Genomic DNA, 64868 nt, shown 5'->3' with positions numbered 1-64868 from the left:
AGGGAAATTCCTTCTTTCCCATAGGACAATAGGACAGTGTAGATAGGATCACCTTGTTTGCTAACCAGACGATGTTTACTGCATTTAAAAGTATTAACTCTAGGTTAAAATAATCTCAAATGAAACATTGCTCCCAACAATGGCCTGTCTATCTGTGGTTTATGGTGTTTTCCAAAGATATCTAAGGATATCTCTAATCCTATAGTATCTTCTGCCCTGTGGACGTGATATTCTCCCATCAAGAAGCACAGCATATTTCTCCAGGCCCCTGAATTTGGATAAGTCTTGTGAGTGCTTTGACAATAGAAGATAGTGGAAGTGACACACTGCTAGTTCTTGCTGTGGCCCTTAACCACGTTTGATTTATTATCTCCCCTGGTTATTATTTATTTATTTATTTTTTGACAAGCAGAGTGGACAGTGAGAGAGAGAGACAGAGAGAAAGGTCTTCCTTTGCCGTTGGTTCACCCTCCAATGGCCGCTGTGGCCGGCGCATCACGCTGATCCGATGGCAGGAGCCAGGTGCTTCTCCTGGTCTCCCATGGGGTGCAGGGCCCAAGCACTTGGGCCATCCTCCACTACAGTCCCGGGCCACAGCAGAGAGCTGGCCTGGAAGAGGGGCAACCGGGACAGAATCCGGCGCCCCGACTGGGACTCGAACCCAGTGTGCCGGTGCCGCAAGGCGGAGGATTAGCCTAGTGAGCCGCGGTGCCGGCCTTCTCCCCTGGTTATTAAGAAACTGCTTCTGCCTTATGCTCACTCCCGATGTGCTCTCTCTCAGAGCTGCTGTGGTAGAAGTGTGAGTTACAGTCACACAGAAAGGCCATGAGCAGGTCCTCTGGTTTACCACCCAGTGGAGCTCCCTGGGGGACAGTCCCCACTGATTGCTAGCCGTTTGAGTGGGCTGTCTTGGATACCCAGTCCAATGAACTTCAGATCACTGCAGCCCCAGGAGGCCTCTGGCCACCACTGTATGACAGATCCCAAGGCCAAATCATGCACCGGAGGCCGGTCAATGCACAGAACATGACACAAACGAGTTACACTTGACACATGAAAACTACAGGAGCCCATTTTACAGCATTTCAAAGTTGAGCACTGACAATTGAACATAATATTCCCTTTTTCCTAGACTAATATTCCCTCTATGTAAGGAAATACGGCTATTCAGCATTCACTCTCTAGTTTTCAGTAGAGTGTTTTGGACTTAGTAGGCACTCAATAAATGCGTGTTAAATGACCGACTCTTCCCTTTCATGCTATACTCAGTCCCGTTTTTCTGCATGCTAAAATCCCTATTCAAACGTAGCGAGTTATTTTATAAACTGAATTCATAATCCTATTGCATGATTGCCAAAGAATGTGGTTCTGATGAGTGGACAAGTTTCAGCACATCTTTGTGAAGTGAGTAGTAATGATGGAACTTACACAATCCTTACTGACATTACTCTTAAACCCGTGTGTTTAAATAGGTGTTTACATACAAAACAGGCTAGACATTCTTTAATTTTGACCCCACCAATTCAGACAAAGATGATGAAGTTAATTTTATAGCTAAACAAAATGTTTCCAAAGTAGGGTCATGGGAAGAATATTTACAGTTTTATGACAATATCCTCAAATATTTTAGACACTTTGTTCACAAACCATTAAAAAAGGTCATTTGCAGTATTTACTTGTTTATAAAAGAGAGTCGGTTAACCAACTGTTTATCCAGGCCTTGTTAGCATTTTGTTTCAGGTAGGTGCTATGACTCAATGTGGACCTCACAGTAGGAGGCTGACATCCTTGAGCTGGATTCAGTAATCAGTTACTCATGGGTGATTCGACCGCTGCTGTCCACTTTTCTCAAATCTCACGGAGTTTGCAAGGCACCTGCATTGTGTCTGGGACGTAACAGGTGATCGACAAATATTAGACCTCTTTGCTTCCGCTTCGCTGGAGGCAGAATCCAGAATCTGAATCTAGAATCAACTCCTTCCCTTTCACACAGCCTCCATCGCTGATGTCGCTAATAGGCAAGTGTCAGACAAAGAGGTTATCACAGGTTCGCCATCTTGCTGATTGTATGCTCACACCTGCCAGGGTACTCCTCACTCTGTTCTTTGCTCTGGCTCCAGCCCCAGTTCTCCTCTTGTGACCTAGTTGAATTCTTCCCTCTCTCGTTTTGTTTTCACACTTAGTAGGCCCCATTGTCAAGATCTCTGCCCTTATGGCCTTTATATCCTGATTAAGGACACAGACAGTAAACATATAAACAAGGAATGTTGTAAGATAGTGAAGAGAAAATAATAAAGCAGGGTTTGGGGGTAGCCAGTGAAGGAGGGGAGTCATTTTAGATAAGATGGTGACTTGGGTCTCTGAGAGCCTGAATACAGTGAAGCTCTCTGACTGCGAAGATCCAGGGAGAAGGCCTGAGACACAGGCATCCCTATCATGAAAGAAACAAAGGCCAGGTGTGGTTGGAAGGGAGAGTTGTTGGGATATAAGGTTGCTACTCCTAGACCACGTCAATCAGCTTTAGGACTAAGAATTTATTCTTAATTTTGCCTTTGTTTTAAAGAATATATAACTTGCGGGCCGGCGCCGTGGCTCACTTGGCTAATCCTCCGCCTTCGGCGCCGGAATCCCTTATGGGCGCTGGGTTCTAGTCCCAGTTGCTTCTCTTCCAGTCCAGCTCTCTGCTGTGGCCCGGGAAGGCAGTGGAGGATGGCCCAAGTGCTTGGGTGCCTGCACCCGCATGGGAGACCAGGAGGAGGCGCCTGGCTCCTGCCTTCGGATTGGCACAGCGCCGGCTGCAGTGGCCATGTTGGGGGTGAACCAATGGAAGGAAGACCTTTCTCTCTGTCTCTCCCTCTCACTGTCTGTAACTCTGCCTGTCAAATAAATAAATAAATAAATATTAAAAAAAGAATATATAACTTGCAGAAATAGTATGTGAACTTCTTTTTGTTTTAAGATTTATTTATTTATTTGAAAGTCAGAGTTACACAGACAGAGAAGTAGAGGCAGAGAGAGAGAGAGAGAGAGAGGTCTTTTATCTGCTGGTTCACTCCCCAGATGGCTGCACAGCCGGAGCTGTGCCGATTCGAAGCCAGAAGCCAGGAGCTTCATCCGGGTCTCCCACATGGGTACAGGGGCCCTAGGACCTGGGCCATCTTCTACTGCTTTCCCAGGCCACAGCAGAGAGCTGGTTTGGAAGTGGAGCAGCAGGGACTAGAAACGGTACCCATATGGGATGCCAGCACTGTGGGCAGCGGCATTACCTGCTATGCTACAGTACCAGACCTGACGATGAATTTTTGTGTATGCCTCACCTAACAATGACTCAAATTTCTGCCCTGTTTGAGCTACCTACCTATCTGTACAGATTTACGTACATACAATACTAATATTATTTTTGCTGAACTATCTGGTAATCATTGCAGACTCATGATATTTCAGTCCAAAATGTTTTTCCCAGTACCTCCTAAGAACAAGCATCTACAGGATCTTCAAAAAGTTCATGGGAAATGCCTCCTTTGAAAACTATTACACATGGGCTTCAAAACTTTTTACACCAAAACACAGTTCTCTTTTAATTCCATTTTCCCAAGAAATTTTTTTTTAAGATTTATTTATTTGAAAGGCAGAGCTACAGAGAGGCAGAGGCAGAGGCAGAGGCAGAGGCAGAGGCAGAGAGTTTTTTTTTTTTTTTTTTTTTTTTTTTTTTTTTTTTTACAGGTAGAGTGGACAGTGAGAGAGAGAGAGAGAGAAAGGTCTTCCTTTGCCGTTGGTTCACCCTCCAATGGCCGCCATGGCCGGCACACCGCGCTGATCCAATGGCAGGAGCCAGGTACTTCTCCTGGTCTCCCATGGGGTGCAGGGCCCAAGCACCTGGGCCATCCTCCACTGCACTCCCAGGCCACAGCAGAGAGCTGGCCTGGAAGAGGGGCAACCGGGACAGAATCCGGCGCCCCGACCGGGACTAGAACCCGGTGTGCCAGCGCCACAAGGTGGCGGATTAGCCTAGTGAGCCGCGGCGCTGGCCTGAGAGAGAGGTCTTTCATCCGCTGGTTCACTCCCCAGATGGCTGCAACAGCCAGAGCTGAGCTGATCCAAAGCCAGGAAACAGGGGCTTCTTCCTGGTCTCCCACGTGGGTGCAGGGGCCCAAGGACTTGGGCCATCTTCCACTGCTTTCCCAGGCCATAGCAGAGAGCTGGATCGGAAGTGGAGCAGCCAGGACTCTAACCAGTGCCCAAACTGGATGCCAACACTGCAGACTGGGGCCTTAACCCACTGTACCACAGCACCGGCCCCTCCCATGAACTTCTTAAAGCACCCTCCTGTTCTCCTTTGTAATTCATAAAATGCTTAATATTGTATAGCACTGATTAATATTGTCTAGCACTACTATCTAATATGTAGTCTATGTTCAAGTTTCATTCATCGTCTTCAGGGCCATTTCCTTTTCTCACCGGGACCTAATCCAGGGTCATCTGCTCTAACTGGCCTCTTTATCTTCCCCTAGTATGGAGCAGATCCTCATCTTTTATCTTTTACAACACTGAGAGTTTTCAACAGAGTACACACTGGTACTTTCGTAGAAGGCCCCAGAATGTCCTGAAATTCAGTGGGAAGCTTTGAGCAGGGAGTGAAGTGACTTTGCTTGTGTTTTGGAGGCTCCATTCCTGCCTCCCCGCCCCAGGAAGTCTCCTGCTGGTGACGAGGGCCCCACTGTGATGGGGGTCAGAGCCCACAGAAGCGTGGACAGACAGGGTCATCAGTAGCAGGGACAGCTGACTCCAGGCAGCCACTGGAGCCAAGCAATAAATATTGATTAGTGCCCTGAATGGGAGAATCCGTGTGATGAGTGGATTGTGTGTGCATTTGGATGGGGAGAATCAAATGTTTTTTGGCTGTAGATCTGCTAAGTTTGGCATGTTTGAGATATCCATGCGTTGGTGATAAACAGGTAGAGTTGGAACCCAAGTCTGGATCTGTATGGCAGGGGAGGAATCGGAGCTGGAAAACCAAACTTCCAAAATTTTACCACAGATACCTGGAATAGGTAGCTTCAGTATGTACCATACAATGTGCCATTTGGCAGGTGCTTTACAGATAGTAAACAGCCTCAAACCTCAACAGGCACTGGCAATTAACAATAAGAGCCCAATTTTCACACTCTCATCCCAAATGCCTCCTAAAGATTCCACTCAGATACCCAAGAATGCTAAGGGGACATCTTACATGGGCTTGAGGGTTTATCTTACCCACTGGATGGGGCCTCTGGCCTGCACCACTTCCACTAAGTGAGCCTGTGTATGTAACCCCCTTCCCCACCTTGGCTGGACTGCTTCGTCCATGGGTCCCCTGGGGAGCTCAGACGCAGTTACTCCTATTGCTTTGTTTTCTCCTGCTGGGCCGCACCTATCTCCTTGAGCCCTGCCATGCCTGTGGTGCAATGAAGGAGACACCTGGTGCCCTTTTCTTTATGCTGTCTTTACCTGGCATAATCTGAGCCAAAGAGCTTCCCCCCCTGAGAATGTGAACTTTCTGGAGAAGACAGACCCATGGTTCTGCTGGGGTGTCCCCCAGGACTACCTGTGAGGTAGAGAAATCAGCCTGCAGAATGAGAGAGGAGTCGGAGCAGAGGAGATTCTCACAGCACCCCTATGCTCTGCTTCCAGCTTGCTGGGAAGCCCTCCACAGTGAGCTCTGTTACTGCACTGGGACTCATAAAGTACCTCTCTTCCCTTCCATGCAACCTGTCCTTTCTCTCTTCGTGCTGGAGACAATTCACAAGGACTATGCTGATGAAGCCACAGTCTCAGCCAATCATCATGCTCTTCAAGGCCCGAGGGATGTATAATATGGAGATTCTTCAAAAAGTCCATGAAAAATGAAATTAAATGGTATGTTTATTTGGTTCAAAAACATACTTTGAAATCCATGTAGCGTTTGTATAACATACCCTTTCCATGAATTTTTGAAGATCTTTTGTACATGGTTACCAACCTATAGCAATAATTTTATTCTTAGCAGCTTTTCCAAAGAATTCTTTTTGTTGCTAGGACACCTGTAGCCTCTGAGTTCTGTCCAGGGCAGGTGGTTGCTCATAAGTCAGGGTTATTTCCTTATGCTGAGATTTCTGGGTGGTTGCATTGAGGAGGAGAAGAGGCACCTGACATGCACGATGTTTGCCTTGGTCCAACGCACAGTCCTCCGAGCCAAGACACAGTTCCTCCCCCTCATAGATTTGTTACACTCTCTGCTTTGACCCAGCCCTAAATTCTTGAGTGCTCACAGGGGGTATAAATGCAAATTTGTCTCCATGAATAGCTCAAGGGTTTGTCAGTTCCCAAAGGTGAACATACGATTCTCCAAAGGTAGAATTTTGAGCAATGTATGTTAAGCACTAGCCATGCAGTAGGTGCTATGCTGAGAACATTACATGCAGACATTCATTTAATCATCATAATGGATATTTGAAGTATGATGCTCTCATAGCATTCATGAGTAAAAGAGGTGGATTCAAACTCAATTCTGTGCTATTTCACCATCCATAATGTTGACTGCTACTGTGTGCTACTTCCTCTAAGGTAGAACATATAACACAAACATCTACAGACAACCAAACCCTCAACAATGGCCCTATGGCTGGATGTATTTGGAATGCAATCCATCCTCATCATTTTGCTTTATGAGAGATAGAAACAGATGGAGAGATAGGAGATCCTCCACCTGCTGGTTTACTCCCTAAATGTCTGCGACAGCTGGAGCTGGGCCAGGCTGCAGCCACAGGCCAGGAGCTCCACCTGGGTCTCCCTCGTAGGTGACATGTGTACATCATCCACTGCCCCTTAGGGAGCACACAAGCAGGAAGCTGCATCGGAAGTGAAGGTAGGACTCAAACCCAGGCACTCAGGGGATGTGGGTATCCCAAGCAGCAGCTTAACTGGCTGTGTCCAAAGCTCCAAATGTCACCCAAATTTCATGTTGACAGCATGAGGATCTTCCATTCTGTGCTGTCCCAACTGTTTCACAACTGTCTCCTTTCCTAGGAGGAAGACGCCCACTTACGGAGGGACGCAGGCCCACTTAGAGGGAGCCAATCAATAGCGCTAGCCACAGCCTCGCTGCACTGAGGACAGTGCATTAACGGCACTACCGTTCAGAGCTCAAAAGGTCTCTCCAGAAAGTATTCATCGTCTTCCTCACTCTCCCCCTTCACTGAATCCTACCTCACTGCTTCCTCTTAGCAGGCTTTGGAAGTCCTCTGGGTTGTCAAATAGCACCATTTCCCTTGGCAGTGTTACATTATTGATCAAAACAATTCTATGTTAAAAAACGTCATTTACGGCAGGTCCAATTCCTGCCTAATTCACCTGTGGTTTGGTCTCATATATTCAATCTGGTATCAAAATGTTTGTTCCTTTTTCTTCTAGGGTTGGAGTTTTCATTATTGAAATGAAAACCAGGTCCTAGAACTGTCACCCAGGAAGAATGCTCCATCAGAAAACATTTCCCTGCTGCTTCCTTCCTGCTGGGGCTGGAGGGATCTCCTTTCACGCATTCTAGTCGACAGGACGGAATTGGCGCAGTTGCTATGACCATGATGCTGATGAGCCCGAGGGCGTAGCTTCTGGTCCTCATAGGCTGTCAGCATAGGCTCCTGGAGTCTCCGCTTTCCTTGTCACTCTGCACACTGCTCACAAGACAGGAGGCTGGAAGACATCACCACTCAGAGCAGGACCCCTCGCTGCAGGGAGCCATGCCATCCCATTTTGGATAGAAAGGACAGCAACGCACCACTCTATTTAGTTGGCAACGTCAAAAGCCTTGTTTACTAGCGGTACACTACTTGTGGGAAGGAAAGCAGTAGGTTCCAAGGCAAGTACCATTTAAGTCATGGTGATGGCAGGAATGTGACTCGGGCAACTGGAAGACACACAGAAAAGGGATGGAAGTAGAAGAAAAAGGCAGAACCGTGAACTGCTTCCTCTTGAATGTCGTGATGACATTCTCTGTGGGGATGCTCCCTGGTTCATGTGCAAACTGCCATTTGTTTGTGGGGTCAGAGGAACAAGTGCAGCCAGGCATCTGAGCTCTAGAAGAACAGCCATGGAAGACTCTGCTAATCCAGCTGATGCGACTACAGAATGCTGCTGCCGCGACAGTTTTAACAACAAAGGACAAATTTGCTGGTTAGGAGAATGAAGCTTGGTCTCTGAAAAGCACTGAGCATGGCTAAGAATTACTTGTGACTTCAAGCACAGACTGTGTTACACAGATTTTGTCATTCAATACATGCGCAGTAAGCAGACCGCTGTCCCCCTATCCTGTGCGGCTCTGCACTGCTACACACACAAACTGCAACGGTTACACTGTCAGGACAGCTCCGCTTGTGTTTTCCACCAGTCACAGCTTGCTCCGCTTAGAATTCCATCTAGTGAGAGCAACAGTGCCTTCCTGGGTCTTCATTCTTTCTCCAAACTCTCTCCCCTTTGGCATGCTTCTGGAACAAAGACCAACCTGGGATCTGGTGACTCCCCTTTTAGAACACCTGACAAGTGAGGATTCACGAAAGTTTTCAGAACCAGAAAGGCCCCCACCCGCTCCCCGGCAGGAGAGAGGCTGAGAGTGCAGGTTGTATGGGAGGGACCCAAACTCTTAGCAGACAGACCTCTGGGACAATACCAGTGAGCCAGTCTCCCAGATACTGGCTTATCTGCAACTGCTTACACTTACAAAGGGAAAACACACACTCCCCACTGCCCTTTGTTCCGCAGCCGTTTCGGAGATCTTCCAGCAGGTGTCGCTATAATCACAGAGCAAACATTCCACAGCATGGTAGGTAACTTTTATTTTTCTAGCATAATAATTTAAAGTCTGTACACACTGCACACTCACTGTTTTACACAGATACTTATTCATATACCTATGAACCACATCTAAAGGTTTCTTTGCAAAGTCTCCACACACTGTGGGGGGTTTCCAAGCACAACAGAGAACAAAAAAAAATTAGATTTTGAGTCTTTTTGAAGACAGCCATGTGGAGCGTTTGTGAAAAGCAGTGTTTTCCCCTCTAGTTTTACACTCCCCTGGGACTGGGAACAGCTGCAGCCAGTCCATGCACTGGGCTAGTCTGAAACCTTCCTGGCCAAGCAGCATTTCAAGAACCAACACCTTGCAAGTGGTATTTTCTCTAGAAACCCTAGGACAGGAGATCGGCCTTGCCCTTGTCTAGAGAAATACTGGCTATTTCTGAATGCTATCTTTGGGGGTTCTTAAACATCTCACTCCCAGTGGCACTGGTTCCCGAGGGAGAACTGAGCTACTGTGGAGTCACTGCTAGAGATGCCAAAGGCCGGAGAGCATCCTGCCAGCTACCTGACATGGCAAAAGAATCCAATTTCCTTCCCCGCCACGAGTCAGCTTTCCCTGAAAAGGCAAAGGTAACCTATCCACTCTAAACCTAGATGCTGTAGATAGTTCTACTATTGCTTTCACTTCACTTCTATACTATCTGCACAAAAATAGTGGTTAAAAGGATCCTCGATTTTCCCTCCCTCGTCCTACTCCACTAGGAAACACATTAGCTAACGAGCGCTTCTGAACATGGTCCGTGGCCCCACAGGTGAACAGCAGCAGCAGTCGCAGTTCAGAGGTGGTGGAAGGCAGGGCCCTGGCCCAGCTTCTGTGAAAGGATGCCAGGCTTAGGTTCCAACTGCTGGGAGATGAAGCAAGTAAGAAGCAAGGTGCCTTCACCGTGTTCCCAAACTGTCCAACGTCCTTGTGTCACACCCAAGCAGGTTAGCTTCGAACCTCTCTACACACTCCCAAGTCCACTGTGTGGCTGTACGGCCATCCGCTCACTACCAACTACAACTTCACAGAACGACATCTTCCTTTCCTGCTAGTCAGGGCCCCTGATCATCAGGACGTGGCAAAGAACAAAGCATGACCTTGGCCTAAATCCCTACACTGCCTAAGTTTTTCTCTTCTGCGTCAACCTGAAATTTTCAGGTACAAAGTGCATCGCCTCTTCTTGGAACAAGACACGTCCACCTAGACGCTGTACAGCAACACGGCCTGACCTGTCCTGAAGTTGACTCTCAGTTACGCTTCCTGCCTCACGGTGCTCTTCTCCTCTGGATACACGGGAGAACTAACAACGGAAGAGGCAAAGGACGGAGAGCTTGCTGGACTTCATAGGGATTCCACCAAGTTTCAGGAGCAACCAGCCAGGTACAGTCAATCATAGACGTTAAGAGGGAGTGGATCTGATTCGAAAGAGAGACGACTTGGGAAGCACCATGTTTGGTTACGGAGGTCTGGATGAGACAGCACTCGGCTCAGCTGCACCCCACACTCAGGTCAAGGCCGCCTCTTGGGCATCAGTGTCCTGCTCTGTCCCACAGCTCAGGCAGACTGTGCAGCCCGCGGGGTGGAGGGCAGAGCTGAAAACTCCACGTCAGAGAGTCCAACCAACCCCAGGGCTTGGATCCCTCAGGTGAGGCCGAGTGAGGGCTCTGTTGCTTCTGGGCTCACACAGCTGAGGAAGCGAAAGGTAAGAGCATGGGCTTGCTCAAATTACAGACAGCGCAAAAAGCAAGCCGGCATGATTACTTTATGGTTTCATGTTTTGTTTAATGTAAATAGAGTTAAAAGAGGGAGGGACTACAATTTAAACGGAGGATGAGAAAAAGTCGGAGAGCTGCTGGGGTCTAGGGAGGGATCTGGTATTTATGAAACTGCCAACACTAGACCTTTTGACCTACAAAAAACAGCAGCTTCCTACGACTCAATCTCATCTGTGTTCAAATAGAACGACTTGAATTGAGAGTGAAAGGGACTATTGTTAATTCTTCCACCTTCTGAAAAAGTGACAGCTCATAGACAGGGAGATGGCTCCCTAAATCAGTGTTTTAGAGTCGAAAGCACCCGTAGGGGGCAGTGAACGATCCTTCCCTGTGGAGTCAGGGCAGACGGAGGGGTGGGGACACATTCAGAGGAAGGAGGCAGCGCCACCAGGCCTCGGCCAGCGAAACTGCACGCTGGCCACTCAGCAGCAATGGGAAAGGGCAGGAGGGAACAGCCGGGAACAGCTACAAACAACTGGTCACCATCAAGGGGCGCGCTGCATATGGTGTCTGTGTATACGTACTATACATGTTAATCAGGTACACGCATAAATATTTAATATATAAAAAATAAAGTGCTTTCTAACAGGTCCCCAGGCAGGGACATTATAAAACATTTCACCAAAAAAAAAAAAAAAAAAAATCAAAAAAAAAAAACCACAAAAACCCAAATTGATACAATCAAAGAACACTACATCCAACATAGGTGAAAACAGCCAAACGCAGTATGTACAATCTGGTGAGGGTCCCGGGACAGACATCCTGTCATATACATGGTATATACATATATACTCTTTTTACTCAATATATTATGACAATATATATTTTAAAATTTTGTTATAGACAAAAAAAATTAAAAAAAAAAAAGACAACCCCTACAAAAACACAACAAGGATCAAGCCCGCGAGTCCTAGACTGACACCCAAGTTGCTGCCTCCCCGGGGCGCGCTGCTGCCGGCGCTCGGGAAGATGTGCCAGCGCTCCTTCCGCGGGTGCAGCGCCTCCACGTCCTCCAAGGCACTGTGGGCTGCAGCGGTGAAGTTGGCATCGCCAGTGGTGAGCAGGTCGAAGACGCAGGACTGGAAGTAGATGTCCCTCACCGGCATCTTCTCTTGGCACTGAGTGCTGGCCGTCTCCAGTGTGTAGCCGGGCCAGGCCTGCACCAAGGAGGTGCGAGGCGGGCTGTGCCCCAGGATGGCGGACACTTGGCCCTGCCCGTCGTCGATGCGTTCGCTCAGTGGGCAGCCGTTCACACACAGCTGCAGGTCCTGGCTTTCCTCGTAGGACATGGCCAGGTCCTCGGGCATGCGGATGGCCAGGGTCAGGTAGCGACCCAGCTGCCGCACGAACACCGTGGTCCCTATGTAGCGGGCGTGCATCTCCACGTAGCGACCGCTCTCACGCTCCACGATGCGCAGGCTCTTGGCATCGCTGTCCCCACCGCTGGTGGTGCCGTCCACGAAGGCGGCTGGCAGGTCATCGGTCACAGCTTGGTACACTTTCTGCTCGGTGCACTCGTGGTGGGCTTTGAAGATGACAGTGATCTGTGGGGAGGACACGAGCAAGGTTTAGCAGGGTGGGTGGCAGGTGCAAAGGGGCAGCCCTCTGCAGGGGGAGTTCCTTTTTCACTCAGGACAGAATCACCCAGCTCAGTCTGTCTGCTCTGGCCTCACAGAGCCATGGCGACTCTTTTAGAGAAAATTATATATATATATAAAATATTTATATATATAAAATATAAGCCCAAGGAATGTGCATCAAGATAAGCTTTACTTTTGTAGGTCAGAGAACAGAGTCGTTACTGCAAAATGGGCCAGTTTTATTGGTAACTGATTGGTAATTGATGTCACTTTCCAAACACGGATGAAACATGGTATGGATCTGAGAAGAAAGAAAAAGCTTCCTTTCTAAGTTACCCAGAAACTTTAAGGGGCTTGTGGTGCAGTGGGTTAAACCCCAGCTGCAGTGCCACAGCCCATATGGTCACTGGTTTGAATCCCGGCTGCTCCACTTCAGGTCCAGCTCCTTGCTGATGCACCTGGGAAAGCAGTGGAAGATGGCCCGAGGGCTTCGGTTCCTGCCCCTCAAGTGGATGAAGCTCCTGGCTCCTGGCTTCGCCTGGCCCAGCCCTGGCTGTTGAAGCCATCTGGGGAGTGAACCAGTGGATGGAAGACCTGTCTCTGTAACTCTTTCAATTAAAATAAATAAATCTTTTAAAAAAACCAAAACACTTTAAGGGGCTTAATGCACCATACACCGAGGAGAACTCTGCTGTCTGAAAGGGTCACTGCTGGTGTGTGACCCTCATCATCGCACCCTGGCTTAGCACAGATACTGAGAGCAGGCGGTGCTCCGGCAACGGCTACTGATCACGTGTGTGAGGCAAGACTTCCCTGAGTCCCTTAATCAAATGTTTCACATCACTGGCTAATCCCTGTGACAGGGAGATCACTTGGCAAACACAGCTCCCAGGCACTGGCAGAGACCGAACACCCTGAGCCTAGTTACAGCAAATGTTTTCCCCAAACAGCGCCACGGTCTTTAACTCCTCAGAAAGCCGTCCCCAGCCAACGCTGAAGCCTCCAAATTCTGCACACAGTTCACGGAGGAGGAAGCAACAGCGACGGCTCAGAGTCAACCCCCTTTCCTGCCTGCACTGGGACAGTGACTGCCAGAGCTTAGCAGTTTCTTTTCTTCCTTCTTAAAAAAAAAGAAAGAAAAAGAAAAAAGGCATCAGGTGACTTCAGACAGGGAGGCCGGAGAAGCCCAACACTCTGAGTTACTGTGGAGGGAGGAACCCCCTACTCCTGCAGAGTGCCAATCAAAACAAAAGCCCCTTGTGAAAAAGGCCAGAAAATGCTCCCACCCCTGCCCTCCCCAACACACACACAACCAGGCCTCCCCACCTCCTCAGGTTGATGGCTGAAGTCTTCCCCCACCTCGGCCAGCATCTGCTCGCACTATTTAATTCCACATGTTCCCACTGGTGTTACTTGACTGGAATTTTCCAGCCGTTTCATTGTACTTCAGCCAGTTATAAAGCCAGATCTGAACCGGCTGCGCCGCAGCAACTGGTTAAATTCATATCCGTTGTTTGCAGCTGCAACTGCAAGCCAGACAATGCCTTGTGAAAACGCCGGGTTTGCTCCCTGCCTAATGACCCTGAGTCACAATTTGATTTCACTACCAGCCTTCTCACATTTCAACACCTTCTTAACAACCCCAAGGAGGTGTACCAGAGGATGATTGCAGGAAATTTGCTGTGCATCCAGCCATGGGCCCTTCCAGGGTGGCTGGGGGTTTGCAGCTAGATAGCTAATGGGACTATAAAATAGATTTATGTGGTGGCTTTAAAGGCAATTTGACAAGTGCTTTTTAAAGGCATGCAAGGATCCCATAGAGGTGAAGATTAATTCAAGTGAATTCTGCACCTGAAAAAGTTCAAGGTTAACAACACAAATGGCTAAAATATGAATTAGTAAAAGATTTTTTAAATATAGAATTGCTATCCTCATTTTCAACCATAACACTCAGACTCAAAGATGCAAGCCACTCCTTCACACCAGCTAAGCAATTTGTTTCCAGCCTAACCAACATCAAATATAAGCCAGTTTGGCCTTATCTCAAGAACTGAAGTACTTTTTTTGCACTTAAGGGGGAGAGGAATTCCTTTTGTTGGGACAACAAAGCAGAGATAGCCAATCCCAAACAGATTTCCCAAAGACGAGCAAGGGTGAATACCAGGAGTGGGGCAATCCCGCAGCTCCTCAAGCACACGGATTCGCACCGAGCAGCTCCTCCAGACACTGCCCACACTGCTTCCTCTGCTGTCCTGTGATGCTTCCAGTGACTTGCACAGAGCCGAAAGGCCAGGTCGGGACGCCTTCTGCTCCACTGTCACACAAACTATTCCAGGTCAGTCAGTCAGACAGACTTCTGTCTCTCCAACCTGCCAGAGGCGGTGGGATTCCTCTCGCTGCTGCTTCCCTGCTGAGTGACACCGTTACTCCCACACAGCCCAGAGCAGGAGTGGCGTTTCCGGGGCTTCCTTCCTAGTTTAAGCACACAGGGACTGGGAGACGGAGTCAGCGTAAAAACATAGGAAGCACTGACTCCAGCTCTGTAATCAATTGCATTCTTCATGATGATGACATGGGCTCTTAAAAGAGCGCTCAGCCATGAAAGGGAAAGAAATCCACTTTCAGATCATGTTGATCTTCAGAAGAGCAAAATTTACTCATTTTTAATAATCCTTACTTCAAAAACACTGAACAAGAAATTTTGGAAATTACGAACTCCTCATATTTCCAACTAGCAGCCATCAGAGCATAGTGAACAGAATATTCAGGTTATTACTATATTTGAAGAGAATATTCAAAATGATACTTAGTAGCTCTCAGAAAGAACAACTTAAAAGATCCCAGCTCCGGACTGATCCATATACTATAAGAAGTCAATTTGGCACATCTGCTCTATGCCACCCATTTATTATTGATGGATGGCATTTCTGTGCATTCTAGAACATCAATGCCTTTTGTTCAGCCTCCCCCACCTTAGACAAACTACTCCAGTCCTCTTCATGCATTTTTAATGCTTCCCTCCCTGAGATCTTCACCACCCACAAGGTCTCTTAGGAAGAGAAACACAGCAGGTACAAACCAGCCTTCGAACAAGCCAAGGCAACAAGAACCCAGGGAGGTTTGCTGTGAGACACCAGGACATCTGCCTCTCCTTCCACCAGGACAAAGAAAAAAACAAATTCAATAAAAAAGAGGAAAACCCAGACTCTGCCTACCCATCTTTCCAAGGCACGGCCATGGCACAACACTGTACTCTTAACTGTCTGTGCAGAGTGCATTGTGGAAGACAGGCTGACCAGGCCCCTCGGTGCTGCACGTGCAGGGCCCTCGTGGAAGGCCCAGGTCCCAGGGCTGGACCTCCAGGAGCAAGGACACACACACTACTCCCGGCTTAGGTCAGGTTCAAGAAACGGAACTGAAACTGCCCCTGCTTTGACGTGGACCTGGTTACAACTCTACTTCTGTCATCAGAAGATAAAATGAATTTTATTTCGTGTAATTAGCTGAGACGACGGCCCTGTCATATCCTACAGGAGATGCACAGGGGGACGGAGAGCACAGCTCTGCCCAACCCTCACCCCAGGGGCGGATGCTTCACAGAAGGAAAGCAGCACGCGTGCACGCGGCCATCTCTAAGACTCTCAGCTTGGATCTCTGAGAAGCCAGAGCCTCTGGGGGCTCCTTCCTTTGTGCCTGCCCTCGACTCACCCTTCCCCACGGCCCCCTCCCGGGGTGCCCAGAGGTGCTGTTCTCAGCTGGGGTGGAGCCTGTGTCCAGGCTGGGAGGCAGGGTCTTCTGACCACAAAGAACTGTGGGGAATTCTGTGTCCTTTCCCTTCCGTGGAGGAGGGGAAAACTAGCACATTCATTTCGATTAACTTCCTGTCTGAGTGATTTCAGGCAACACCCAGGTGGGTTTTTATCTCTTCCATATTTCAGCAAAAAAACTGGTCTGGGAAATTCTTTGATATCATTGATAATTTTCCAAAAAAAAAAAAAAAGGAAAAAAAAAGAAAAAAACCTGGGGGAATCAGTCTGTTAGGCAGCAGTGAAGTCAACGAATTGGAATGTCCTGTCACAGCCTAGAGAGCACATGTCTTACCTAGAGGAAGTTGCATGCAGGACCCACAAATCTAACCGTCTCTTACGCAGCTGTTTTGAGCTAGGACAAGATACTAACTGCAAGGCAGCACATGTGTGCACGGGGTGAGTGGCGGGTTAAAATCCTGACTCTGCTCCTTGCAGGGCTTGAAGGAGACTGCAAGAAATTTGCAGCCTTCCAAAGAGGTTTCAAAACTGCTCTACTTACCCACGCTCCAGTCCCTCCACAGAGCACTTACAGGGCCCAGAGAACTGCAAGGCATCAGACTGCGCTGGGTAACAGATACACGCAGGGACAGGAGCCGCCCTGGCCGCAGGTGGGGGCCTTAGCAGCAGCCGGAGAAAGAAGAAACCGAAGCAGAGGGCAAGGACACCCACTGCTGAGGGCCTCCAGCCCCAGTGGTCCGGAGGAGCACCAGGCTCAGCAGCTGGCGGGAGCCTGCCAGGGCGAGAGGGAAGCCAGCCCGGAGATGACAGAAAAGCTACAGGCACCAGAGAGCTGGCTTTCCAAGAGCCACTTCTGAATGCTGAAAACGAGGAAGGCGGGCGGCGTACATGGGTGCCGGGACAGGGCAACTGGCCAGCTTCCTGCTGCGCAGCGGAGCAACGCAGAGAGGAAAGGCCTCGAGGCCTGCAAGTCGCAGCCACTTCACCAACGGCAGAGGGCAGAGGGAGCGTCCCGCTCGGCTCGCCTGCCGCCTTCCTGCTGTACTGGTACAGGGCGAGAGTGTGTGAGTGTGTGTGTGTGTGTGTGTGCGTGTGTACTTTGCGACCAGAGCAGAGGCTGAGCGCATTCGGAAAGCAGAGAGCCAGCCAGGGCTGGAGGCAGTAACTGCTGAGAGAATCTGCCCCAGCAGGTCTTGTCTCTGGGCCTCTCCCTTCTGATGGGGGCAGGAGGCCTGGCCCCAGGGTGCAACCTTGGGCCCAGGTTCAGCCCAGCTCTTCCCCAGACTGAGGGGGCTTAGGAAATCACGGCCTCTTTGATCATTTTTTTTTTCAGCTTTGGGAGGTAGGGGCAACAGTGAAAGGTCTCTTGGGTCCCCGCAATGCACTCACACCTTGTCACTTCTCGGTTCAATTTCAAGTCCCCAGGGCTTAAAAGGAAATAAAGAAGGCCCTTGAGAACTCAGGGGCGAAGTGGTTAGAAGCAGGGAGCATGTATTTCATGAGGCCAGTTAACTGGAACGCTACGAAACAATCTCCTTCTGTGTGCGCGCGGCCTGGGCAGGGAGGGGTGGCCGTCAATGCCACAGACACACACACCTAAACCACCACATGATTAAATGCTGTCCTACCAATTCTATATCTGCAGTACACATGCCATGTTCCTTACATGAACGACCACCCCTCCTCCCAGCCCCCCTGGAATTGGCCCAATGTACTTTTGGCTCCAACTCTTAAAATAACCAGAGAACTGGAGCCTCTCTCTGCGGAACCAGTTTGGCCTTAAGTCCTTCTAGACCCAACAGCACCACGTTTCCACCGCAAGCCCGGCCAAGGTCTGCATCTCAGATGCCTGTTTGCTGTTCTCCTTACTTCATCAGCCACCGACAAGCTGAGCAGTGTGAGAAGTCCTGGTCTCACCCCGCCCAGAACACAACATTCACAACAGCAAGCTCTGTGGCAGTCAAAACAAACAGAGACAACGCGGCTACAGCGGCGGTGCTCGCCGTGGCACACGGGAGAGGGCTGTCCCCCGGGGTCCTGGGCACACACTGCCCGGCTGGCAGCCTCGGGGGCCAGCACAGAAGAGGGCCCACCATCCGCTGCTTCCTTCTCGCCCCTTCCCCTGCAAATGTTGACTCGAAAGAGAATTTTACAGGGCAGGGAGAGAGACATCTGGAAGTGTGACAGAAAAACAAGTTCTAACTCTCAGCTGTGGATCAGACTTGGCCTCGTGCCTGTGGGTTAAACCACGGAGGAGGAAGAGCGCAGTCGTTTTAAAGCGGCAGCAGCCCACAGCTCAGGCAGGCCTTGGGTGGATGTCACTCACCGACAGGGGATTCTGAAGGTCTCCTCCTCCTTCCAGACCGCGCTTGGATGGAGGGAGCGGCGCACTCAGGGAGTGGAGGACTCTGTACCCAGAGCCCTGTCCGTGTGCCTCCGCTGCAAACCGCAGCGGGAAGAGCAAGCGAGGAGGGCCCCTCCACTCACAGAACCACCGTTCACACTCAGGGCTCAGCGCGAGCCACGCCCTGCTGCTCTTCCCCTGCTTTCTTTCCCCACGCGCACTCGGAGGTCCTCTTCCCTCCTGGCAACTTACTCAGGGCACATGAAGCCCACCTAAGTCGTTCCTGGGCCCTAAGACCTTATAACCAGACCCCAAGACCTTCTAACGAACCAGAGTCATGGGGGAACCAGAAGAGCGCCGATGAGAACCCGGCCGCCCGGGTGACGGCTGATTTCTGCTCTTCTAAAATGTTTCGGTATTCTTTGGGCAAGAAGTAAACTTTGGGAGAATAAGAATGTCTGACACAGGCCACAGGCGTTCATCAAAAGTTTTTTTAAGGATGAGTTGGGGTCTCGACCAATGAATTGAAGCTAAGAGCTGCTCCCTGGGATAATCAAATTCCAGGAGGCCTTTTGGTCTTAAGTCAGAGACCAACAACTCTGCAGAAGTGGGAGCCAGGGTCCCAGGCCCTGCTGGGTGGTAAGGGAGTATGAGCAAACACAGGCAGAAGAGGGAGGGAGGAGACTGTGCCAAATCCCAGGAGTAAAACGAGCGACCTGTGAGCCAAGGCGGAGAGGGCTGTGCCCCGGGTGGTATTGCGGGGCAGGCCTTTGCAACAACCCAGCTCTCTGGCCCACTCTCCTGGCCCTCCGCCTTTGCCTCAACTTGCCAAGGAACAATGGCTCAGAAGCAGCTTGTGAATGCCGTTCCCTACTGCTGTGCAAAGAAACGCTGAGAAACGCCTGGGTTTACTACATGCAACCTCGACGCTTTTCCACCGGCTGCTGCTGTCACTTATGCACTGAAGCCACAGCAGAGGCGGCACTCAGCTCTTCCTGTGTGTGCGTAGACACACACAGACACACACACACACACACACACACACCCCTGGGGCCTTTAATCCTCAGAGTTCCAGGTGTAGCACTCCTCTCATCAGATGTCCCATCAGAGGAAATTAAAAATAGTGACTGTGTCCAGCAGGGAGCTCTAACTGCAAACGTCCCGGTTCCCAGCATGCTTCACTCACCCCGTCTGAACACTTTGTAGGATTTTTTTTTTTTTTGAAGGAGGGAGGATCAAGATAAGGAGCAAGTCTCTCTCACAGCAATGGAAAAAATGACCTTGTGCAACAAATGTAATCATAAGGAAAAGAAACGCAATCTTAGATCGTGAGGAGAGTTACAATGCCTCTGCAGGTCAGTCTGCGCCTTCAGGAAGGAAAGGCCTCTGTATTTCCAAAAAAAAAAAAAAAAAAAAAAAAAATCGCTCATCCTCTCTGTAACAATGCTGCCGGCAAGAACAGCGTCCATACATCCAGAACACAAGCCTGCGAACGGGAGGAGACTCTCTCATAGACCACACAAACAAGCAAAAGGATCATGACTGTGTGGATCCCAGGATCTCCACGAAGAATCTGAAACCATATTGTGCGGTAAAAACTCAGCCTCAAAAAGAAAAAAAAAAAAAAAGTACTATGGGGTCAAGAGAGGGCCGATTTCCAAACCCTGATCCAGAGATAGACTTCTGACGACAGCTGGAAGCCTTTGCAATGCAGGCACGTCTGGCTCTGCTTCTGCAGTGAACAGGGAAGGATCCAGAATCCTGGCTTACGTGCCCACGTGCTGCTGTGCAGTGCTAACTACACGCCAAAGGCTATCAGAGAGGAATGGGGCCACCTCACACTCCAGGAGCCTACAAGAGAAGGAGGATGCTTCCTTATGGAAAACCAGGGGAGGCAGGTGCCAACCAAGTGTGAACCACTCTAAGTTTCTGGTGTCATCCGTCAACGGAACACATAGGAAAATCGCTCCAGAATGAGATTCAGAAGAGTGACTGTGGGAATTTTAAAGTTTACACACGTGGGTATACTTCAAAAGTTCATGGAACATAGGATAAGTTTATTTTGGCACAAAATAATTTGAAACCCATGCAATTTTTTTTAATTTGTATTTTTCACAAACTTCTTCAAAGCCTCTTGTATGCAAGGATTTCCTTTTTTTTTTCCAAAACAAACTTGTCCTTTTTTTTTTTAATTGAAATTATTTATCGGGGCTGGCGCTGTGGCGTAGCAGGCAAAACTGCCGCCTGCAGTGCTGGCATCCCATATGGGCACCGGTTCGAGTCTCAGCTGCTCTACTTCTGGTCCAGCTCTCTGCTATGGACTGGGAAAGCAGCAGAAGATGGCCCAAGTCTTTGAGCCCCTGCACCCATGTGGGAGACCTGGAAGAAGCTCCTGGCTCCTGGCTTCGATCAGCTCAGCTCCGGTCATTGCAGCCAACTGGGGAGTGAATCAGAGGATGGAAGACCTCTCTCTCTGTCTCTCTCTCTCTGCCTTTCTTCCTTTCTCTGGGTAACTCTTTCAAATAAATAAATAAATCTTTAAAAAAAAATTTATGAGCAAGAGTGAGAGTGCTTGTTCACTCCCCAGATGTCTGCCAACAGCAGGGGATTGGGCTGGGCCAGGATAAAGCTGGAAAGGCAATCCAGGTTTCCCACGTGGGTGGCAGGAACCCAAACACCTGAACCAGTACTGCCGCCTCCTAGGGTCTGCCATCAGCAGCAAGCCAGGACTTAGGAGCTGGAGCTGGATACTGAACCTAGGTACGCCAATATTAATGCAGGTGTCTTAACCACTAGGCCTAGTGCCTGCCACAATCAACCGATCCTTTTTAATTCATTTTCCACAAATTTCTTGAAGTACTCTTACTTTTAAAACTGAAGGGCAAAGCCTCCTACTGTGCCTGAGCAGGCCCTAAGTGCTGCCCCTGCGAGTGCCAAGAACATCCACTCACCAGGCCCCCAGTCCTCTGGCCCAGCAGCAAGGGCCCACCCCTTTCCCGCATGCAAACTGCCTAAAGGTGAACCACGTGTCACTCATGTGAAGTGGAACATCTGGGACAGGACCTGTAGCCACCCCACCCCCACCCGATCTCCTTTCACACTTTTTCTTTTACTGAGACTTAAGGATAAGAACGTCAGGACGGTGGAGGAGGGCAGGCTTACCTCACAACTGAGGGAAATATACCCAGAGACATGCAAATTAGTAGTAATAATACTTTCACTAGAGACACTGCTGTTTGGGTGCACAATAAAGAACTTCTGACTTTTCTATGAAAAGCAATCATTTTAAATGCACTTGAGAGACTGGTGATTTTAATACAAGCTGACTTCCCAATTCCCTGTGATGCTGGCTTCTACAGGTCCAAAATGAGCGCACTACACAATGATACACGAAAGCAGCTGAACCAGAGTGGGAGAGCCTGGCAAAGCGAACGTGCGAGCATCCCCTGCTGAACACGAGGCACAGGAGGCCCGGACTCGAGTCCTCTGGGAAGCTCAGAGCGTGGGCCACCTCCTCCCCTGATGCGAACGCTGCCTCTTCTTCCTACCACAGCTACCTCTGCCATTCTCAGCCCGCCCCTCTCACCGCCCTCTGCCCCAGAGCCCAAGCGCTTGCAGCTGCCTTTGCCAGCTGCAGGTGGGGAAGATGGCCCAGAGCTGATGTGGATCTGGGCCCAGGTCTGCCGTATTCCAGAACTCCTATAGCCCCCAAGGTGGGAGCTGAAACGCCATGCTCCGTAACACCCATAACCTGTGACAAGGGGGCCCGACTGCCACAGGCTCTCCCAAAGAGAGGGGGTGTAACAGGCCGGCCCAGGTGTGAGCAAGTTGGGGGGCCCTGAGAAGGTACACGTGTGCTCACCAGAACCACCCAGCAAACACCCCCAGGCCCACCCGCCTTAAACGTGCAGACACAGCTAGGCCATCAAATGGCCCGCAAGTGCAGACGACTCCTTGTTCTTTCCTTGTGTTGTTGGGGTTTTCTCCCACTGGTCTCTCTGTGATGAGGAAGGGCTCAGCCAGCTAGGCTGAAGATGGCGGGCATCGAGTTGTCCCAGTGCCCTCACTGAGCCAAACCCTGGGTCTGAAGGCGTTGAGTGAGCGGACGCTTTAAGCACAACAACCGTCAGTCCATCTTTAAATTCAGCGCCACTGAGTGCATGGGTCACGTGGCCGACCACACAAGGAGTGGCTCGAGACAGCCTCAGTGGGCAGTGCTGTGTCACTCGACCACGGGCTGTGTGTGAAAGCTGGGGCTCTCTCTCTCTCACAAATCTTTCCCAAGTCCTCTTTTTTTAAGCATCATGTAGGTCATAAGAGAAATGAATCAGATCTTGTTTGGAACTTAATGTCTCGCCTCCTGTTGTTTCTGTTTTCCTCGCCACTGTGTTTTCGTGCTTAAGAGTCTTTGAAGCTTTTATTTTAGCCCCGAGTGGGCAAGAGGAAATCGTGTTGGGGGAGTCAGGTCTCTGCCTGGTTCCACCAGCACAGGCCATCAGCAGTCACCTTCCAGATGCTTAAGAGGGAACAGAGGAAAACCCCCAACAGCTCCTAGAGGCCGTGAAGCCAGAGAGTAATTTGTTGCTGAACAGCATGGTCGCCAGATGTGGGGAAATACTTTCCAACGGTGCAATTAAGCACCGAGCATTCTCACTGTCCACTTAGATTTATGTCAGAGAACCCCTCGTCCTCCCCTTTGTGGGATGGGTACAAACTTCTGATGCGTACCAAACAGCTGAGGGTGAAAACAAAGTTGTACTTTTTATTTAGAAAATAAAAAGAAATGTTAGAGTCAACATCTGAAATGAAACAACCTTAAGTACTTCAGTGTAAACTTCCACTTACATGATACTGAACTTCATAAAATTATTGGTTATCCCCAAATATCTTCTCCCTAATGAGTAAAACATTTACAACTCTGAAGAGCTCAGCAACACAGGGACACGAGACTGGAAGGAAGGCATGAGAAATAAAACCCTACGCTCGTGCTAACCACCAATTATTTCATTCATCTGCACAGTTACTGGAAGGGTGCTCTTCCAAGTTGTCACCTACATGCTCAACTGACGGACACTTTCTTCATTCGCCAACAGTGCCTTCTGGGATTTCCTGTTACCCAAAGACTGCTGTTCACAGGTGTTAGGGGTCCTGTGACTGAGGCAATGGCGATTTTTTTTGGTCATTATCTTGTAGCTTCGAGATTGTATAACTTTGTAAGATAACTTACGGCTAATACGTAAGCTGCAGTATTATTTACACACATATAAAAACCAGGGAAGGCAAGACTATCTGGGGCTGCAGAATTTGAGAAGGCATAAGGCAAACTCGAGCTTTCGCTGGGAGTCCAAGTATAAACACTGTGGAATCCCCCTAGGACGCGTGGACCAGTGTTCACAGTCCTCTTTGTTTACAGCACTGCCTTCTAATCTTAGATTTGTGACACCCCGGGGGTGTCTCCAGATAGCTCCTGAGGTGCTGTAAAATTCCCTCCACTGAATGCCAAGTACAATAATTTAGCAATCATTTAAAAAAATATGCCACACATGTTTGGTGTTCTGGTATCAAAAGGACAGTCCTAAGTATTCCAAAAGCTTGATCTTTGTCAGTTATAGTTTGGTCTGAACCAACTCCTAAGCAGACAGAACAAGTACAGAAAATGAAGCAGAGTAAGGTGGTCCGTATGACTGGTTTTGTGGGTCAGGAAGACAGGGAAGCAGGTGGTTGAGGTGGGACTCACCCTATTTTAGTGGAAAATCGTTTCTTTGTTTACTAACGACTGAATTAGCAGTGACTGGCAACTAGGTATCCAGTTGCCAGGTCTTCTCTACCTACCTGCACTGACACTGGTGCCTGGCAGCTGGCTTTAAGGATCTCTGCACAGGATTTCTTTCTTGAAAACCAACACGGACCCCTAGACACTGCAAGCAAGGCAGCGCAGGCGCAGCTCAGCTCTGTCAACTTTTCTCTTTAGCTTGGGGCTGAGCCTCGGGCCCTGAGACGACAGAGCTCACACAGCAACTGTTCTGCACCATCTGATTCTCAGCCTCCTTGGTCAACAAGAGGCTGGCGACCAAAACGCCGGTGTGGGGTTGCTGCTGGGAAGCTGGCTTAGAGCCATGTCAGTTTACTGCCGCTTCCAAATCTCCAATAAAATAGCGTTTCTTGATGGGTCGCTGCCTCAGGCTTCAGCGCTTTCTTTGCTCAGAACACCCACTTCAGTCAGCTGAAAATCTCAGTGTGGATTTCCCCAAGAAGAGTCACACGCGTGTGCACTCAAAAAAGGACATCAGTGAAAAAGTGCACATTCTCCCACCCCGCCTCCCCACTGCAAAGGCCTGCCCTCCCTCCCTGGAGGACTGGATCCCACTGTTTACTTTCTGTTCTTCAAGTCATTACTCTTTTATATTTAGACCCACACTTTACATTCTCAGAAAATTCCTTTACTAAGTAACTTTGATTCAGTCCTTTATCCACTGCTGATTGCTTCTCAAGAAGAAAAAAGAAATGCATTTCCTTTTTCAGCTAGGCCTTTTATATCACATTTCGCAAGCTGAGTAATCAACTCTGTGAGAATGATGAGTGGGCAGGCGAGGAAGAGAGAGAAAAGTGCACTTGCCTTATTCGTGGCGGTGGCACTGGACCCAGGAACCACGGGGACGTTTGTCACTTGAACAGAAAGGTAATTGTTGTCTATGAGGGGCCAGGCCCCTTCCACTTTGCATGTTTGGAAGTGATCCTTGAAAGTTCTCAGGTGAGGGTCTCCAAACAAGCCACAGAAAAGGTAACTGGGCGGGCCCGGGTCTCGTCCCCTGGGTTCTTTGGGTCCCGCGTGGCTGTGATAGTTACAAGGGTCGTGGGTCACTTCAGGGTTGGTAGAGGACGTGGGGCCATCCTTGGAACAGTTCCTCTGGCTCATGAGGTCACTGATCCCCAACACGGCGGAATGGTAGACCAGGTTGCCACGGCAGGCTTTGGAAGTTCGCTGGGTGCAGCCGGCATAGGCGCGCAGGGCCTTGCAAAACTCGGAGTCAAAGCCGTCAGCGGCAGAGTTCAGGTGTGAAGTCAGGGAGACAAAGTCCGTGGTGCATTTCTGGATCCGGCACTGGGCCGGCTGTTGGCAGTCACCTATGGGAGAAGAGAGAGGAGGGCACATGTGAGCGCAGGAGAAAATGCAGTTCTCCCTGGGGGACCGTGTGCTCCAGCTCATGCATTCCTATTTTGAGAAGCCTTCAGAGAAAGAGGGGGACAGTGGGCTCCCATGCCTCTCTCAGATTAAGCCACTGGGAGAAAACGTGCCCGCAGCTCATTAAGGCAGTGTGCTCACAGGTGGCACAGCACCGTGAGCTAACGTGGATCGAGTGGAGCCCAGGGTTCTCAGCTTCACGTGACAAAGGAACAGAAAATGTAATATCTGATCAGGTCTGCTGCTTGTTCCCAGATTTTGAGAATGGTTCCTCTGCTCTGACGACCAATCAGAGACACGAACGAACTTGGTTTTGATTTCGAGAACTGCATGAGTAATTTGCTTCGGAAAGCATTGTAAAAGCAGCGCTGAGCGCAAAACCACGAAAGGGGAAAACCCTAAATTACAGGACGACTGGTTAAAATCACCACCTTTCCCTGACTGCAGTATGGCTACAGGGTAAGAATATCAACAGAAAATCCAGGTGCTGCGCTACTCTGTCTTGCCCGAGTCCCGTCTACTAACAAACTCTACGTGTCAACAGACACGGTTTCCTGGTTTCTTACAAAGGCAAATGCTTTGTTAAAAATAACTAAAGTGACCCACTGGATCCACCTAACTTCTCTCCTAATAAATCTCCATCTCTGTCACCCTGGGACCTGAGCTTCCAAATTTCAAGTAAAAAGGACCCCACGTCAAAACAGATACAAGTGCAACACGCTGAAATCCTGCTGCACAGATGATCCCAAGCATGTCTGAGAAAGAGAACTAGAGAACTACAAAGCCCAGAATTCCCTGGAGCACCTGTAAACCCCATTTCCCCTCACAACTCATGCAAACACAATGAGTTAAATGAAGTAATGGAGACCCAAGTACTACTGCCTTATATTGGAAAAAAAATATTTCCAAATACCACTACTTTTTTCTTTTTTTGCCACTAGCTTCTTAACAATTCGCAAAACCTCTAAAAGTATACAGAGGTACACAAACTCGAGAACTGGCAGTCATGTGACGGTAGAACAGACTTGGTGACAAGAGAAGCGCCTTCCTTTGGTGGATCTGTGACTGTACGGAAACGAATTCTTGGCTCCCCGAGACCTCTTGCAGGTCTCCAGGTCATGGAGGAGTCTCTCGCGCCCTGCACATCTCAGGTTCCTCATCTGGAAACGAGGCTGTGGCACAAGGAACCCCATGACCTTCTCCTGGGACAACGCATCCTGTGGTTTGTATTCTGGATGAGGAAAACAGTGAGGGTCAGTGGATTCACTATTAACTGTGTAATGATTTAAAAATGTGGGAGCAATAAACTTCAGGCAAATGTCAAGATTTAGCATTTCACTTGAGGAAGACTGATCAGTTACTGATCCTGATATTGTGTCAGACACTTTGTACTGGCCTGCTTTTGAATCTGAATTAAATGGCCTGTCATCTCTGGGTCTGGCTTTAGCTGGAAGACAAGGGTGGGTGGTGACAATCTCTGATGAGAACCCTGTTGTCATTTTTAAATCCCAAGGAGGGAAAAACACCGTAACCTGGATGTTGTACTCACTTTAAGCTGAATAAAAGATTAAAACACATTTTTATATTTGGAGCTGAGGATTTATAGCAGTCACTAGATCACTTCAAAACAAAACAAAACCCAGAGCTTCACGTGTCTGTCCTGTTCTGTGTTCTCTCAGGGCAGAGCTGACAAAGGAGCTCCAGGTGTTCTAGAATTCCTCTCTCCAAAGCAGACCAAGTCGAGCTATTTTTATCAAAAGCAGAACACAGCACAATCAACCGACCAAAACTCCACAAAGACCTTGAAGCCATTTTACAGATGGGAAAACCAAGGCAAAGGACTCTAACAGGCCCTGTCCTGGCTGGATCACACACAGCTAATATGAAGCCAGAATGCGGTGGCTTGCCTCAAATCTCCCGGTTTTCCACCACTGGGTCCCGCATCCCTTAATTTCCTGACTCCAGCAATAGCGGATCTGACAGAGAGTTAACTAACTAGTTATTTTTCTTTTTAAATCAGTCACAGCAAACAGCAAACAAGGAAACACAACCAGGGTCAAGACTGCCTAGTACTGAAGAGCTTTCAAACTACAAATAAATGACAGGCCGACAAGTTTCCGCTAAACCTGCAGTGCCTATTTGTTCTTTTTATGGTCTATAAAATCTATCCGAGCATACATTTACTTATAATTATTTCAAATAGTCATAAAATATCAAAAGTAAGAACGGCATGCAAATGCAGATGCAACTGTTCGGAAGGGAAGAAAAGCAGTATTTAGATTCCTGGTGCCTTGTCTCACTCCTCCCCTACTGGCTCCACCTCTCTCCTCTCTTTGCTTTTTGCATTGCAGGGAGGTGCTGAAGACTTTGAAAAAAAAAAAAAAATTCTCACATGAAATAAAACTCCTTGGGTTCTTTTGTTCTAGGGAAGGTTTCAAACAGTGAGATGACTGGAAGGCCGAGGGCTCCCTGGGGAGAGGGAGCTCACTGGGGAAGGGTCAGCGCCTGCCTTCAGGCTCCCGAATCGTGACTGATTTGTAGAATGCACCCAGAAAGAGCCAGGCTTCAGGACCTTATCATGGAAAAGCACACTTGTGCCTGTTCTAGGTGGTAAAATAAGCCTCCTGTCAAAATGCCAAGACAGTGCAGAGCAGAAACCACCTCAAGAATGAAGCCTATGAGTAAGCAAGTAACTCCCATCTTGGATCTCCATTGAGGAATCCCAGAGGTTTGCTTGTTTTGAAAGAAAAGACCAAAAAAACAAAAACAAAAACAAAAAAATGGCGTAAACAAAAGCCGTCTCCCAAGGGCAGAATCCCAAATTTGCAGTCAGATCTCTGTCCTGGGGTCACAACACCTACAATCCCTGGGCCGGCACTTCTAATGCCGGTTCCTGGAAGTGCTGAAGGCTGTGTGGATCCAGAGCTTTCACTTCTTCATCACTTTTTAATGAATCAGACAAAAAAGGCCTCACCACTCAAGACAGCTTTCCTAATGCCAAGGCTGCCCGGGCAAATGTGCAGCACGATCACGGGTTTATAATGAAAGAAATGAGATCTGCCGAGGCGGAATTAAGTGAAATGCAGAGCCATATGGGGTGCTGTGGCAAATGATACGCATCCAGACATAAAACATATGGTGGTCCATCTGCAGAAGGCAATGGCTGGGCTCCCTGCATTTCCACAGCACCACTCTTCAAAGAGATCCCGCAAGAGGAGCCCCCTCTCTCCCAGGAGCAGATCAACCGCACCAGGGCAACAGGTTGTCCACGGAAATCAGCCAACAACAGCACTTGGGGGTCGGGGTCAGTGGAGAGGAAGGAAGGGCGCATTACCACGCTGAGATGAGCTTCACATTCCAGATTCTTGAACCAGGGCACCTGCATTCTGCTAAACCTCTCAAAGGGTTTCTTAGGCCTTTCATGAGCCAGCCTCGGGGAGCCACATTCAGACCCCGTTGCAGGCCGAGTACCAGGACCACCACCCAGGGTCCACCTCACCAGACGCACAGCTGAGCTCCGCGGGGCACGTAATTTTTCTGAATATTATCCTTCCCCGAGCCATGCAAACTGTTCCTCGCAACTGCCTGCGGACTGACAATTTTTCCTAAGGCTCTGAAGTTACTTCATGTAAAGCCCTAATCGTTCTGAAACCTCCTGTCCCACTTCTTAATGAGACTTCTCCCCAAGTGACAGCGTTAACACGCAGCTGTTACATCACAACGCAAAGTTACGCAAAGTAAATTAAGTCGTCTCCTTCGATGCCACATTTTTTCCATTACTTGAAAAGACCTCCCCGGTTTTCAGCGCGGCTGGCGAGACTTAATAAATAAATAAAAATTACTCCACGGCTTTAAAATTCACGGTTCTCCAGCTCGGGGCGTCGTGACCGCTGTCCTGTAAACCCGGGGGCCGAGAAAGGCCTCGAAGGAAGGCCTCGTAGGCAGTAGCTTGTTCTCCAGCTAAGAATTTCCCTTTCGGTTTTGGGATTGCATTGCAAAAAAAAAAAAAAAAAAAAGAATCTTTTGTCTTAGGCAAACTCCTAAAAAAAAAAGCACGTGTTTTTGTCCTCGGCGTCCTGGATTTTTTTTTTTTTTTTAAAGGAAACGACCTCCAAAATCACGGAGCGCACGCCGGCAGGCCCGGCCGGCTGCAGGCTCGCCCGCCAGGGGAACGCGAACCGAGCCGCATTAAAAAGAAGCCAGTGCAAGAAATACATAAATAATAATAATGCACGGGAGAATCCCCCCTCCCAGGTCCCTGGAAGCTCCCGATCCTTCGGTACGGGGGTCCCAGGTCTGCAAACCCGGGAGGGCGCGATCGCCTCGCCTCGCCTCGCCTCGCCAACCCCCTACCCGGGAGAGAAGCAGCACAAGGCTCCTTGTCTGCCCGCCCGGGCGGCGGCGGCGGCGGAAACCTGATCCGAGCCCTGAGTTTCAGTAAACACCGCCGCCGAGGGCCACCCCGCATCCGGAGCCCGGGCCCCCGGCCACCTCACGGCGCGGGCGTGTGCCGGCCCCCGCACGGCCCAGGTGCGGGCCGGCGGCGCGGGGGGCCGCTCCCGGGGCGCCGCGCCGGCCCTCGGCCCCAGGGGAGGAACAAAGCCCGCGCGCGCGTCCCTACCTGCGTGGAGCAGCCCCAGGCTGAGGAGCAGCAGCAGCAGCAGCGGCGCCGGCGGCGGCGGGCAGGGCCGGGGTCGGCGGCGCTGCTCAGCGGCGGTGGCGGCGCAGGAAGGTGCGGCTCTCAAGCCCATGCCCGTCCATGCAGGTCTCGGGGGCTCCGGCGAGGGCGGCGGCGGCGGCGCGGGCGCCGTGGCGGGTCCCGGCCCGTGGCTGCGGCATGGGCTGGGGGGCGCGTCTCGCTTCCTCTTCTTCCTCCTTCAGGCCAGCGACCGAGACGGGCCGCCGCCACCGCCGCAGCGAGCAGCGCGCCCCGGGCGGAGCGAGTCGGCGGCGGCGGCAACAGGGCGTAGCGGCATCGCGGCGGCCGGGGAGGGACGAGGGAGAAGACACAGAGACCGTGAGCGAGCCGCCGAGACCAGCCGCGAGCGCGCGGGCGCCCCGGCCCCCGGCCAGCGTGGGCTGGGCGGGCGTGGACCTCCGAGAAGGGTCAACCCAGCGCAGGCTAACAGCCGCGGGCGGCCGCAGGACCTCTGCTCGGAGGCCCGGGCGGTCAATCAATCTCAGCCCCGCACTGACGCTCCGCCCCGCCCGTCGCCCGCCAATCCGCGCTGGGCCACGCCCCTCGCCTGCTTTCCATTGGCTGCAAGCGCGGGTCCGCCGGACCCCGCCGGCCAGTCGCAGGGCCCGGTGCTCCCGCCCCCGCACCTCGTCCCGCCTCCCGTCCGCTCAGGGCAAAGCGAGTTCCGCGTCCGCCGCCTGCGCGTCCGTTCGGCCCGGCCGCCCTCACGCGCCCTCCTCTCTTCCGCGATTTACTGTTTCCTGGCGCCCAATAGAAACGAGCGGCAGCGCCTCCTCGCTCTCGCCGGCGTTTCAAAGCACCCCGCCTCTGACCTCTCCTTGAATGACGGCGAGCCTGCGCGGCTTCGCGGAGTCTTTGGTGCGGTTATCACGGCGGCTCCCCGCTCGGCGCCCACCAGCCCCAGCCCCTCCGCACGCGCCGTGCGGGCCCCCGGCCCAGCCCTGGCCTCGCTGCGGGCGCTCGGCGAAAGCCGGGAGAACGGGTGTTGCGGCCCGGGGTGTTCCTGAGGCGAGGAGGCTGCGGTGGTGGTGGGGGTCTGAGAGGGGGCGACCCTCCACGGGCTGGGTCCCGGGGCGGTGAGAGGAACGCGGGGTGCGTTTTCAGGCAGCGGGATCGCGCCGCGACGAGCGGGCGCTGCTCGCTGGCTTCTCACGCCTCCCGTCCGTGAGCCCAGGAGCGCAATGGCGGGGTTGGGGGGTTGAGGTGGAGAAAACAAACCGCCCACCCCGGCCGCTCGCGCTAGGAGAGGGGCCTCCAGGGGCCCGACGAGGGTCGCAGCCCGCCGCCGTCCGCGGGTGGGTAGTGCTCCCGGGCGCCGCCGCCGCCGGGTCCCGGGCCGCAGCTGGCAGCCCTGCCCGCCACGTAGCTCAGGATCTCCGGTTAGACATTTCCTGTGCACCGCGGACGCGTTGCTAGCTCGCCGGAGCTATCCGGCGGTGGAGCGGGGTGATGGGGGCTGGGGGCGGTGGTGGCAGCCGTCCACCCCACCGGCCTGCGCGCTGCTCGAGCCTCTAGGTCCCTAGTGGAGTAGACCGTTCCTCCTCTAACTTTTTCATCGCTATGACACAGCGGCATGACTCAGGCGGCAAACACACCTTTCACTAGCCGAGCCTTCTGCACATGCTTCATGTTCCTAATGATAGCTCCGGAGTTGCCTTGCAGAAATGGCTTTTTGATAGGGGCGCGGAGGGAGGGAGCCCCTGAAATCGTTAGATAAGGCCGCGCACCCAAAACGATTAGAGCCAAAAAAAAAAAAAAAAAGGTACCCTCTCTCTCAATTCCTATCTACAATCAACTCTGTGACATGCAGCTATATGTCCTTTAAAAGCATGGTCGAACAGGACGCTGTGTGTCTGCAAGTGCTTTGTTAGCAAAGCCTTGACAGTAAATATATATATATATGTTTTTCAGTTCCTCTTCATGAGCCCTACGGCGGGAGCACCCCATTTTGTTGGCCACACTTCAGGACACCTGGCCGAGAGGCGGTGGCTCCGGGGTTCAGGTCGAGCCGGGGCTCCCCGCCGCGCCCCGAGTCTCCGGCCGGCAGAGGGCGCCCCGGAGGCGCGGCGGAGCCCGGCGTTGGGGCCCCGGGCCGCTGCGAGGCGCTTTATTGCTCCTCTGTTGTAAAATCTGACAAGCTCAAGATTTATAAGCCTAACAATCCACTTTTTATTGCCGCACAAGCGTTCAGCCGCTAGAAGAAAAATGCTAATTTTCACAACGAAACCGCAAGGTGGTCCCCCGTCTTCAAGACGCTGGGTCCGCCCACGGCCTCGCGGGTCCGTGCCGGGGAAGGGGGGCGGCCTGTACCCCACGGAGGAGCAGCCGTGGGCCAGGCCCGCACCGCACACGCCATCGACGACTTTCAGCAAGTTTGCTATTTTAATCAGAAAAAAAAAAAAAAACCTGCAAAACTCCAAGGAGTCGTGCAACTCGCAAGTCTCCCCCCCGGTTCCTCGCCACTTGTACTGGGTCTGAGGGCGAGACCAGAACCGCACTTTCTGGGGACCCCGGCAAAGCCGACCGCGGCCAGGGCGTGCACTCCACGCGCGCGATGCGGCGCCGCTTCCTGAGCCTGCACCTGCACCTGCCGCCTTCGCCGGTTTCCCCCAGCCCGAGTTAACAAACCGTCCACCTCTGCCTGCTTAGCAGGGACTTAAGGGGCTGGGGGCCCGGCTCGCGACCCGCCTGGGAGGGCTCCCCGGCTGCGGGCTGGGGCACAGGCGGCCCGGGCCCCCAGGGCTCCAGGCTCGTACTTACGTCATGCTTAACCCCTCCGCTGCTGCAGGGGGCCCGCGAGCTCCGGAACACGCAGGACCTGGGGGTGAGAGGAGAGCCCCCGAGCGCGGCGTGAGCACGGCGCCCCCCGAGGCAGGTGTGTGCGGGGGTGCGGGTGGTGGTGCCGGGCTCCCGCGCCGAGCGAGGCGCGCAGCCCGCCCCCCGCGCGCACCCCGCGGTCCCCGCGGGCCGCACCGCCCGAAGCGGCAGGTGCAAAAAGCATTTGGGAGCCGCTTGCCAGCGCGCGGAGGTAATGCGCTTCCTGTCCATTTATCTCAGGAAACCAGCGCAGCCTTGCCTTCGAAACAAAATTAACCTCTCATTAGCCAGCCACTCACTCCCAAGAAGGCCTTAAAAGCTTTACCAGCTCGCTAATGTAGTTAGGTTTTTTTTTTCCCCCTTCCAGGCAAGGGCAGCAAAGCCGCGGCCACGACGGCCAGCAGCCCCCTGGGTGGGGGGCTCCCCCAGGATCCCCACTTCGCGGTACCCAACGCCCCAGAGAAGCCGCCAGAGCAAGTGCCCACGAATGTCGCGGCAGCCCTTCGAGCCGATACCCCCACCCCACCGCACCCCCGTCCCCCTTGGCTTGGCACGGGGTCCGGCCCCAGGGGTGGAGGTCCCAGGCAGGCTGTCCACCGGCCCCGGGCGCCGCCTGCCCTTGGGCGCGCCCGCGAGCAAGACGGAGAGGCCAACGTGGTACCCCGGGTCCGCGAGGGGGGACAGGGGGCTTCTTCCCGCGCCGGCCCCCGCCACCCCGGGGCTGGTTGATTTATACCACACAGGTGGACGGAGAGCTAACGCCAAGCAGTGCCGGCCGCTGCCCGCCGCCCGCCCCCCGCGGGCCCCCCGGCCCACCGCAAACTCCGACAAAATAAACAACTCACCACAGGCATTCCCTTGTCTGCAGCGCGACGCCCGCCAGCTGGGAAAATAAGCCGCAAGCCACGCGGCCCGGGCGCGGGTGGGGGGTCGCGGGGCCCGGGGCGCCGGCGGGGAGGCTCCGCCTCGGGGTGGGGGGCGCTCGCCAGGCGAGGCGACTCGGGGCGAGCTCCGGGGGCCGGGGGCTGCGCCCGCTCTGCCACCTAGGGGAGAGGGCGAGGAGCCAAATGCCTGCCGCCCCCTCCTCGGAAGCGCGCCCCGCGCCGCACCGCCCCCTGCCGGCGCGACCCCCGACGGCGCCGGCGCGCGCAGGACCCCCGCCGCCACGGCCCGGCCCGCGCCACGCCGGGTGCTGAGTCGAGACCTCGCCTTCCCCGCCGCGCTGTCTCTCCCCACGAGGGTCTCCGAATGGGGGCAGGGGGCGGGTTCGGGTCCCCGAGGCCGGCCCCGGCGTGGACCTGAGCTAGCAGGTGGCTGGGTGCCTGCGCCAGCGCGCGGGAGACGCGGAGCGAGTTCCTGGGTGCGGGCGCGTGCGGGAGCGAGGCAGCAGATGCGAGATCCGCCTGCCTGGCCGCCCGGCCGTCTCTGTCTTTCAGCCTCTTAAATAACCAAACATAAATAAACGAGCGAGCCCGGGGCCAAGCTGTGGGAACAAGGAGAGGAGGAAGCGCTGGGAGTTGGAGCCAGCCCCGGGGAATGCTCCGGGGACCACAGTCGCCGCGCGGACGGCGCGGCGCGGCGCGGCGCGGCGCGGGGAAACAAAGCCGTTGCTCTCCTGGCCGGGGCCGAATTTCCAGGGCCGCTGCGTGGGGCCAGCGAGCGGCTCCCTTCGGAGGGGACTGCGGGACCCTCCCGCAGCTTCCCTGCGCCCGCTCCGCGCCCCGCGGCCTCCTCGCACTTCACCGGGCTGCCGCTGGGGGCAGCATCGGGCAGTCCACGAGGGCGGCCGAGGGAGGGGCCGTCCTGACTCCCGAGGCACCTGCGTGAGGGATTGAGTCAGGGTGTGCAAGGGGCACAGCTCCTCCCGGTTCTGAGATTCCGTGACAATGCACGCCTCCTCGCGCCCTTCTGCAGGCTCCCTGTTAAATGTTTTCCCACCTTGCTTTATCTTCTGCAAGTGCCAATCAAATTGAAAAAGAAAAAAGGAACCACCACAGAGGCTGCTTCAAGGTAAATGTAAGATACATTGAAATATGTTCTTTTTTTGCTACTGAGAATTAAAAAAAATAACGGTACTTCAGTTCTTGGTCTAGAGAAACAAGGAATTCTAATGCCCCCACTTGCTTTGCCTTTGAAAAGCCACTCCGGCAATCAGCAAAGCAGAGCTTTGATTTAGAAGCTAAAAGCTAGTCTCCTGTGTTTTTCTTTTCCCTTCCACCAATACAAAGTGGAGTGCAGCATAAAATAATGATGAACAAGAGTTCAAAGTCAGCCCAGGGAGCCAGCCCAGCCGATGTTTCTAATGCAGCCCCAGTCATCCACCACTTCCCGGCTCTGCTAGCTTTGGACGATGGGCGCAAGCCGTCAGAACCTCTTCTGCCCCATCCATCTCCATGTGATTTTGGCCAGTGGAACCTGGATGCTAACTTGTCAATCACTGTGTGAATGCATTCATCACACCACACATTGCATTTCTCCTTTATCTCATGATGTCTCTCAGGGGTTTCAGTTCAGAGCCCACATAGGAATTTTGACCTGCACTTTTGTTTCCTGTGGAATCTTCTCTGCAACAAAGGCGTAAAAGGATGAACTTTCATAATAGAAGTACTAATTTTTAAACTACAAATGCCTTGCTTAATTTCAACAGCAGAATTTCAGGATTTTTTTTTCATTTTCGAAGCAAGGCACTCTTTTAAAAAGTTGCATTTAGTGATATTGGTGGGAAAATATTGTGAGCTTGTGTAATTGCTTTTCCTTAAAAATGTAGTTGACAAAAATCATATATATTGTGCATGATGTGACTGAAATATGTATATGTTGTGGCATGACTATATGGCAGGGATTAAGGTAAGCGTTATGTCCCAAATTTAGTGAGGATACTTAATAACCATTCTCTGATTTTCAAGAATACAATTCATGGTTACTAACTGTATCACAGTTACCTTCATTTGTATCAACCTCAACATTCCCATTGTCCCATTCATGTATGCCAAAACATTTATATTTCTAATTACACCTCAGATGTTCCAGTAAGGTTCAAGTAAAAAGACCTGGCTTGTTTTTATTCTCAAATCCTTTATCTTGCTCAGTGCTCTACAATTTTCCCCCATCATGTTGTTTTGATTTTTCTTTTTTTCTCTCACACCAATCAAGGTAAGCCAAAAATGGGACTGTAAGAGAGGCAAAAAGTCATTTTTCAGTGAAGTATACTTAGCATTTCTCTGTTGACTGTAAGGAAACTGCTAATACAATATGTACTTGCACCATTTTCCGAGTATCCATGCAAAGACGACAGAACTTGAGCTTTTACGAAGCTCAGCTAGTGGATAATCCGACCTCCCAGCTGCTGAGAGTATAGCTGGCTTACTTTTTCTAAGTTTTTATTTGTGCAAACTGTGGGCCTCATCTCAGTTACCAGGAAACATGTGGATCTGTTTTCTAGTCCTTGTTTTGCTTTCCTTGCATGTGTTGTTGAAATTGATAGCCCCCTTAATAATTCCTTTATTTGCTTATACTGTTTGAGGATTATTGTTAATAAATTACACTATTATAAATATTAGTTGTACTAATAATAAAAGTGGTAAGGAAAAGAATTTTATAACATAATACTAGGAGAGAATGCCACTTTCTAAATGTGGTTTTGTAAAAAAAATATTTTACTTAGTCAAATCTTATTAAAGTTCATAAAACTTTTTTTTTTACTTCATAAGATCAATGTATAAATTGGGTAGAAACACAAAGGATCTAAGACCTACTTGCACTTTTTTTTTTTAAAAATGTCTTTTTTTTTTTTTTTTTTTTTGACAGGCAGAGTGGACAGTGAGAGAGAGAGAAAGAAAGGTCTTCTTTTGCCATTGGTTCACCCTCCAATGGCTGCCGTGGCCAGTGCGCTGCGGCCGGCGCACTGTGCTGATCCGATGGCAGGAGCCAGGTACTTCTCCTGGTCTCCCATGGGGTGCAGAGCCCAAGGACTTGGGCCATCCTCCACTGCACTCCCTGGCCACAGCAGAGAGCTGGCCTGGAAGAGGGGCAACCAGGACAGAATCCGGCGCCCCGACCGGAACTAGAACCTGGTATGCTGGCGCCGCAAGGCGGAGGATTAGCCTAGTGAGCCGCGGCACCGGCGCGACTTACTTGCACTTTTAAAAGGGTGAGGATTTGCTTTATTTTTTTCCCTTTGTACAAGGATACAAGAAAATTACCTTCAGCCATCAACTAATGTGATAACTAAGGTAACATAAGGAATTCTGGTAAATTGTGAATTTTAAAAGTGAACGTCCTGAGCACATAGCCAATGAACCAGGAAAATTCAAAGAAATAAAAGTATGTCTCTCAGAAGATGAAAACTATCACATTCTAACAGCAAAGCATGGCCTGCGCTGTGGCATAGCAGGTAAAGTGCCGCCTGCACTGCCAGCATCCCATATGGGCGCTGGTTTGTCCTTGCTGCTCCACTTCTGATCCAGCTCTCTGCTAAAACCTGGAAAAAGCTCCTGGCTACTGGCTTCAAATTGGCCCAACTCTAGCTGTTGCGGCCATCTGGGGAGTGAACCAGTAGATGGAAAATTTCTCTCTGCCTCTGCCTCTCTTCAACTCTGCCTTTCAATTAAATAAATAAATCTTAAAAAACAAAAACCCAGCAAAGTGTGTCTGACTTTCACAAGAAACTTTGCAACTCTGAAGTATGACTCTACAGGTTTTTTGCACATAGTTGCACATAAACGGATGTATGTTAAATTAGTAAAGTCAACATTTATAAAGAAATAAGTGAGTAAAAAAGAGAGTAGGCAATAAAATCCTTGAAGCATTGGGAGAAATTTTTTTCTCTTACTTAACTATTACAGAAGCTCTTCTTAGGAGTCTCTCAGCTATTCGGCACAGTGAAAAAGAGCTCACCAAGAAACAGCAGAACTGGTCTTTCCCTGTTGTATTTGCTGATTGCAGTTGGAGATGTTACAGGCACCCCCCTCCCCAAAACACAGACACGCAGGGAGACACAATGTTTTTTCTAGGTCTTCAATATACATTCTAAGAGGGAAAATATGTTTCAAGGACTTTCACACTTTTATATTGCATTTGGTGTCTAAAAATGAACTTTACAAAATTGGAAAAGAACCTTTTTAGAGAGAGATAAATAAATGTGATGGTGCCCACCTGTATACCAGTTTAGACCTGTCATAATTCATAGTTTCTTTTAGACACAAAATCTTTAATCTTGCACTCACCCATATACACAGTATCAAGAACATGATAAAAACATGACAGAATACAATATTACCAGAATCCTTAAAGTACCCTGAAATGTAAGGTATATGTGAAATTGATAACCTCTATTCTAATCACCAATACTACCAATTAAGAATTTAAGTAGAAAAAAACCCCATCTAGGTGTATTAGAATATACAGATGATAGATTTTTATGCATTAGCAATACTAGCAAAAATTCCAAGGGAACATTTTAACCTAACTTAATAAATTGAAACAATAATGGAACCAAAGAAGTCAGTGTTCAAATAGAAGTACAAAAGTGTTGAGCAGCCTCCCTTTTCATCTCTGTTTCTTCTATTTTGTCACCACATCATTTCAACTTCCTGAGTCACACAAGAAGGCCCAGGTAGCGTTTATGCCAGATGCAAGGTTAGACCCAAGCCTGAGAAGGAACAAGGCATGAAAATTGTGCATGTTCATAAGAAGTTTGCATGAGAGAAATCTGGCTGAATGCAGCGTGGAGATTGTCTTTACAGAAGAGGAGAGCTTGGAAGTAGGAGGGGATTCTCAAGGGTTGGGGCTCTTGCTGCTGAGTTGTTAATGTGCTCCTCAGCTGTCCCAGCTGAGACTGTCCATCAACAAAGAATGTGAGGAATGCATGACTGGTCCAGGCATCCGTGTGAAATAGGTGGTTTCCCTTCCCTCTGCCCCCTAGGGAGGGGGGGCTTGGCAAAGGAGCTGCCCCCCAGGCCTCCTGGTAAGCAGTCAGCATCCTCACTGGCTGCCAAAGAAAGGAGATGGTACTCTTTCGTGTGCAAATAGAAAGTCTACTCTTCTTTCTTTCAGCAAAGTTTTTTGAATATCCACTGTTGAACCCAGCAGGTCTTCTACGTGCTGGGGATGCTGCTGTTAACCAAACACAGAAGGCTCCATGAATGTCCATAGGAAACAATCGATAAACAAAGCACCTCCAATAATGCTATAGAATTTAAGGAACAGGTTGTTATGGCAGCATATGACACAGAGTAGCAAGGGATGAGAAAGGAACACCATTCTTTAAACATTTATTTATGTATTTATTTGAAAGGCAAAGTGACAGAGAGAGAGGAGGGACGCAGAGAAGGCTTCCATCCATTGGTTCATTCCCCACATGGCTACAACAGCCAGATCTGGGTCAGGCTGAAGCCAGGAGCCAGAACCTCCATCCTGGTCTGCCACATGGGTGGCAAGAACCCAAGTACTTTGGTGATTTTCCACTGCCTTCCCAGGTGCATTGGCAGGAACTGGATTGTGAGCAGAGCAGCTGGGCCTTGAACCACTGCTCCAATCTGAGATGCTGATTTCTCAAGCAGTGGCTGAATCTGCTGTGACACAGCACAGCTCTGGAGCCATCATTTTTGGAAAGGACTTTCTGAGGTACCATGTAAAGGCCTGAATAATACGGTAGTCACGTAAGAACACGGGGGAAGGCCGGGGTTCCCAACAGAAGTCAAAGTCTCAAGGAAGGAGCACTCATGGACTGTTCAAAGAACAGAACAGAAAGCTGGGGGCATAGAATACCATTTCCTGGAGGATTTTTAACAACAAAAGGCAGAATCCTTTCATTACATTTGGCATTTGAGTGAGGAAGATCTTGGTTGTTTCTAAACCTCAGAGAAATAAGGAATGGAAGTAGTTTTTATTTAACTACAATCAGAACTCCACATGGTGTTTGGCTCTCAACTAATTGCTCCTTCACGGCCTCTCCCTGAAGAACAGATTATTGTTCTTCTACAGATGAGGAAAGTTAGGTAGAAAATTTTAATATTATGAAATATGTATTCATGTAAGATATATTACAAAGCTACCATAATTAAAACACCATGCTATTTGTATAATAAGATAACTAGACCGATGAAACTGAATAAGGAGCCTAGAAATAAATCCTTGAATATAGTCTCCCCAAGAAATGGTGTTATGAAAACTGGATACCCACTAAAGGAGATTGGTCCCATATGTTAACTGAACATAAAAAAACTCAGAACAGATTAGACTTAAAACATGACCAGAAACTCCAATACTGCTAGAAGAAAACAGAGGAAAAGCTCTATGGCATTGGTCTTAGCAATGATTTCATGGCTGTGACAACAAAAGCACAGATAACCAAAGCCAAAATAGACAAGTGGGACCACATCAAACTAAAATACTTCTATGCAACAAGAAAACAATAAACAAACACAAAGGCAACCTTCAGGATGGAAGAAACTACTTGCAAACCATTTTTTTTCTGATGAGGGGTTAACTTCCATAACATGTAAGTAACTGCTACAACTCGATAGAAAAATGCTAATCACCTGATTAAATAAGGTGCTAAAAAGCCAAATGGATATTTCTGCAAAGATGACACACAAATGGCCAATATATGTATGAAAAGAAGCTCAAGGTCACTTATCGTCAGGGAGTTGCAAATTAAAACCACAGTGAAATATCACCTCACAGTTGTCAGGACTGCGATTATACATACATATATGTGTGTGTGTGTAATATATATACAGCTTTATATATTATATATATATAATATATATGGCACCAAATATTGACCAGGATGTGAGAAATTGGAACCCTGCACACTGTTGCTGGGCATGAAAATGGTGCAGAAATTATGAAAACAGCATGGGGTTCCCCCCCAAAATTAAAAAGAGCCAGCATATGATCTGGCAAACTTACTTTGGGTTTTTATCTGAAAGAATTGAAATCAGGATCTTGAAGAGAGATTTGCATTCCTATATTCATAGTACCCAAGATGTAGAAAGAACCTTAATGACTGTTGGTACATTAATGGATAATGAAAATATATACATACCATGGAATATTATTTGGCCTTCAAAAAGAAGGACATTCTGAAATATGCAGGTATACAGTGAAAATAAAATGTGGCCGAATGAAATAAGCCTGTCATAGAGGTACAAACACTGCGCGATTCCATTCACAGGAAGGCTACACAATCCAAAGAACCAAAGAAAGGAATGATGCTCCCGGGGGCTGGGAGGAGAGGGAAATGGAGGGCTGCTGATCAATAGGGATAATGTTTCCAGTGAGCAAGGGGAAGGAGTTCTAGAGACCTGCTTTACAATATTGTACAGTACATTCAGGAAGTCAGGGGCTTGCATTGTGGCACAGCGGGTTAGCCTCTGCTTGTGACACCCTCATCCTATATCAGAGCACTGGTTGGAGTCTTTGGCCACTCTGCTTCCCATCCTGCTTCCTGCTAAAGCGCCTGCAAAGTCAACTAAGACGGACCAAGTCACTCATGTGGCTCCTGGCTTTGTCTTGGCCCTGTTCTGGCTATTGCAGCTATTTGGGGAGTGAACTAGTAGGTGGAAGATTCTCTCTCTCACTCTGCCTTTCAAATAAACAACTAAAGAGTCTCCTCTATTCTCAACTCAGATTCTGCCGCTAGAACTTGTCAAGATTTGAAAGAACATTCTTGGCCTGATTGAATGCTTATAAAATGTATGGCTTAATCTTGGGAGAACAGATTTAATACACTTTCCTTTAATTGGTAACCTTGAGTTTTTAATGAATTCTCAATTAGAATTATCTTACAGACAACATTTGTGCCGCTAAATTATCCATTTTCATATAATTGGAGGTTTCATCTGACACTTCAGATATTTCATATTTCAATGATAGGGTTCATGATTCAGTAAAGACTGCTAGGTGCCCGCCAGGAATTATTTCATGTTTCACCCCCATACATGTCATATATTCTTTTTCTTGTAGACACCTAGAGAAACCATACCTTGAATTAATAGATTCTCTTAGAGATACTTAAAAACTTTTTTTGATAATTATACATAACAAATACATGAAATGGTGCATTTGGTTACACTACAACAAATTCTTGGTCTAGATTTTTCCCCAAACCCTCCCAACACTCCTCATAGAAAACCATATGTTTCATATGGTGTTCAACACAAAGTTTGATCAAAGTGGTTAATGAAATTATAAGATATGGGGATTTCTAAGGGGAGAGATTAAAAAATAGACTGCAAATTATATTTTGTAGGATGAGAGGGGTGAGGATAAAGAGGTTTCTAGGTAGAAAGAATGTAGTGAATTTGGAAATGCTAGAATTAAGATTTAAGCATAAAAGATACAAAAGATAAGTGTTAACTGAAATCCAGCACCTAAGGGCATTTGTGAAATGTAACAGATATTATAAATAAACCTTGCTTGCAGGTTTGGGAATCTGAATTTTACCCTTCCCTTTATTTTCTGGGGGGAAAAGATGACTTTAAAATAAGCCACATTTTGGATCTATTTTTTAAAGATTTATTTATGTATTTGAAAGCCAGAGTTACACACAGAGAGAAGGAGAGGGAGAGGGAGAGGGAGAGGGAGAGGGAGAGGGAGAGGGAGAGGAAGAGGGAGAGGGAGAGAGAGTCCTCCATCTGCTGGTTCATTCCCCAATTGGCTGTTTGGCCAGAGCTGCACTGAACTGAAGCCAGGAGCTAGGAGCTAGGAGCCTCTTCCCAGTCTCCCGTGCAGGTACAGGGGCCCAAGGAATTGGACCATCTTCTTCTGCTTTCCCAGGCCATAGCAGAGAGCTGGATTGTAAGTGGAGCAGTGTGTGTGTGTGTGTGTGTGTGTGTGTGTTAGAAAAACATTATTTAGGGGCTGGTGCTGTGGCGCACTAGGTTAATCCTCTGCCTGCAGCGCCAGCATCCTATATGGGCACTGGTTCTAGGCCCCGTTGCTCCTCTTCCAGTCCAGCTCTCTGCTGTGGCCTGAGAAAGCAGTAGAAGGTGGTCCAAGTGCTTGGGCCCCTGCACACACATGGGAAATCCAGAGGAAGCTCCTGGCTCCTGGCTTTGGATTGGCACAGTTCCGGCCATTGCGGCCATTTGTGGAGTGAACCAACAGAAGGAAGACCTTTCTCTCTCTCTCTCTCTCACTGTCTGTGACTCTACCTGTCAAATAAATAAATAAAATCTTAAAAAAAAAGAAAAGCATCATTTAAAATCTCTCTCTCTTTAAAGATTTACTTATCTATTTGAAAGACAGAGTTACAGAGAGGGAGAGCAGAGGCAGAGAGAGAGAGAGAGAGAGAGAGAGAGAGAGAGAGAGAGAGAATCTTTCATTTACTGGTTTACTACCCAAATGTGTGCCACAGCCAGGGCTGGGCCGGGCTGAAGCCAGGAGCCAGGAGTTTCATCTGGGTTTCCCATGTAGGTTCAGGGGCCCAAGCACTTGGGCCATCTTACAGTACTTTTCCAGGTGCATCAGCAGGGAACTGGATCAGAAGTGGAGCAGCCAGGAGTCGAACTGCCGCCCATACAGGCAGTGGCTTTACAAGCTATGCTACAGTGCCAGCCACTAACGAAACTCTCTTAATTTGTGAAGAAAATAAGACTCATAAAGCAATGTAAACTCTGTAATAAAGATATTATCTCACTTAATTCTCACAACAGTTTATAATCCTGGATACTATTATTTTCTGCATTCTATGGATAAAGGAATTTAGAAAATTGAGGAAACTTTCTTACCCAATCATGCTTTTATGAGTATCTTCTGTGGATGGTGGGAAGGTGAAAAGTAGGACTCAAACTCATTTCAATGACTCTAAAAAATTTCTTACTCATTATACCTTGTACTACTTCCCAATTATATTTATTATACAAGTGGTCTATCATTTCCTGTTTACTTTCTTCTTTTCTAGACTAACAAATTCCTGTACCATTTGCAGTGAAGGTGTTTCTTTCTTAGCCTTTTATTAAGTCTGCTAGTCTCTGCTGAATTATATAATTAGTCTGTCTCTTTGATTATATAATACTCCCAGAGTGAACTGAAAATTTCATTTGGTACTAAACCAAAGTAATGCAAGTGAAATTCTTTCAATTGTGTTAAATGCTATGTTTGATGAATAAGAAAATGTATTACAGCATTTCTTTTTTAGTGACATATGATTGACATCTTTCATTTTTCTTATGCTTTTTGGTACACTGCTCTTATTAGGGTTTTGTAGTACTCGCCATTTTCTTTTTTTTTATATATTTATTTTTTATTTGGAAGGCAGAGGTGGAGAGAGAGAGAAAGAGAGAGAGAGAGAGCTCTTCAATCTGCTGCTTCACTCTCCAAATGGCCACAACAGCCAGAAGCCTGGCCAGGAGCTTCATCTGGGTCTCCCACATGTATGCAAGGGGCCCAAGCACCGGGGCCATCTTCTGTTGCTTTCCTAGGCACATTAACAGGGAGCTGGATCAGAAGTGGAGCAGCAGGGACACGAACCATCTCCCATGGAAGATGCTGTTGTTGCAGGCGGCGGCTGCACCTGTTATGCTACAGCACCGGTCCCTCACCATATTCTACGTTAACCACTTTATACTTTGCCTTTTTTGATCATTTTTATTGTTTTAAATCAATTCTTACAACTTCTCAGGCTTGTATCCTATTTTGACTCTAATGTTCAAAGACATTGTAACTTCCCTAATCTTTCATAAATTCAATGAGTATTAACATCTCCACTTTTAATGAAAACATCGAACAACAGTGGCTTCCAATAGCACCTCTGTGGAACTTTAAGTAGCCTTTCCTCCTGGTCAGGGTACCTTACATTTTTTTTTTTTTTGACAGGAAGAGTGGACAGTGAGAGAGAGAGACAGAGAGAAAGGTCTTCCTTTGCCGTTGGTTCACCCTCCAATGGCCGCCGCGGCTGGCGCGCTGCGGCCAGCGCACCGTGCTGATCCGAAGGCAGGAGCCAGGTGCTTCTCCTGGTCTCTCATGGGGTGCAGGGCCCAAGCACTTGGGCCATCCTCCACTGCACTCCCTGGCCACAGCAGAGAGCTGGCCTGGAAGAGGGGCAACTGGGACAGAATCCAGTGCCCTGACTGGGACTAGAACCTGGTGTGCCAGCGCCACAAGGCAGAAGATTAGCCTAGTGAGCTGTGGTGTTGGCCCAGGGTACCTTACATTTATAATTACTTTTTGGGTTTGAATTTTTGCCAAATGTATGCTATCTTCTAGCAATGTCATCTAAACATTTTTGTTTCTCTTATTTCCAGGATGTAAGACACAGAAGAAATGAGAAACAGTACTGGCTGTGGAAACCTATGTAGGCTGCAGGTGCCTTTGGTCATTTTGCTTTTCTTGTCACCAAAATGTTAGTTGTTCCCAAGCATTGTCCTCAAAGACAGACTCACCTAAAAGCAAACAAACAACAAAACGCTTATACTGTGTGCACCTGCAATACCCATGACCTGGTGACTTTGGGGATGCATGTCCAGCCATGATTTCTGCAGCCAGTCAGCAGTGGGTAATCCTGGTAAGTGAGCCAATAAAGAAATCATGAAACCTTTCTAACGGTTGACACATGGAATCCGAGTTTTGGAATATTCTTTAGTTTTTTTATACTTCTATGCACAGGACTATGTTAACTCAGTGATTTTCCTAAACTGTCAAGACTGATGTCAAGCAAGACGTCAATCACATCCCATTTTCTGATGTGAAACTTCTAGTTTCTGTTTGAGTTTCTGCCAGAGTAGATTTATTATAAGTAAGTCTTCCAGAATAGATTTGTTATGAGTGAGTCTCTAAGTCAATCTTTTGCTTCTGTTTTACAAACAACAATAATAATAAAGTGCAGCTTGAAGGAGCTTTGCTGTTGTTTTGTTATTCTTCAGAGGATGTTTCTAATCAGGAAGCTTAAAAATTATTCTAGGGCCCGGCGCTGTGGCTCACTTGGCTAATTCTCCGCCTGCGGCGCCAGCATCCCATATGAGCACCGGGTTCTAGTCCCGGTTACTCCTCTTCCAGTCCAGCTCTCTGCTGTGGCCCAGGAAGGCAGTGGAGGATGGACCAAGTGCTTGGGTGCCTGCACCTGCATGGGAGACCAGGAGGAGGCACCTGGTTCCTGGCTTCAGATCAGTGCAGCGCTGGCCGTGCTGGCCATTTGGGGAGTAAACCAACGGAAGGAAGACCAACCTTTCGGTCTCTCTCTGTCTGTAACTCTACCTGTCAAATAAATAAAATTAAAAAAAACTAAAAAAATTCTATATTTTAAATTAAATGGAAAGAAATCTGTTACATTGTTTCAATGTACCTTTATTATTGTCCTTTGTTCTGAGAATAATAGGTAATTGATAGAATACTTGGAGCTTTCCCATCAACTACCTTCCCAACTGATTTGACAAGTATGCAATTCGCGGTTAGCACCTTCATACTATAATTTAGAGCTGTAAAAATCCATGCTATTTTGAGGTGAATTGTGCCATAATTGTTTTAGGGTTTTACACAAAGGCTTTGGTTATATCATAACTGTATGAATTCTTAATGAATTCCTGGAAGAATGCTGGGTAGTTTTTTAATATCTACTTTATAGACAGCTGATCAAATATTATTTTGAAATTTCTGGACATCAATAAAAATTATTTATTAAGTAAGGTTTGTATAGGGAAAACAGACTTCCGGTTCATTCTTTTAAACATGCTTTACTCATAAAATCTAAATAATTATCCTGGAACAAGATGTAGAAAAAGGAAATGAGAAATGTCACAGCAGAAATATATATAAATGATGAGGTATAATATATCTGTCACCTTTTTGGTATGCAGATGAGCCTAAGGGCAGAATATTATTCATAAAAATGCTTACTGAAGTGCTTGATGCTTAAAGAACAATTCACCTTATTTTCTGTTTACAGAACTCTATTCTCCCTACTTCAGTAACATATATTTTTATTAGTTTGTATTATGCATCCTATGCCCAAGAAAGAGACACATATGCATTGGAACAAAACAAACAGGAGAGCAGACGGGCAGGTGCACAATGGACACTCAAAATGTAGAAGGTTCAAGTTTTTACTAAGCAGGGACGCTGGTTGTGTGCTGCAGCTAAAAATCTATGAGAAATAAATAATTCAAAATTTAGCATACACTTGTCCCAGTGATAAGACATTTCAGGGTTAGTGTCAGTGTTTCAGATTCATTTCCTTCTCCTTATTCAATGCACATTTGCTGGCCTGTCGTTGTCATATTTCTTCTTTCCAAAATAAAATTCCTTTTAGCTAGCATTTTCCTGTGCTGAACATACAGTAACAGTGTGTCCAGATGGAACTGAGAGGAGAGTGGAAAGAGATGAAAGCTTTCTGGGGAATGAAAGTTGAAATGATAAAGTCTGTTCTCCAGACTAGAGAGCCTGTGGTTCATGTGGTTCATGGTTTTTTTTCCTTCTTCTTCTTTTCTCCTGTTGAATGGCTTCATGGATTTCAAAGTGTAGTCTTTGGATCAACAGCATCAGCATGGTCCAATACCTTGTTAGAAATGCAAATTCTCAGAACTTTCTCCAGACCTTCTGCAACACAATCTCAGGAGGTGGTTTCCAGCCTCCAGCCCTCCAGGTGACTGGGTGCGTGCTATGGGAAGCTTTGGGCTAATCACCTTGCTATTCAAAGTTTGCTTCTTAACCAGTAGCAAAGCTATCACCTGGAAGCTATTTAGGAATTTATTTAGATTCTGAATTAGAGTCTGCTTTTTAACAAGCTCCTCAAATGTTTCCTCTGTACATTGAAGTTCGGAAAGTACAGTGCTAGGCATTCTGTCGTGGGTTTGGCTGTGAGGTGCCTAACAAAATCACCTGGGGCCCTTTAAAGGCATATCCTCAGAGGTTCTGATTTAATTGGTCTGGGATATTGTCTGGACAACGGGGAGGTTTCAAAAGCTCCCCAGGTGTTTCTAAGCAAGGCTGAGGACCACCTCAAGCAGAGCTTATTTACTTTTGTTTCTAACAATCTTCTTCCTTTTGGTTTCTAACCCTGGAAACCATGAAAGAAATCTTGACTCTTCAGCTGCAGTAAGTGAAGAACGTTCCAAGGAGGAGAGGTGATTATTTCAGCTTCCTGTAATGATTAGATCATCCTCAAAGCATGGCTTTCAGTTCTGGGCTCCCTTCCCCTGAAGAATGTAGAAAAACTGGAGCAAGATTAGAGAAGCAATCATTCCTCGGAGAAATGGTTACAGGAATTCCTAGTGTTTAGGCAAGCCAGAGTGATTAAAAAAATGTGCATCAGGTTTTATCACTATCATGTGTGTGACTTACCATTGTATGTGGCAGGAAATGGAAGACTTTGGCCAAGCCCCTGCAGGATCCAGAGCTGGGGACCTCTCCCACTTCTCCCACTTCTCCCATCTCTCACCATTTCTCACCTCCCTGGCCACAACTGCCTCTTTCATATTCCTTGATCACAAAGAGAGTTTCTTATCTGACAGTGAATTCACTGGCTCTTCTTTCTGCCCTGGGGGCTTTTCTCTTGGCTTTCCCTGCCCTGGGAAACTTGTCAGGTGTCTACTCAGATAGGGAGCCTGTTCTATGCACTCAGTTTCTCCCTATACCTTTCCAGAACAAAACCTTGTTCAGTTTTTCCTGATTCTTACTGTGTTTGTGATGTCTTACCTGCTTATTTATTCTCATTCATTATCTTCTAGAACATAAGATTGATGAGGGCAGAGATCTTAGTGGTTTGTGTGTGTGTGTTTTTAAGATTTGTTTATTTATTTGAAAGGCAGAGTTAGAGGTAGAGGCAGAGAGAGAGAGAGAGAGAGAGAGAGAGAGAGAGAGAGAGGGAGAGAGAGAGAGAGAGAGAGAGAGGGAGGGAGGAAGGGAGAGAGAATCTTCTATCTGTTGTTTTACTCCCCAGATAGCTGCAATGCCTGGACCCAGGGTCAGGCTGAAGCCAGGAACCTCGAATTCCATCTGCATTTCCCAAGTGAATGCAGAGGCCCAAGCACTTGGGCCATCTTTTGCTGCTTTCCTAGGTGCATTAGCAGGGAACTGGATGGGAAGTGGAGCAGATAGGACTCGAACCAGCACTCACAGGGGATGCTGGCATCTCAGGCAGTGGCTTAACATTCTGCAGCACAACACCAGCCCCTTTTGATATTATTATTTCTTCCCAGTATCCAGAGTAGTTCCCAAATTAGTAACCATTAGTATGGGCTTAGTAACCATTAGTATGGGCTTAGTAACTATATATTGAATGAATGAAAAATGAAGGAAAAGAGAAAAACTTTGGGTGCTGAGACAGTTCCTTTCAGATATTAGAAGACCTATAACTTGGAATGGGTTTAGATACGAATGGCTTCAAAAGTTAGTACTCATCAAAAGATGATTGTGATTTAATACAGATAAGAAGTTGACAAAACTGAGAGGAAGAATAGACAGCTGGAAGAGTGAACTGTTGTAAGGGGATGGGCGCCAACTTCAGCTAGACGGCATCTTGGCTGGGTTGTCTACAGGATGGCTGGAACACTTAGAAGGTGACATCCTGTTCCAGCTCATGGGTCTATGACAATGAACAGGTGCACTGTCAATGTTGAGAAGACAGAACCAACAGCCTTATACTAATGAGGAAAGGCAAAGGCATCTCAAGAACCAGGCACGAGTCCTGAAAATGGCCATAGTGACTCCTGGGATTTTTAGAGAGCAAACAGCTCTGTGCTCACCAATGGATCTTAAGGATATCATTGTATCATTACATAATTATCATAATAAAAATTAATGTGACTTATTCATTGTCATTTTTCACTTAGTAAAAATATTGTGAATACTGCATATTTCATGAATCATGTATCTGTACTTATTTAATGGCTTTTGAGTATACACTGTATAAATAAATCATTTATGAAATCAAGTTTGTATGAATGTTCTTATAGTAAAGTATTTGGACAACTTTATTATGTGAAAGTCAATTTCTAGTAGTGAAAATACTAAGATAAAAGACATTCAAATAGTTAAGTCTTTAATGATTGTTAATTATAACGATAAACTTGTATCTCTAATAATCTGCATTGAAAGAGTCATGTAGTAAGTATTTATTTTGGAAAGTGTTCCATCCAACAAAATTAAAATGAGTTTGGTTGTGTAAACTTATAAACTCAAGCTTAAAAAAAGTCAGCCATCCATAAATATCCATTCATCAGAGTCTACAGCCAATATGCTTAATATGCTATACTTTTTGTCTAAATCTGGATACACAGATTTCTGTTGATTGAACAGAGATGTGGCTAATACTCTAGCTAATCTACAAATGATTACATTGGCCTGTATTAACAGTACCCACACTGTCAGTGGAAATATGTTGTCATGATGAGTTTAGTTCTTTTCTAGTAATAAAAAAAAAAAAGACGTCACTGGATTAACTTACTTCACTCATTGACCTGTAATGTGGTGGGGATCTCTGGCCTGTGGTATAAGTCCAGTGAAATCATTTGGTCTGGCTTTGCCATGGCAAATTGAAATTCAGTATATTTATAGCAGGCTATTTTTTTTTTAAAGTGTGATGTCACTTTTTTCTTTTTTTATTAAAGATTTTATTTATTTATTTGAAAGTCAGAGTTACAGAGAGAGAGGAGAGGCAGAGAGAGAGAGAGGTCTTCCATCCACTGGTTTACTCCCCAGATGGCTGCAACGGCCAGAGCTGTGCTGATCCGAAGCTAGGAGCCAGGAGCTTCTTCTCCCACGCAGGTGCAGGGACCCAAGGAGTTGGGTCATTTTCTATAGCTTTCCTAGGCCATAGCAGAGAGCTGGATCAAAAGTGGAGCATCCAGGTCTTGAACTGGCACCCGTATGGGATGCTGGCGTTTCAGGCCAGGGCATTAACCTGCTGCACCAAAGCGCTGGCCTCAGCAGGCTAATTTTTGAGTTGATAATTTTGTATGGCCCACAAATGCTGTTATTAATAACCAAATGGCTGGTGGCAGAAAAAAGTTTTCCCGCTCATGTAGCCCTCCACTTCACTTTGATATTAGATTTATTCCTGATGGTTCCAGCCAGCAAACATCACCATATGGGTTCAGTGGAAAGGCCTGGAACTCAGGTGATTCGGCAGGGAATGGTCTCCAGTAAGGACTAAATTTCTGTGGGGTAGCATGATCTCACTTTGGGTGTCAGCAGTTGCTTTTTTTTTTTTCTTTTTATACCTTACGCTGTGTATTTTCATTAAATTGTGTATTGATGAATACAATGCTTACCACTAATTTGGGCAATTATTTACTGGAGTGGTTTATGGAGGCCCCAACAGAGAATTAGAGTCCAACTAATCAGCACACTGTCAGTAGTTAAATAAGCTCACTTTTGCTAATGCCAGTTACATTGTTGGAACTTTGGAGGAGGATTTGCTAACAAGCTGATGACATGTGCTCTGCTTATTTTCTGCATCATAATGAAGTTGTCACTGGCATCCTCGCATCTTCAAATCTTGTGATTTTTAATTATCTGCACTCTTCACTCTATTTAGTTCTTTGCCAAAATATGTTGTTTTTGCATTCACTGTATCTCCTCAGTTTGATTTTCTCTTTGCTTTTGACTAGCCCTCCACCACATTTCATTATGTTTTGCTTGTTTATTGGAAATGGGATTAAATAATAATTGTTGAGGAATTTTTTAAGTTAGTCATCTAACACTACTTTTATGGCATCGTGGAAGATGACATTATTCTGCCTGCTTTATATATGAGGCTACCGAGGTGTCCAGCCAGGTGGTCTGTAATAGAAACAAGTAGCTAGTCTGAATCTATATGTGCTTCCTTCATAACCTCTCCATAGCACCACCTTATATCAGAGATTATTGTGAATACCTACTATGTTTCAAAATATAAGCCACGTAGGTACTATGCACACAAAATGAATAATCTATAATTCCTCTCCTGAGGGAGCTCCTGAGGAGAGACAGGCTTACACACGAATAAGACAATTTTGCATCTCCAGTCCATTGGAGAGAGTGAAATGAACCGAATCACAGAAAAATAAAGATGACACTTGTGATTCTCAAATGAGAGAAGCAAAGAAGAGGTATAGTGATAAGATCTAGTGAGAGCAGAGAAAATTAAAAATTGTGTGACTCAGAGAAAAATTCTTCTGGTTCCCTTTGCTTGTCTTTTTTTTTTTTTTTTTTGACAGGCAGAGTTAGACAGTGAGAGAGAGAGAGAGAGAGACAGAGAGAAAGGTCTTCCTTTTCCGTTGGTTCACCCCTGAAATGGCTGCTGCAGCCAGTGCGCTGCGCTGATCCGAAGCCAGGAGCCAGGCACTTCCTCCTGGTTGGATGCAGGGCCCAAGCACTTGGGCCATCCTCCACTGCCTTCCAGGGCCACAGCAGAGAGCTGGACTGGAAGAGGAGCAACCGGAACAGAATCCAGTGCCCCAACTGGGACTAGAACCCGGGGTGCCAGTGCCACAGGCAGAGGATTAGCCAAGTGAGCCATGGCAAACAGTAGACCAGACTCACAAGCTAGCAGATATCTAGATTAGCTGAATGCAGGGGCTCAACCAGAGCCAGTTGGGGCTGAAGAACCTCTTTCCATCTCTTGTGTCCACTTTGTCTTAATTCACTTTTGACTTCATTCATGATCATCAGCAGCTGTCAATCTTTTGTTATCTGGCCTTTAAATGTCATACAAAAGAACAAGAACTGGGGCCGGCGCTGTGGCATGGTGGGTGAAGCCGCCACCCGCAGTGCTAGCATCCCATATGGGTGCTGGTTGGAGACCTGACTGCTCCACTTCTGATCCAGCTTTCTGCTGTGGCCTGGGAAAGCAGTAGAAGATGGCCCAAGTCCTTGAGCCCCTGCACCCACGTGGGAGACCCAGAGTAAGTTCCTGGTTCCTGGCTTTGGATCAGTGCAGCTCCTGCCATTGCGGCCCACTGGGGAGTGAACTATCAGATGGAGGACCTCTCTCTCTCTCTGTCTCTGTAATTCTGACTTTCAGATAAATAAATCTTAAAAAAGAAGAGCAAGAACCTTTGTCTCTGGATTTGCAGAAGCATGTCTTTGTTTCTCATTGGTTGCTGTGTCAATCACTGAGCCAGTCAATATGGCCCAGGGTAATGTAACATGCTGATTGGCTCAGATGTGTGTCACACACTCTTCCCCAACCCCAAGCTAGGTGTGGAGGCTTGGCAGGAGCCCATGTTTGAGAGGAAAGGAGAGCTGATGTCAGGGCCCTGTTGCCAGGAGGAACATGGGTGGATGTGGGTGTTTACAATTCTCTGCACCGTGTGGATTTTCTAGTGTTTTCCTTTTCACATTAGATCAGGCTAAGCACTCTAATACCTTCTTAATTCAATTCTATCCAACAACAGAGAACTGAATACCTACTTTGTACTGGCCCTGAAAAACGTATAAATCCTACTTTAGAAATTCACAGGCAAGGAAATATTTAACCTCTCTTATCTTTAAATAAGTAATTTTTTGTATTGCACTGACATAATTTAATCTTTTGGCCTTATTAATATTGTTGGCCTTAGATGGTAGCTTTTTTCAGAGCCAGAAATCTGATTTTTAAAAATGTTTATTTTTTATTTTTATTTTTTAAAAGATTTATTTATTTATTTGAAAGTCAGAATTACACAGAGAGGAAAGGCAGAGAGAGAGAGAAAGGTCTTCCATCCACTGGTTCACTCCCCAGTTGGATGCAATGGCCGGAGCTGCGCCGATCTGAAGCCAGGAGCCAGGAGCTTCCTCAGGGTCTCCCATGTGTGTGCAGAGGTCCAAGCACTTGAGCCATCCTCCACTGTTCTCCCAGGCCATAGCAGAGAGCTGGATCGGAAGTAGAGCAGCCGGGACTTGAACTGGTGCCCATATGGAGTGCTGGCACTTCAGATCAGGGTGTTAACCCGCTGTGCCACAGCGCCGGCCCCTAAAAATGTTTATTTATTTATTTAAAGGTTTATTTATTTACTTGAAAGGCAGAGTTACAGAGGCAGAGGTAAAGAGAGAGAGGAGTCTTCCATCCACTGGCTCACTCCCCAGATGGCTGCAACAGCTGGAGCTTTGCTGATCTGAAGCGAGGAGCCAGGAGCTTCATCAGTGTCTCCCATGTGAGTGCAGGAGCCCAAGAACTTGGACCATCTTCCACTGCTTTCCTAGGCCATAGCAGAGAGCTGGATCAGAAGTGGAGCAGCTGGGACCCCAACAGGCACCTAAGTGGGATGCCAGCAAGGCAGGTGGCAGCTGTTACCTGCTACGCTACAGCACTGGAGCCTCATCTATTTATTTTTATTTACTTGAAAAGCAAAGCAGCGTGGAGAGACAGGCAGAGAAAACTGTTTAATTCGCTGGTTCAGTCCCCAAATGCCTGCAATAGGCAAGGGTGGGTCAGGCTGAATTAAGGAGCCCAGAATTCAGTCTAGGTCTCCCACATGGACAGCAGGGACCCGAGTACTAGAGCCATCGTCTGTTGTCCCGCAGGAAGCTGGACCAGAAGTGGTGTAGGCAGAGAAGGTGATTTAAATGCTGGCTCCCAGGAACCTGACACTTTAAGCCATTTTGTGCAAGTCCTCAGCCTTTCCAACAACAGATTTTCAGTGAAATCTCCCAGGGGGCTGAGGAGATACTGAGAATCGCAAAGTTTATCTGTTAAGCTGCAGGAGTGTCAAACACACTGGTGACAGATCAAAGGGAGGGGAAACAGCTCAACAGCTGTCTCCATGAAGTGCATTACTATTTAACTCCCTCTGTTCTTGGCGCACCGAAGGTGGATCTTTGCTCTTTCATCTGTCATATAAACTGTCAAATTTTACAGATTTTTGCTATATAGCTCATCTTGGGCTTCGAAATTTAGCAAAGCGTCCACAAAAGTAAATGACTTGTGGCGTGATCTGACACAATCCAGCCAAAACCTACTTTTTTTTTTTTTTAAAGGTTTCAGGGAACACGTTAGAGCAAAGGATTACGCCTGTCTTAACATTGATAACAGCCTCTTTATAAAATAGCCAAGAAGGTTACCTGCTCCTTACTATATGATTGATGTAGTGTGAGCTACCAAAAAGTGTATTTTTTTGTTTATCTTAATTTTTACTTGTGCCCTCTGGATACAGATCTGTGCAAATAGCCCTTTCTTTCATGGCTTTGTGCTCCTCTATCTTACTTATCTATTTCCTCCTGTACTGGCTTCTGCAACTGATGGTTCCAAGATCTTGTAACAGATATTTTTCTTTCATGTTTACTAGTCTCTATACATATAACTACACACATGGCCGGCGCCGCGGCTCACTAGGCTAATCCTCCGCCTAGCGGCGCCGGCACACCGGGTTCTAGTCCCGGTCGGGGCACCGGATTCTGTCCCGGTTGCCCCTCTTCCAGGCCAGCCCTCTGCTGTGGCCAGGGAGTGCAGTGGAGGATGGCCCAGGTGCTTGGGCCCTGCACCCCATGGGAGACCAGGAAAAGCACCTGGCTCCTGGCTCCTGCCATCGGATCAGCGCGGTGCGCCGGCTGCAGCGCGCCGGCCGCGGCGGCCATTGGAGGGTGAACCAACGGCAAAAGGAAGACCTTTCTCTCTGTCTCTCTCTCTCACTGTCCACTCTGCCTGTCAAAAAAAAAAAAACAAAAACATATATAAGCACATATGTGCAACCGTGTGTGTGTGTGTGTGTGTGTGCATATGTGGATTGAGATCTGAGTTGAGTTCCCAGTTCCTGGCCTCAACCCGGCCCAACTCTGGCTGTTGCAGGCATTTGAGAAGTGAACTAGTGGAAAGGATTTCCTGAATATCTTTTTGCCTTTAAAAGAAATAAAATAAGTAAATAAAAATTGAAGAAATATATTGCATTCAGTAAGACAAGCATGAGTATTTCATTTCACAAATAGGGAACTGAGCTTAACTGATGTGTTTGGGGTCTTACAACTAGTCAGTTCCTGAGATTACAGTGGAAACAAGTTCCTCTTAATGTGTGTTTCTAATAAAAGTAGTTAAATTTTTGCTTTATATGAGGAAAAGACTTTACTTCTTTCATGGAAAAATGAAATTTTAAGATACATTTATTTTAATACAACTTATTTTTTTAAAAACTCATATTTGTTTCATTATATGCATTTTTCATGGATTTTTGGAAAACCTCTCATTTATGTATGCTACTAAGTGTACATGAGTTGATGCATAGTGTATCTTCTTGGAAGATTGCTCATTTTACTACTCTATAGAGTTTTTTTAAATCTTGCTTAATGACATTTGACCTTTGCTGGGTATCACCATTGTTACTCAAGCTTATCGCAGGACTAGTATTTAGATAGTATTTCCATTTCTTTTCCGTTAGTTTTACTTCTTCAGTTTGATTTTGCTTTGCTTAGGTGTTGTGAAAGTGGAATGCAGATGAATAAAGAAAGACCAATTAATTTTTATAATTTGAATGTTTGGACTCATTTCTTCTATCTTTGTATTTTGTGGTTAATGTTCTTTTGTTTGTTCATTCTTGCTTGTGAGTGATCCTATGGCTGGCTGGAAGACTGGCTGCTTAGTCTTTGAAGGAGGTCAAGAGGCCATGGCACATCATGCCCCCTGGGAAAAACCCTGGTTGAGGACTCAGCACACTGAGACCCACACATGACCTGACTGCTGGCAGGTGGCAGGGGCCCCAGGTACATTTCGCCCACCCCCACTTCCTGTTGAGGGGCCTTGTAATTGTGAGCTAGATAAACAACTCCTGGATGTGGCCCAGACCCATAAGACTACCTGGAAGGCTACATGGGCTATGAGACCTTCAAGCTGAGTGGAGAAGCATAGCAGTGCCAGTATCAGCTTTATCTGTAGAATTAGTGTTGCTACCTTGAACTAGCTACTCCCCTTGGCCTGCCCTTTAAAAGATTGTGCCTAACTGATCACCAAAACTATCTCTGGTGCTTCTTGTTGAAGAACACTGCAGCCCACCATCCCAACAGTGTGGGCCTCACAGGATGAGCTCTCACTTTCTTTCTGTTAGACTGATAAAGTTTTTCTACTTTGATCATTGAAAGCTTTAATTGTATTTTTAATTTAGTGTGACTCTTAAAATATTAAGGTAAGTGCTAAGTATGATCTTTTTAGAAACAGGTTTCCATTGTTCAATTTCTATTATTTTCTTGAACATGACAAAGGTATTAGTGTACTTTAAGTAAACATCGTATATCTTTCCTTGATATAATGATTATGTAGAGCTTTACTTTACCATTCAGAATGCACACATTTATTATTATTTTGATATTGTAATAGCTAACATTTCATCAGCCTGTGGTGCTTTTATGTTTTTGGGTAAAGTATTAATCATTCTTTCAGTGTGGGCCTGTGGATAGTGACATATCAGAGTCTTTGAATGTCTGAAATACCTTTCTGTCACCATCACTCCTAAATGATTTTAACTGTATAAAAAATTCCAAATTGGGGGCTGATGCTGTAGCATAGTAGGTTAAGCTTCTGCCATTGGCACTGGAATCCCATATGGATGCTGGTTCACAGCTCCATTTCCAATCCAGCTCTCTGCTGATGGCCTGGGAAAGCAGTGGAAGATGGCACAAGTCCTTGGGCCTCTGCACCCACATGGGAGACCCAGAAGAAGCTCTTGGCTCCTGGCTTTGGATTCATCTAGTCCAGCCATTGTGACTATTTGGGGAGTGAATCAGCAGATGGAAGACTTCTCTATCTGTCTCTCCCTCTGTGTCTGTAACTCTGCTTCTCAAATACATAAAATAAATCTTTAAAAAAAATTCCATCTTGATACACATTTTTCCTGAATTGAAAATAATCCTCCCTGGGGCTGGCACGGTGGCATAGCAGGTAAAGCTGCTGCTTGCAGTGCTGACATCCCATTTGAGTGCTGGTTCAAGTCCTGGCTGTTCCTCTTCCAATCCAGCTCCCTGCTATGGCCTGGGAAAGTAGTAAAAGATAGCCCAAGTACTTGGGTTCCTACACCTGTGTGGGAAACCCAGAAGAATCCTGGCTCCTGTCTTCAGATTGGCTCATCTCCAGCCGTTGTGATCATCTGTGGAGTGAACAGTGGTTGGAAGACCTTTTTGCCTCTGCCTCTCTGTAACTCTGCTTTCAAATAAATAGATAAATCTTTAAAAAATAGAAGAAAGAAAATAATCCTCCCTTGTCTTATGGTTTTAATCACATATTTATAGTTGCTTTCTTACCAATTAGATCCATGTGTCCAACAGTGTTAATCAGACCAAATATGATTGCACTGAATTTTTTGGGAGGGTCTGCTTTATCATTTGCTGTGAGACATATTAGAATCTCTGAACAAGATGGAAGAATTTTTATTTCCCTTTTCTTTATAAGTTTTTAAATTTAAAAATTTATTTAAAAGTGTCTTTGAAAAGCAGAGTAGGGGAGAGAGATATTGAGAGAGAGAGAGAGAGAGAGAGGAAGGGAGAGAAAGAGAGAGAGAAGACATGCTGATCCATTGGTTCACTCTCCAAATGCCTGCATCTGCCAGGGGTTGGGTCAGATTGAAGCTGGAAATGGAGAATACAATCGACTTCTCCCATGTGGGAGTTGGAAACTCAATTACTTGAGCCATCATCAGTGCCTCCCAGGGTGGCAACAGCAGGAAACTGAAGTCAGGAGCCAGAGCTGTCGCTCCCCCTCTTCGTGGAGGAACGACACAGAACCCTGCGCTGTTCTTTTTGTCTGCTCGGCCCTTCCCGGGTTTGCTGCTGGTTCTTCCCGGGTTGGCTACCATCCCTTCCACCTCCGTGGAAGGGCGGTTCCCCCTAGCCACTTTCCCCACTTCCTCGGGGGAGCGGCACACCGCCGGCCGGCTCTCTCGGGGGCTGCTCAGATGTTCCTCAGGTGTTCCTGGTGCATGTTGTCTCTCTCCTCCTTTATAGTCCTCTTCCACCAATCCCAACTCGGCTGCCCACATGCCGAGTACGCTGCTCTCCTCCAATCAGGAGCAGGTCCTACAGTTTGTCAAGTTGGTGAGAGGCAGCTGTGTAGAAGCTGTTTCCTCCTCTCCCAGCGCCATATTGTGGGAGAGCAGATGCATAGAATGTCTTAATTCCAGTAACTTAGTCTAGTCCGAGTTGCTCCCAGTTGCTCCCCACAAGAGCTGGGTATCAAATCTGGGTACCTGATATAGGACACAGGCATCTCAAATTGCATCTGAACCACCAGGCCTGCCCCTCAGTTCTCGCTTTATGTCTTTTGAGAAACTCTTATTATATCTTCCTGATGAGCTAAATCCTTCATCATCACAGGACTCCTTTTCCTTTTTTTCCTTTAGTGAACATCTTTTTCTTGATGTGTTTTGTCTGATAATTACAGCATATTCAGCTTCCTAATGCATTCCAATTGCACAGTGTGTCTTTTTCCATTCATTAACATGTTTCATTTGTGATCTTTATTTTTAATATAATCTATAATCTCTTTAGATTTTTAAAATTTTATTTATCCTGAAATCATTGTCTTTTATTTAATTATTTAAAACACTAATATTTGATGGAATTATTGTTCTAGTTGAATATAGGCTTACTATTTCATTATGTGTATTTTATTCCTTGTGGTTTGTTTGTTTCTTACTTTTCTGCTTATTTGTGCTTGTTCAGATAATTTTAGAATAATTTTGTAGTTGTAATCTTTGTATTACTCTATAATATACATCCTTAGCTTTTCACTATCTTATCTGCTTAGAAGATAATATTGTACCACTTCACATGAAATAAAAAAAACTTTTCAGTAATAGAGGTCTATTTACCCCATCCTTCTATTCCATCATATTTTTAAACTCCACAAGCTACTGCTACCATTTTTGCTTCAAATAAGTTATGTGTTTTAAGGAAATTAGAAGGAAGAGATACTCATATTTACCTGGGGATTTACCTTTTCTCATGCTCTTCATTCTTCCCTAAAGTTTCCATTTCCTTCGGCAGAAAAAACATCCTTTAGTATTTCTTTTTTCTTTTGTACATATTTATTTGTTTGAAATGCAGAGTGACAGAGAGCAGGAGAAAGAGAGAGAGAGAGATTTTGCATTCGCTGGTTCACACCCTAATGCCTGCAATATCCAGGTGTGGGCCAAGCTGAAGCCAGGAGCCAGGTGCTTCCTCCTCATCTCCCATGGGGTGCAGGGCCCAAGGACCTGGGCCATCCTCCACTGCACTCCCGGGCCACAGCAGGGAGCTGGACTGGAAGAGGAGCAACTGGGACAGAATCTTGTGCCCTAACCGGGACTAAAACCTGGGGTGCCAGTGCCGCAGGTGGAGGATTAGCCTAGTGAGCCGCGGCAATGGCCTAAGATTCAGTTTTAATTAGCTTTATATACAGAAGACATGATGTCTTATTATTAAATGGGGATTGCATCTCATTGCACTTTTAAATCCTATGTGCACTATTTCAAGTTCATTTTTATTCTGATAAAATAAATTTCACCTCAGATATGATCCATTCTCACATTTCTATAGCTTATTTTCTCATTAGCTTTTCATATTTACAGTCATGCTGTTAGCAGCTCCATTCAGAGATTGTGCTTCATAGCTATGCACATGTAGATATGCTAGAGAACCAAGGGACAAGTTCTTAGAAATTTAGAAGTTAAAAAATGTCCTATCAACTATCTGACTTCAGGGAAAGAAGCATACAGTGATTCCTCCAATCCAACATTCCTCTAAGGCCTGGAACCTCAGATAGTAGAGAAACCTATGTTTTCTATGCCTTTTTCTCTATGTATATAACTATTATAAAATTTATTCATTAGGCACAATAAAATATTTAAAACAGGGGCCGACACTGTGCTGCAGTGGGTTAAAGCCCTGGTCTGAGGTGCCGGCATCCCATATGGATGCCAGTTCTAGTTCTGGCTGCTCCTCTTCTGATCCAGCTCTCTGCTGTGGCCTGGGATAGCAGTGGAGGATGGCTCAGGTCCTTGGGTGCCTGCGCCCTCGTGGGAGACTTGGAGGAGGCTCCTGGATCCTGGTTTCGGATGGGTGCAGCTTTGGCCGTTGCGGCCATCTTGGGAGTGAACCAGCGGATGGAAGACCTTTCTCTCTGTCTCTTTCACTGTAACTATAGCTCTCAAATAATAAATAAATCTTTAAAAAGTATTTAAAACAATCACCAATAATAAGAACAATCATAGCAATATGATAAAATTCACTTAAAACTTACACACTGCTTATTTCTGGGACTTTCTATTTAATATTTTTGGATTGCAGGTGACTGCAGGTGACTGAAACTGGGGAAAGTTTAAAGGGAAACCTCTGTATTTTTAACATGTAGGCAACAAAATCTATCAACTCCTCAGTTCTGTCTTTTTTTTTGAAAGTCAGCATAATATATATATTATATATTACATATTATACATATAATATATATTATATTATATATATATATAAAGAGAGATATCTTCTATCTGCTGGCTTACCCCCTAAATGGCCACAATAGCCAGGCCTAGGCCAGGCTGAAACCAGGAGATTCATTGCTGTCTCCTGTGTGTGTTCAGGGGCTGAAGAACTTGGGTCATCCTCTCCTGTTTTTGCCATTAGTACAGAGCTGGATTGGAAGTGGAGCAGTCAGGAGTGGAACCAGCTCCCATATGTCAGCATTGCAGGTGGCAGCATAATGCTGGCTCCATCGAGGTTTCTTTTTCTTTTCCCTTCTATTATTTTTGGGCAGCCAAGATTCATCTAATATAAAATTATTTACAGCAATAGGCATTTTTTCAAAAGTATTTATAAGTGACTTTTTTTAGAGGAAGCTGCAAACAGGGAATACAAGTTTTATAAAGTATCAACCTAGAAACAATAAGACTGCTGAGCACAAGGCAATAGAATAATAGCAGCTGCCCTGTGAAGGTCAGAAGCCAAGCTCCCGGGTTCTGCCACCAAGGCCACTGTCAAAACATGGCAATAAATCAGAAACACTTTCTACCTCACTGCAGCTTCCAGACGCTCAGAATTATAGGCAACTGATTAGGGATCTGAATTTCTCTATCAGTTGGGTGGAGGGAGAGAGCTTGATGGGGTTGTCTAATGGAGTCAGCCTCTCTTGCTTGGCCTTCCTTCTCTCCAAGGAATGACTGTCTTTATAGTTCCAGAGTCAAATAATCACTTTGTGATCAGGTAACAGTTCTCTATTAATTGGATCACCTACTTGCCTTCACTAGCAAACAGGTTTGACTTGAGTTAACTAAATGAACACCTTATACACATACTCTTGCCTTGCACGTGATAAAAGAATACAATAAATGTTTTATATTAATTGAATTGGAATGGGTATAATCTCATGAATAAAAGTGATTTTTGATTTATTCACTGTCATTTGGGTTCTTAGATATGAAAGCATAGCTTAGACACTAATTGGTGTAGGACTGCTTGACCTGTTGGAGACATGATCATACATTGCAGTCTTTTGAAGCATTTTTAGTATTGTGATTGTATAATTCCATATAGATGGAGATGGTTAGATTATATATGGGGATGATGTTATACATCTACACATATAGTTCAATCAGGCAGACATTGATACAAAGACATAACTAACTAACCTCTCTACCTTACTGCTTACCCAACTCCTTTTTTACCATTTAAAAATATGAAAGCTAAAAATCCCCAGATGCTTTGTTTATAGCACAGGAAGTGGCTTTTGGCTTATTTTTTTGAGGAGTCTGGTTAGAACCTGTCAAAACTAACTGGACTGGGACTGGTGTTATGGTGCAGCTGGCATCCCGTATGAGTGCCAGTGCAAGCTGTGGCTGCTCCACTTCTGATTCAGCTTATGCTAATGCAACAGGAGATGGCTCAAATATTTGGGTCCCTGAACACAGTGGGAGACCCAGATGAAGCTCCTGGCTCCTGGTTTTGGGCTGACCCCACCTCAGTCATTGCAGTCATTTTGGGAGTGAACCAGCAGATGAAGATCTCTCTGTTTCTCCCTCCCTCTCTGTAAATCTGCCTTTCAAACAAACAACAAGCACAACAACAAAACCCAACTGGACCAAGGGCCCCAGGGACTGTTAGCAAATAGTAAAACCCTGCTTTGACTTGGTTAGAAATTGCTTAGAATGTTACTCACGCTCCCTTCACTTGACTAACTGGTCTACCCCCTGTTTCATTTCCATCTCCATTTAGTTGTCAATAATGAGAAAGCATCTTGCAGTGCAGTCCCTTTTCTACTTGTCTGGATTCTCTTAATGCATTTGACTTCACCTTTGAGAAGTAAATGCAGAAATTGTCAATGATTTAAAAGAACAGAGAGACTTCCAGGCCAGATTATACCCTTCCCTACCTAGAAAGAGGGCAAACCCATTTATGTAGGGTTTGACTTCCTAACAGAAATGCTAGAATTGCCAAAGCAAACCCATGTAAGAAGTCCAGTTCCCCACAGGGCCCTCAGGCACAAATGGTGAGGATAGTTTACTTCCTTACTTGCATTCAGATATGTTCCAGCTTTTTTGATCATACTCCATTCTGACTCATAGTGTCAATTATCTACAGACAGATGAAGATCAAGGACAGGAAGGGAACCAACATGCTATATTTTTGAGCATGTACCATATAAGAGGTCATTTGTTAGAAAATTCTAAATATATTATCATATCTGATCCTCTCAACAACCTATGAAAGTAGATAGTTCTTAACATTTTGCAGTGGGATGTCGAAACTCAAAACAATTTAAGTTACATGTGAAAACAACATGGCTAATATATGGAGAAGGCTGCTGAACCTGGACTCAGAACCAAAGCAGAAGCATGGTATCAGGAGTGGCGAGGAAGGAAGCAGAAGACGCAGTGGCCTCTCAGTCCTTCTGGAAATTTCTGTCACTCTTTTTGCACAATCAGAAGTGCAGCACATTCATTTGTGTCCTTGCTCCTTTTAGTAAGTGCATCCCCTTCTCACAACAGGGAAAGTTTCTGTTCATTTAAAATTCATGTTTTGAGAGGTATGGACCTAAAGTTATCAGCACATTGCTCTTACTTCAAATATTCTGAGTAGTAAGATAAATATATTCTCCATCTAAATACTGCTAACCAGTTTGACTCTTCAAACAAAAGAACTAAATCATAGAAAATAATACATGAAGTGTTGCGACAAACTTACTTCCATGATGAAAATAATTATGTCCCTGAAATATACACAGCTGGAATATCACCACTCTAAAATAGAAACAGCACATATGGGAAGGCAGGAGTCTAAGAAATACCAACAAACAGGGAATAAAGAACATTAAATACAGTGGGTAAGTAGAAAAGGAATAAGACAGCTGGAGCCACAGGAGGGAAAGCAATGGAGACAAGAGGTAGAAAAGTCCCCACTGGACATTTTCTTCAAGACGTGTTGGAAGAAAGAACCTGGCACAGAAGGCCTGAGTGTTGCAGGACCATTTGTTTAGCTCAGACTGGAGTGGCCATTAAGGGTACAGTTTTGACCTAGAAATGGATTATATTAGAAGAATCTAAATGTACAAAATTTCTCCCTACAGAGTAAGAAGGAATCTTTTTTTCCTATTCCCCTAGTAAAGGACAAGGGGATAAGGTAAAAACAGTAGGAATTAATAATTAGCTATCTACAAAAATGTGAGTGCTGTACTAATTATGTAAGCTGAAGTAAGTAACTTAAGGATGTGTGTCTTTGACTTACGTGATTATTTAAAAAAGAGGATTGACTGATTTATTTGAAAGGCAGAGTTAGAGAGAGAGAGAGAGAGAGAGAGAGAGAATATCTTCCATCTGAAAGTTCACTCCCCAGATGGCTGTAATGGCCAGAGCTGAGTCAGTCTGAAGCCAGGAGCCAGGAAGTCCATCTTGGTCCCCCATGTAAGTGGCAGTGGCTAAGCACTAGGGCTATCTTCTGCTGCCTTCCCAGGTGTGATAGCAGGGTGCCGGATCATAAGTGGAGCAGCTGGGACTTGAACAGTGCTCATGTG

The 64868-nt window shown here is 47.1% G+C and overlaps 1 protein-coding gene and 1 long non-coding RNA gene across 2 annotated transcripts; one reads left to right on the top strand and one right to left on the bottom strand.

Moving 5' to 3' along the window:
• Window positions 1-8821: 8821 nt before the first annotated feature.
• On the bottom strand, window positions 8822-34739 carry RGMB (repulsive guidance molecule BMP co-receptor b). Its single transcript, XM_051853608.2, has 6 exons — window positions 34221-34739; window positions 33862-34059; window positions 32960-33017; window positions 30122-30375; window positions 24934-25442; window positions 8822-12170 (listed from the first exon to the last, which is right to left on the bottom strand). The coding sequence occupies exons 3-6, from the start codon at window positions 32962-32964 to the stop codon at window positions 11502-11504; spliced, it is 1437 nt and encodes a 478-aa protein (XP_051709568.1). The 5' UTR covers window positions 32965-33017; window positions 33862-34059; window positions 34221-34739; the 3' UTR covers window positions 8822-11501.
• Window positions 34740-34865: 126 nt separating this feature from the next.
• LOC138845146 (uncharacterized) lies at window positions 34866-45857 on the top strand. The gene is made up of 2 exons (XR_011381945.1): window positions 34866-35026; window positions 45268-45857. It is a non-coding gene; the product is annotated as an uncharacterized lncRNA (long non-coding RNA).
• The last annotated feature ends 19011 nt before the right edge of the window (window positions 45858-64868 follow it).

Source organism: Oryctolagus cuniculus, chromosome 14, assembly GCF_964237555.1.
Source record: "Oryctolagus cuniculus chromosome 14, mOryCun1.1, whole genome shotgun sequence".
In the NCBI taxonomy this organism is placed as follows: domain Eukaryota; kingdom Metazoa; phylum Chordata; class Mammalia; order Lagomorpha; family Leporidae; genus Oryctolagus; species Oryctolagus cuniculus.
The sequence above is the reverse complement of the archived record's forward strand: the minus strand, read 5'-3'. Positions and strand labels throughout refer to the sequence as shown.

Coding starts and splice junctions, on each gene's coding strand:
- RGMB (XM_051853608.2), bottom strand. Junction 25,443..30,121: donor CCTGGGGCTGCTCCACGCAG/GTAGGGACGCGC, acceptor CTTCTCCCATAG/GTGACTGCCAACAGCCGGCC. Junction 12,171..24,933: donor GTGCCACCGCCACGAATAAG/GCAAGTGCACTT, acceptor TCCTCCCCACAG/ATCACTGTCATCTTCAAAGC.